The following is a 72,089-nucleotide window of genomic DNA, read 5'->3' as shown; positions in this document are numbered from 1 at the left end:
CACAATCCTCAAAAGTGGCTCATACGGACCTAGAACCTGGACCTTCCAACACCACGCGGCACCCTAACTTCTAGTGGCAACAACCTGGCTCAGACGGTACGTCATTATTGATTCCTCCCCTTCGGGGAAGAGTTTCCCTTCGGGGAACAGTGTTCCTCTGAGACATGCGAGTTTGGGTAGATGACCTCACGTATGGCTATTCTCAGTCCACACCCCCAAGTTCACGGTTCCCATCCAGAGTCCAGGCCTCCGGTTAGCGCTTATCAGAGCCTGGCTTGCAGCACACACCAGCCACTGTTCTGGAACGGATGAGTGGAACCTTCAGCCTCCTCTTTTAAAGAAAAAGAATGTGAGAAAACCCATCAGTCAATCTGGGGTTATGGAAAGGAGATAAAATCCCTTCACCAATTTTGCTGCTCGAAAGTTTCTTCTAGAACATATGAAGAAAGAAGTGGATCGCTAAAGGTGGAAAAGATGAGCTAATATGGGTGTTCACTCCCCAGACTAGTGTCTCGCCAGGGAAGTAGTTAACAGAACATATTTCAGAGAAGAGACAGCCACGTATAAACCCCTAAAAAAATAAGGAAGAATTACTTCCTCCCAAATGTCTCCCAAAACAAAGATACAAGAGGCATGTGGGGCGCCTGGGTGGCTCAGTCAGTTAGGCATCCAACTTCAGTTCAGGTCATGATCTCACAGTCTGTGAGTTCGAACCCCACATCAGGCTCTGTGCTGACAGCTCAGAGCCCGGAGCCTGCTTCAGATTCTGTGTCTCCCTCTCTCTCTGCCCCTCCCCTACTTGTGCTCTGTCTCTCTCTGTCTCAAAAATAAATAAGAACATTAAAAGAAAAGTTTTTTAATACAAGAGACATGAAATGTGTGTTGCCTATCTCTGACATTGGAGGCGTGCATAGCAGGAACTCCCCCTCAGAATCTCCTGATATTAAAAAGATTTTTTAAGAGTGAGATGAGGTGTTCTTGTACAATTCTACCTTTGTGCCTACCAAACTCAAATAGACTTTTCTGTAAAAAAAAAAAAAATACATGAAAACCTTCAATTTGATTGGAAAGGTATACGTACATGTGTGTGTGCTCAAGCACCTGTGTCCTCTGTAAAAACCTGTATCTGAGGGGGGCCTGTGTGGCTCACTCCGTTGAACATCAGTCTCTTGAATTTGGCTCAGGTCATGATCCCAGGATTGTGGGATCGGGTCCTGAGTTAGGCTCCTCATTGAGCATGGAGCCTGCTTGAGATCCTCTCTGTCTCTTTCCCTCTGCCCCTCCCCTGCTCTCTCTCTCTCTTAAATTAAATTAAATTAAATTAAATTAAATTAGGGGCGCCTGGGTGGCTCAGTCGGTTAAGCGTCCGACTTCAGCTCAGGTCACGATCTCGCGGTCTGCGAGTTCGAGCCCCGCGTCGGGCTCTGGGCTGATGGCTCGGAGCCTGGAGCCTGCTTCCGATTCTGTGTCTCCCTCTCTCTCTGCCCCTCCCCCGTTCATGCTCTGTCTCAAAAATAAATAAACATTAAAAAAATTTTTTTAAATAAATTAAATTAAATTAAATTAACAAACAAACAAACACCTTGTATCTTAGTTTGAACTCTCACCCATCTTTCCTCTGGAAAAAGGCAATGGCCTCAAAACTGGCTTCCCTGTCCCTGGTGTTGAGCCATTTGCACACTGTTGTCTACGAGGCAGATCTGACCCCCACCCCCTCGCCCCCTTGACTGGAGACGCCTCAAGGCCCTCCATCGCCCACAGGCTAGAGCCCACTTCATAGACGCAAAGTCCTGCCTCCCTCTCCTATCCCAATGCCCATTATTTCCTGCCTCCTGTCCCCCTCCCCCTCCCCCCCACCCCAGTTTATGCTCCAACAACACGGGGCTCTTTATAGTTTCCTGCCCGTGACACGTGGTTTCTCACCTCCACAGCTTTGCTCACACTGAAACCTCCCCCAGGAGCCCAATCTGCGCCTCTGGGAAGGCTTTCCTGTCATGTAACACATCCTCCCTTCTTCTCGTTCCCCCCCAAAGCCCAGGTACCTTTAGAATGTGTCTACTACTATTTTTTTTAACTTTCTATTGAGGAATAATATAGATCAAAAACTGCCCTGATCTAAAACATGCAACCTGTTGAATGCTCACAAAACATTAACATTTCTGCTGTGGCCGGGAGCAGAAAGATGAGAAGTGGCTTGCCTGCCGAGTGTCGAACCCGGATTTGCAACTTGGCAGGATCCAAGGCCTGGCCATAAGAGATGGCAAAAGTCTCCTCTCTCCTTAGACTTGAAAATGATCGCAGCTGCCAAAGCAAGTAAGTCTAAGCACTCATATGGGCTAAGAACAAAAGAGGTCACTGGAGAATCACACATTTCAGCCTTTTTGCATCAGATCGGAGAAGAAAGAACAAACGGCATTCATTTCTTCCATATTCAGCTTCTAGAACCAGATATCACCTTAACTCAACGGCGGTCACCATACCTGAGTCTGTTCCCCCTACACCCATATAAGCAGTTGTAGGATGTGTCACACAGAGCAGGCGCTCCCTGAATATTATCTGCCCTTTTCGGTAAAGTCCACAGTAGGAAATAATAAACCTACCATTTATGTGGCACTTACTATGTGCTAGACACTGTGCTAAGTAACCACTTACAAATATTATCACATTTATTTTTCAAAGCCACTCTCCCAGGTAGATGATATTATCTGCATTTTACAAATGAGAAAACTGAGCAAACATAGCTGGGATTTGAACCCGTGTCTTTGATTCCAAAGCCAGTGATGATAACCACTGTTATACAGCACCAAGGCTCAGGTCCGCATGCCCTATGTCCCTGCTACTAAGATCAACAGCGCCGAGTGACAACCCTGACCTAGAGGACTCTCTAAATGAAACCACGAACCCTGGGAACTCCAGACGGACCAGCTCTGTCTCCAGTTGGGCCTCATGAGCTGGGTGAGAGCAGGTCCATTTGATGGCATGCTCCATAGTCTCAGTCCTCCGGCTGGGATCTGGTTCAATGTTACCTAGAGCTGTAGCCTGAATTCTTATGGCGGATTTTTTTCCTGAGCTTCTCATTGCCTTATTTTGAAAGGAGTGTTTGGGGGAGGTTCACAGTAATCAAAGATGGAAACACTGACAATATGCACTGCTTCCCATGGCAGCCTAGGGAGACAGGTCCTTCCAAAATGGAGGAGAACCGCTCCCCAAAGGAGCATTTCGGAGAGCAGCCGGGATTTCCTCAGCAGAAAAGCACAAGATCAGAAAAAGTATCCTTCTGCTGGGACCGAATGAGTGCCTCTTGCAAAGGGGCATGTTATCTCAGGACCTATGCCATACCCGTGGACAGCCCCAGGAAGGGACATTCTTCTAACCCTCTTCAGACGAATGACTAAGCCAGGGAGCCTAGCAAATGCACACCAGCATGTGGGCCCACTCCCTGGCCTGGGGACAGACACAAAGCCACCCTGTTCCCCAGCCCAGACCTCTGAAGAGCCTCTCCCGCACCCCACCGCTCAGACATCCCTTGTTTACATTCTACTCACCAGCCAGACCTAATCCCTGGGCTCCGGATCTGCACTTAATCCTGCTTCTACATATCCTCGAGATCAATACAGGTTAATAATAGTCATCATTGTGGGTAAGAACCACGTCTGAGGAGCTCTGAGCCCTTCAGATTTGGTGCCAACAGGAGAAAATATGGAAAACGAAACCCAAACATTTACAAACATTCCAGAATGTTTAGTTCAGGCTGCCCCCCGTAAATAAGAGACAGTCCAGGAGATACCAGTTTTCCTGAGACTCACTTATTTTGTCCTAAATAAAGTTTGGCTTAAAACACACACATGCATACACACACACACACACACACACACACACACACACACACAACCCAAGTCACCAGTCTCTGCTTCTCTCTTGCTTCTCAGGGCCATAAGATCTTTTTCATGTAGTTTGCTTCAACACTATTGTATTTCTTCTGTGCTTTGAAACTGAGCCCCTCTCTTTGATGGATATTAGCAAAACGTGCTTTCGTGTCTCCCTAATGAACTTTCACTTGGAAAATACCCCAAACTAGGAAGATGCTAGAAGTGTAACGATATTTTGTTTAAAGCAAAGAGAGACCCTCTCTTCTGGTCCCCTCCTCTTCGGTCCGCCCCAGAGGAATAATCAGCCAAGAATCACAGATGGGATCATTTACAGTGTTACTTTCAAGCTCCCCAGCCCTTGCAGACTGTGTTTGTTCGGTCTAAGTCTTCAGACCCACAGGGTGGGCCTCCTGACAGCCCCGTCTTGCCCGCTCCCAGATACTCTGATTGGGATTTAATCCATGCCGATCTGTCAGAGAGCGACTGATGGAGAGGCTTCTTTGTGATGCTCATGGTAAACTTGAGAGGACTGAAGAGTCCAGACGTGGAGTCAGTATTCTTCAGGAGACCCATCGGCCCTTGCCCGGAGGGGCCCCGGAGAACAGGCCCGCGGTAATTACTGGCTAAACAAAGGGAAAATCCCCCCAAAATGGAAGACAGCTTGGCGCCACAGTGAGAGTGTTTTGGTGGGAGTGTTATTTATTTATTTATTTATTTATTTATTTATTTATTTATTTTAACAATTGAAAATATCATGTGGGGAAAAAATGGTTTTCTAAAATCCAATCACATTGATCATCAAAGTAAAACTAAGAATAGAGGAAATAAGGGAGCAACAAAACTTAAAGCCGTTAGATGTGCCTAGGTTGTATGCTTTCTTAGGGAGAGATTAGCTATGACCATTAGTATTTTCGTGCACAAAATTGGGTGAAGCTGGACAGTCTGCCGTCGATCAATACAATTGTCAAGAGCACCAGCTTCTCAGTGTGGCCCAATTAGACAAGGAGTGGATTGGGCCTCAGGAAACCTGTGTTCTCCTTGCTTAGATACTTACCAGGCTTGGACAAGTCTTTGCCTTTTGACTCTCTGCTTTTCTGCTTCTTCGTCTATAAAATGGGGACATGCAGGTTCTGTCCTTCTCGGGTTTGTTCTAGGCATCAAGCAAGGCCATAAAGGTGACAGTACTGTAGGACTCCTAACGTGTGACTTCTTACCATCACCCGCCCGTGGTGAGTGGACTTTAGAAGCAGAAAGCCCCTCCTTCATCAATGTCACCCCAGGTCATCATTATAACTGCCCAGCCCAGGGGTTCAAGATGTGTCACTCACCCCTGTGCGTTTGCTCATATTTTTGGCTCAGCTTGGAATGCCTACCTCCTATTTCCCTCTTCTGTATTTCCAAAACCCACTCGTCTCTCGAGGCTTAATCCAAACACTAACTCCTCCTTACACCTTCTTTGATTTTCCTGCCCACCCCCCATAAAAAATGACCATGTTCCCTCTGAGCTCCTGCGGCACTGGCCTCTGGTGACTTTCGTCCTCCTTGCCTTCATTCAGTCATTCCTGTTCATAATCTGACCTTTCCTGCCATCATGCCCAAGTGTGGGGGCCGTGTCAGTTGCATTTCAGTACAGAGTCAGACATGGCGCCTTGCGCCCCGTGGGCACTCACCACTTGTTTAAGAAACGAAACCTGCGATAGTCACATTCCCGAGTCCAAATTTTATTTAAAGGCAGCGACAGAGGGTCCTTGCTTTGCACAGAACTGTGTTCCCTGAAACTCACACAGACCAGACCTGTGTTCTCACTTTGAAGTTACCAAGGCACCGTGCAGAGGGAGGATGCGGTGTGTTTCAGTTCATCCCCATGGTGCAGAGTAAGGATTGCCTGTCTACTAAACAATAAATATACAACATAAATGTAATCCGTCTAATCATGTGTGTGTGTGGGGGGGGGGGGGGGGGGATACCAGCAAAGTGTGTGCCGTGAGGGCAGCCAGCCACATGTATTAAACACAGCACTCATATAGCATCTCATAAATCAGAGCCTTGGCAGAAAACAGCATTGCGTCTCCATACTCGGGACGGGGGAAGCTTTAGCGTTGAGTGTCCATGTTGTTCCCATTTCAGAACCTTTACAGTGGCTTATGGAAGGCTGTTTATGGAAGTCATTTCTGGGGACGAGAGGCAATCTGAAATATATAGCTTAGATGTTGAGACATGGTCATTTCTGGAGTACTTTAGCAGCTTTGGGGACAAGGAGACAGAATATTTATAATCTGCATGGTCTCAGGAATGCCTCGAAACCCCCTAAAATTGAGTAAACATCAGCCTCCCTGGTGCCCTGCTTTTTCCAACAGTGAGCACTGCGGCTGGCAGAGAGACTCACATTTTAAGCCACTAAAGTACCACGAGACTGCACAGCAAATCTATTTCAAGAGCTAAACATGCTGAGTTTATGTACTCTGCAAAAGAAAGGGACACAAGGCAGTTAGAAATGATGGAAGATGATAATAAACACGAGTTTAAGCAACTTTAAAGGGAGCCAGGCTGTCTGAGACTTCTGAAGCATGACCAGAGGGCAGAGCACGAGACCCAGGGTGAGGGCCTCAAGGCTGTGCTTCCGATTCAGCTGCTGGGCTCCAGAAGGCTTCAGAGGAGCGTCTACGCTGGCCTTGCTTCCTGGCACCCCTGCCAAAGATCGGGTAAGGGCTATGTTTAAAGTCCACCAAAGACAAGATGGGATGGAACAAATGTGGGCTTTCGAGCCAGCCAACCAGCTGGGGTCTTCGGTGCATTGGTTAACTTGTCTGAGACCCCTCATGGGGGAAGTGCGGGCAGAGTCACGGAAGAGTCAGAGCAATGGTCCCAGAGCCACTCCTGTGAGGCTGGCCTCCTCTGATGGCCTCCCCTCTCCTCATTTCCATTTCTTCACCTATAACATGGGAATTAGGATTCTTTGTCATTTGCATGTTGCTCTGCCGATTGAATTAACGATGTGTATGAAAGCGTGTGTACAAATCTGAATAAGCAGAAGGGATTCTTTTTTTATCATTATTTTATTTAGTTTCCTTTATGTTTATAGAGAGAGAGCATGAATGGGGGAGAGGGGCAGAGGGAAAGAGAGAGAAAGAGAGAGGGAGAGAGAGAGAGACTCTTAAGCAGGCTCCACGCTCAACACGGAGCCTTATCCGGAGCTTGATCTCAGGACCCTGAGATCATGACCTGAGCTGAAAGCAAGAATCTGACACTCAATTGACTGAGCCACCGCAAGTGTAAGGGATTCTTAACACCTCTTATAAGTCCTTAGAAGAAGAGGAAAACACCATGTGAGGACAGAGACGGAGGCAGTGGTGGGAGTGATGTGGGGCCAGACCAAGGACTGCTGTCCACTGCCAGCAGCTAGGAAGAGGCAGGGAAGAATTCCCCCCCTCCAAGTCAGAGGGGTGTGGCCCTGCTGACACCTTGATTCAAACTTCTAGCCTCTAGAACTGTGAGAGAACACATTTCTATTGTTTAAGCCACCCAGTCTGAGGTACTTTGTAGGATAGCCACAGGAAACTAATACAGACCTCCATGCTTTTAAATTATACTTGCTAAATAAAACATTCACCTCGTACGACCTCTCCAAACTCCAGAGGGGAGTTCTGCCTATATGGCTCATACTTCTAAGTCTTATTTCTAAAGAGTTTTGCCATTGTTTTAGCAGCTTCCCCTGAAATCTCACTGGGGCACTGCTCACAACACGTCTTCAGAGTTGGTGCTTCCGGGACCACCATAAGCGAGAGGCATGTCTGGTCCCCCTGGGAAATACACATTCTTGGACCAGCTGAAGAGGAAGCAGCCTCCTGTGGAAGGGCGAGTCTGTGACAGATGAAGACCACCGAGATATACTTTTGAAGAGCCTCCAGTGGATTTGTCACTGTCCCTCTCCCTGAGCCCGAGAGAAAGTGGGTCCACAGGGCTTTCTTCCAGCTCAGTTCACCAATGGAAACTAAATCTACCTTGCCTGGTGCCTAACCCAGGGATATACACCCGGAGTCTCTGGAATGAGCCCTGGACTTGGTGTCAAGGACCCTGTGATCTGTTCTCGATTTTGCCACTCACTGGCTCTCCCGAACTTTCTTCGTCTATAAAATGGGTGTACCAGCTCTCTGCAGGGTGGTCCTGGGCCACTGTGACAAGGGCACGGATGTGCCTGTAAAATCATGAAGTGCTGTGCAAACGGTAAGTGGTGAAATCATTATCACGCTCATCCTCCACCAGTTGTCAGCGCCTGTGGGGTGGGGATCCTCCAAGAGGACCAGGAAAACTGGATAAAAGTGTCCAGCTGGTAAGAGAAGAGTCAGCTGTAGTGCCCGATTCTCTGGTATTGGCTGCCCAGGGGGAGAGCAGTTGAGATGAGCTCTCCCGGTGGGTAATAAAATGAGTCTACGTAGGGAGGAAGCAGGATGTATAAAGCCCAGGAGCCTGATCTGTTTCTGAGATCAAACAGAGCAGCATTGTACCGGGGTGTGGAGCTGATGTCAGCGTCTAGAATGCTGGTCGGAATCGCCCTGGTTACGCAGCTGGACCGGAATAAGGCAAGTCTGTATCTGAACTCATTAATTTTTACAACCAACTGAACTGTTCTGCTTTTTTTTTTTTTTTTTTGGATGGGAGGGGTGTTGGGGGAGGTGATGCAGGGGGAGAACAAGGGAAGGAAGGGAAAAGGGAGGGGCTAGTATGTATGGAACAGGGGGCTTCCCACCAGCAGACACTATCTCATTATTCCCCAGCAAGCCCTAGCTTCAAACCTCCAGCCCCCTGGACAGTTAGGCAGAGCCGCCGTTGCAGGGAGAGAATCGAGAACCGGGCCAATGAAACGTAAGGATAATTAGAGTGGCACAAGCCGCTTCTAGGAGTTCAAGTTATGTCAATGTTTCCATTATATGCCTCACTTTTTGGGGTTTATAACGGAGCTATAAAAACTCACGCCAGCTGAGAATTTGGCAGGCCAGGTCGCAGCAAAGAAGGGACTGTTTTTTAATTCAATTCAGCTGCTCGTAACTTGGGGCGGGGAGCACGTTGTACGTTTGGATAAGTCCAAGGGGCTGGTTTCAAGCACTGAGAGCTATTGCTGTCTGCTCCCTGCCCCCTCCTCCTGTCTCCTTTGTACTCTCGCTAAAGAAACAGCGTTATATAAACACACCTCACCAGCATTCTGAGCAGGGAATATACGGGTACTCTCCAAGTGCCAGATAATTTGGCTTTTCTCCATCCCTCCGAAGGATATGGTTTAACCCCCTTCCAGCAAAGGTGCAAACCATTTCACCCAAACCTCCACACAAAAGATTGTCAAGCCCCTGCAAGTGAGCTGTTTGGTACGAGAGCTATCCCAGACAAATCCCAGAGCTGGGGGCAGCCCTTTCACATTGTTGTAACAAGATTTGACTTGGCTGAGAAGTATTAACCCCATCTCACAGGTAGGCTTGTTGACCTCTCAAGCACAGAGTTGAGAGTTTCTTCCATATTTCATCCCACGGTCTCCTATTGACTCAAAGTATCCAAATCTCACTGGATCTTTAACAACCCAGTGCACAGACCACCCCCACCATGAAGCCTTCTGTGGTTCTCCTGCTAGAGGTCCTCGCTCTCACCTTTGGCCTCCTATCTGCTCTTTTCCTATAACATTTATCCTTTGGTTGCTGTGCTATATGTCACTGATTTGTGTGCATTTTATTTCTGTATCATGAGTCCCTTCTGACAGCTTATTAAACTCTACCTACTCCGAAGGGCCAAACTTTGAATAGGTGCCAAACTAGATGAACTCTGCTCCATAAGTGTGGGCGGAATTCATCACTTAAATAATTAGTAATGACCATCCGGGGCTGGGTGGCTGACAGAAGAGGCACAAGGAAAGCTCAGATCAGACTGGGACCTACCAATCCCTTCTTCCATAATAGACGGGGAGACAGCACATCAAATTGATTCCTTACCTTGTTACTGATAGTAGCAACAAGAAAATGAGAAGATGTGGGGGTCGGGAGCCTCAACTAGAAAAGTAGTAGAAAGACGCAAGCAACAGCATATATTATATATGAGCACAGTTGTTCCTATATTAGCATATAATAGTAACAAAAACAAGCAAACCCACCTATACATATGCACACATAACTATTAACCTTATATGAACAGTGAGACTAGTATATTTTACCAATACGCACTGGTTTTGCTCTGCATTATAACCCAATTCTCAGCCTTTAGTGCTATGAAAGTGACGTTATAAACCATGGATAAGTAACTGTATGAATAGATGGCACTGACATCATTCTAGCATATAGAACATTCAATAAAAATTTGCCAAGTAAATGAACAACTTAAGGTAATTTAATGGAGATAAATAATAATGTTTCTCCATACACTAAAGGAAATATTGTTAGTGATGGTAATTAATTTAGGTTCCCTCATAAATACCCAGTTCTGATCTAAGAGCTAGTAGTAAATGGGATTTCAGTCTTCCCTGGGGGTTCAGAGGGCCATATTGTACTAATAAGGCAATGAAAGAATAGACATGTGAATATAGAATAGAGTAAATATAGAATAGAATAAAGAATAGAGTGTGATTGGCAGACTGGTCCCTTCAACATATTGGCACTAAGCCTGACAGTCTGAGGTCACAGAGCTGGGAGGGCCCATGAATGAATAGGTGGGTAGGCTAAGAAAATGTATCTGACTTGGAGGCTGGGACTGGTTTATAAAGAAGTCTGGCTTCCGCCGCATTTTCTGGAAGACCTCTAATATTGCTCTAGAATTTGTATTTGATTAGAATTTTAAGATCTTTCAAACTTTAGGAATATAACTGAAGCCCATGTCTGTAAGTTAGGACACAATGCTAATTTCAACTGCTTCTTTCTTTAAGGAACAAAATATGAACAAACGCAAGGTTGTCCATTACAAAAAAGGGTATCAAAAAGGGTATATCAAAGTCCAAAGGTTTTATTTATATATACAGGTAAATGTGGGTAGAATTAACTACTTAATTAGGAAATGAAAGTCAGCTGGCTGACAACAGAGGTACAAGAAAATCTCAGAACAGATGGGACTTCTCAAGTCCTTCTTCCTTAATATAAGGGAAAACAGAATAATACATATTTTGGTAGGAAGGAATAATAAGAATGGTTAGGCTATAGGTCATTGGAGAATGCCAAGGGCTTACAATCAGGGAACTTGAGTTGGAATCTAAGCTCTACCACTATATGTCAACTTCTTTTTTCCGAGACTTGCTGTCTTCATCTATGACATGGGGTCAACGTTACCAAAATCACAGAACTGCAATAGGTCGTATCAATCATGAGTGTGTTTGGCTGCAAGTAACAACAAATGGATTACAGGGGTTTCAAAAAAGAAGAGTGGATTTTTCTCACTTAAGAACAAGTCAAGGTAGGCAACTCAAAGGGCACACTCAGTGATGCCTTAGGAGATCTAGATTCTTTCTGTATTTCTGTCTTAATATCCCTGTGATCTTGGTCCCCCTCATGTTTGTCTTCTCTTGCTCACAAGATGACTACTATAACTTCAGCTATATGTACACATTCAGGAAGAATGGGCAAGGGGCAGAAGCTCTTCTCCCTGTGAGTCTTTCTAAGCCAATCCATTCTCACATCTCTTTAGACACTGTGGGGCACTTGCCCATCTTCAGATTGATGAGTGGCGAAGGGAGCCGAGATGACCATGATTGCTTTTGACCCATCATCATACATCTTGACCACTTTTGACCCATCATGATACATCTTCTGGCACTGAATTAGAGACAAATCAAAGAATCTTTCTGTGCTGGGGTGCCCGGGTGGCTCAGTCAGTTAAGCATCCCACTCTTGATTTCAGCTCAGGTCATGATCTCATGGTTCGTGGGTTTGAGCCCCACACCGGGCTCCTCACTGACAGCTCACACAGATCAATTCAGGGCTATGTCAGCAGGGAAGAAGGGTGGCTGTTGGGTGAGTAACCAGTAGGGTCCGCCCTGTGGTAAAACATGATAAAGCTGAGCTCCCCAAAGTGCGGTCCCTACATCAACAGCATTAGCAGCATCTGGGAACTTGTTAGAAACGCAAAGTGTTTCATTCCATCCCAGAGCTACAGAATGCGAAACTCTGGGGTGGAGCCCAACAATCTGTGTTTTAACAAGCCTTCCAGAGGATTCTGACGCTCACTCAGGTTTGAGACCCACTGGGAAAAAGTTGAGAAAAAAACTTAGCAATGAAGCTGGAAACTCCATGAGGGTAATGACATGTGTTCTTTACCAAATCCCTCCTATGGGAAGTGGGGAGGAGAAAAACCAACCTTTACTGAGTACATACCAAAGGTGGGCAACGTCCTTGACGCCTTCGCCTGTCCCTTCTAACTTTATCTGAACAAATGCCATTTTCACAGATGAAAAAACTGAGTATGAGAAGGGTTAAGTTGACTTCTGTGAAGTCATTCATCTGATGAATGACACAGCTCAAATTCAAAGCATGGTCTTATTCCAAGCCAGCAAACTTCCCACTGTTACACCTAAAAAACAAAACAAACAAACAAAAAACCAAAAAAAACCCAGTCCTGGTAAACTTTAAAATGACTCAAATTATAAAAATCTGATTTCCGTGGAAAACTCATTGTTCCTTTCCTGGGCGTTCAGAGCCCTGTGCAGTTTTGCTCTGATTTATCTTCCAGCCTTGCCTTCACTACAGCCCCACCCTCGACCACTCCCATCCACTCAGCCTGGCACAGAGCCACCCCGACGCCTCCCCATTTCTTGGGCATGCCATGCAACTTCAACGCCTCAACTCAATTCCTGCCCTCTGTAATGCCCTCCCTTCCCTTTTCCGCCCGTTGAACTTTATTCTTTGTAAATGATTAAACAACTAACACTGGCCCTCCGTGTCTTCATGGAATGGTGCAGGAAAGTAACGTGGCATTCACTAAGCGTCTGTGTAATAAATGAATGCAAGATGCCTTGTTTGAATTCTTCTTCTACCAAGAGGCACCTCCAAGGTTTTCTTTCTAACCCACCAGCATTTTGCTCACATTGCTGATTTCTCAGTCTGTCCTGTGATAAGATGGTATATGTGCCTCTGTCTCCCAACCGACGTGTGGACTCCGAAAACCAAGGTGTGGTCTTACTCATCTCCTTATCCTCCATAGCACCCAGCACAGGGCCTTACACTTAGTAAGTGCTTAAAAACCACATATGCAGGACGGAACTACATAACATGAAATGTACATGTGTACATTTCAAAGAACTTCAAGCAACTGTATTTTTCAATTAGCTGATGAATCCTACCGTTTTTAATGAACAAAAGCCTATTTCATACTAATGCTGTTGATGTGGGAGCAAACCTTTCCTTTGGAGCACTCAAGTAGATGTTACTTGCCCAGTGCTTAACTAATCCAATTCTGAGAATACAGCGTCACTGCTGGATGTTGAAATGGAGCCATTTTGGGAAGCTGAGCGGAAAACCTCCCAGTAGGAGTTATTTACGCACCTGCTGGATTACCTATAATAAATGATACTGGCCAACTCACGGTGCAATCCCCTAGCACACTGTACCCTGGCCACTCCCTCACTCCCTCCCTGCCTGCATTTACTGGATGACTTCCAAGAATGTTTGGAAATTAAATGTAGTTTGCAGCCTCCGGAAAGTATCAAGGGACAACTTTAAAAGTGATACTGAGCTGTAGATAATTACATTTATTTTAAAGAGTCTTTAAAAGAACACCTTTTTACAATAAATTTTGAGTGTTGGGGAAATGGTTAATGAAGCTTCGAAGGAGGGACCAGAGAGAAAATGAGAATGTGGTGCTAAAATCTGGCACTTTCTAGGCAGAAAATGCCACGGGTTCAAGGAAAGCTTATCAACATAAATAGGAAAGAAGGCGGAATAGTATATTCAGTTACTCTGTCACTCTTGTTTGTCTCCTTAGGCATTCGTCAGCATTTTCTGGACATTCATTCCAAATAACTAACTAACAAGGATTTATTGAATACCTTCCATACCATGGGCCCAGCCTATGGGAAGCAAAAAGAGAAGGAACCCCAGAAGAATGACTGCCATTCCTTACAATTTTTTTTTTTTTTTTAGCTTTTAAGAACTTAAAAATGCTTCAAATACTTGATCCCATCCAATCCAATCTCCTCGTACAGATGAGTAAACTGAAGAGCCTACGAGCAGGACTATATGGTTTATAGGTGACTGGGTTGGGATCCACGCGTATGTCTTCTGACAAGTCCTGTGCTCCTCCCTCTCTCCCTTGCCCCACCACAAAGACAAAGGCTGTTTTTAATAATGTTATAGCGTACAATATACACTCCCACGACATGATCAATTTTAAAGGATGTCTTTTACAGACTTGTGGATAAAAAAGCATTGAAATTAAGTGTTTTAACCTCTTCTACACTAGATCTTCACTGCAACAACCCAGAGAAGAATAAAAAAGAGAAAGCTTCGGGGCACCTGGGTGGCTCAGTCACTTAAGCGTCCGAGCTCAGGTCATGATCTCACGGTTCGTGAGTTCAAGCCCCAGATCGGGCTCTGTGCCGACAGCTCGGAACCTGGAGCCTGAAGCCTGCTTCATACTCTGTGTTTCCCTCTCTCTCTCTCTGCCCCTCCCCAGCTTGTGCTCTGTCTCTCTCTCTCTCTCAAAAATAAATAAACATTAAAAAAAGAAAGAAAGAAAGAAAAGAAAGAAAGAAACAAAGAAACAAACAAAGAAAGAAAGAAAGAAAGAAAAGAAAAAGAAAAAGAAAAAGAAAAAGAAAAAGCTTTGGGGAAAGGGAGGACAAGTACAGGACAGTATGCCTTCCATGTGGCAGAAAGCGTGGAACCATCTTGTCCAGCATGGTGCAGATGGGACAGGGCAAAGGAAGACACTGAAGGCCATGTCACAACTCCACTTCCTGAGAGACAGCAGTCAGCAGTGCTGACTGGAAGTAAATGGCAGAGGGACTGTGTAATCCCCACCAAACATGACTGGCCCCCTTTCGATTGTGAAGTCTTTTTTTTTTTTTTAATTTTTTTTTTTTTAACGTTTATTTATTTTTGAGACAGAGAGAGACAGAGCATGAACAGGGGAGGGGCAGAGAGAGAGGGAGACACAGAATCCGAAACAGGCTCCAGGCTCTGAGCTGTCAGCACAGAGCCCGACGCGGGGCTCGAACTCACAGACTGTGAGATCATGACCTGAGCTGAAGTCGGACGCTTAACCAACCAAGCCACCCAGGCGCCCCTCGATTGTGAAGTCTTAATGACAAGGGTGCTGGCTCAGAGGAGGCAAAATTTTCAAAACTGACAAGTCTCCATTTATAATGGACCCTTAAAAAGCAATACCTAATTAAAATTTTCATTGAAAGCAATAGAGAGTAGAATGGACACTGTAATAAAGGTCAAAAGCTGTGGTACAGAAGAGAAACTTGAAAACCTGCCATGGAATGAGGAGGAAAAAGACAAGGTGATTGAAATAATGAGAGAAAAATTGTTGTACTTAAAGAACATATAATACAGAAAGCATAGATCAGAGATGTTCCTAGAAAAAAAACAAATGAAACAAAACAGAAAAACAAAAAAGAGAACAGAATAAATAAAAGAAGCAAAATAACCAAAAATATAAAAGAAGAAAACTTTCCTAAGCTGATATAGCCATAAGGATCATCAGTCAGTCTCCTGAGACAGAAATGCAACACCAAACTTAACAGTCCGGGGAATATAGTTTTTATTCCAAGCAGCCATGTGCCCATATGAAAATCAAGAATTATGTTAGTAAGAAGGAAAACATGGATTGGGGGAACCATTATCAACCTCTGCCATAATTGAATAAAAGATTCATACTTGTAGATCAAATACTCTCATTGAGTACCCAGCAAAATTACTTCAAAGACTTCAACTATTAGATACATTCAAATTCAAGACTAATAGAAGAATTTCATAATTATCCAGGCAGGGAAAAAAAAAAGCAGACTAGCCTTAGCCCTATAACAAACATCAGATGACAATAGAGACACAGCTATAGTTTTGAGTATAAGTTGCCAGTCAAGAATTCTAAACTCATCCAAGTTGTCATTCACGTCTAAAGAAAATGGAGGAAAATGTTCAGCTACTCAGAGACTCCTAAAAAAGTACATCACTCAAATCCTTTTTGAAACAAATTACTTATTTTATACTGTAGCCAATTGAGAGATGAATCAAAATAAAGAATGGGGAAGTTCTGAGGCACCTGGGTGACTAAGTGTCCAACTCTTAATCTCACCTCAGTTTTTATTTCAGGGTTGTGAGTTCAAACCCTGCACTGGGCTTCACACTGGGCATGAAGCCTACTTAAAAAAAAAAAAAAAAGAAAAGAAAAGAAAGAAGAAGAAGGAGGAGGAGGAGGGGGAGGAGGAGAAGGGGAAGGGGAATGGAGAAGTTCTGATGAAGTAGATCCCAAGGTGATTACTGAAATCAATCAATATATCGTCTAATTTTTTTAAGTATTATTGTAAATGAGTTTTTAAACACAGGCATTGATTATTGAAAGAGAAAATAATGTTAAAAAATAACACCTGGGGTGCCTGGGTGGCTCAGTAGGTTAAGCATCCGACTTCGGCTCCGGTCATGATCTCACAGTCTGTGAGTTCGAGCCCCGCGTCGGGCTCTGTGCTGACAGCTCAGAGCCTGGAGCCTGTTTCGGATTCTGTGTCTCCCTCTCTCTCTGCCCCTCCCCTGCTCATGCTCTGTCTCTCTCTGTCTCAAAAATAAATAAAAACAAACAAAAAAACCCCACCAGGTATACATTCATCAAAATTCAATGAATATACACTTAAGATTTGTGCTTTTTATCATCTATAAATTTTACCTCAAAGGGGGAAAAATTGCAAGCAATCATTAAACTCTGGTTCATGATATTTGTGCTGAAGTATTTAGGGGGAAGTATACTGACATCTTCAATTTCCTTCAAAATGTATTTTTTTTAAGATGGGTTGAATGGGTAGATACATGATAAAGCAAGAAAAGTAAAATGGCAATAGTAGACACTAGATGGTGGGTATATGAGTGTTCACTGTAAATTCTGTCAACTTTTCTATAGTTTGAAAATTTTTATAAAACAATACGTTGGGAGGAAAAAAATAACGCCTGAGTCTAAAATCCCACGTTAAATAAATAAAATAGGGAACTGAGCGAAATAGGATAGAAGGGGGGGGAATCACCTTGCATTTGATAGGTAACACTTTTTAAAATCAATAATTAGAAAAATATAAGTTCCTATACATATGTTTTAAATTATCAAGGCAATTCCAATAGAATTTAAAAATAGAAACCATACATTCCACATCATTAGCAGGAAAAAGAAAAAAGAAAATACAAACAACGTAGCAAAAAACACAACTTTAAGTAAAGAGCACGCAGAAAGCATAAGCAACTTGACTAAAGTAAAAACTAACATAGTAACTATGACAATAAATATAAATTGCTTAAACTCCTATATTTGAAAAACTAAACCTGTCAATACGTTCTCCCAAGGTATACATCTAGAACAAAAAAAGAAAAGTATCAGAATAAGGAAAGATAAGCTAGCAAATACATTACACATGTAAATACACAATCTATAAAGAAACCAGGATCGCAATGTTTTCCATCCAAGTAGAATTTAAAGACACAAGCTTAAGTGAAATTTAGATAAATACTGACAAAGTCTGCAACTCATAAGTAAAACATAACTGTCATGAACCTTTATATGCCACATAATATAGAATAAAAATAAATAAAGCAAGAATTCTTAGACATTCAGAAGAAAATTGATAGAAATGTAATAGTAATGGGAGACTTTAAGATAATGTCTTTGACAACTCAGAAAGGTAATGCGCATACAATAACATAATAGTACGTTAGGAAGCATCCAGGTGTGTTTCAATCGGAGTAGAGTTTATCAGGACAATGACTTTGTTCATTCCAGAAGCTGTATTTTTCTTAATGAAGGCTTACCACATGTGAGATTCTTTGGCAACACATATGTACATTTATACTTGACCTATGTTGCCTACCAACCCCATCTGCATATGTGCTGCTAACAAACCATTCTCTACACGGGAGATCTAGCAAGATTCATGAACTATACAATCTAGAGAGGTTTCCACTGTTGATGTAGTAGAAGAAGAAATGGTAAGGATTTTATGAACTGGAAAACATTTCTTGTATCTGTTAAACTCTGAGATATTTTAAAGCAATGGGTCCTAGTGAAAGATCAGATGATAGAACGAGAAAGTTCAGGATCTTCCAAGACAGTTTTGGTTCCCTAGGGCTAGATCCTGCTTCCATAAACAGAAATAAGAGAGATGGGAAGGGCAGCGTGGTTAAGGGAAAGTTCATAGATGGGCATGAGGATATTTTGAATTTGCAGTAACGACAAGATAACCCATTGGAGGTGCTTTGGAGGCTGCTGGAAATGTAGAACAGGATCTGGGTTAGAAATGTGGATTGGAGAGTGACCATCACAAAAGTAAGTGAAAGCCACATGACTCAAGTTACTGGTGGAGAGGATATCGAATTAGCAAAGCCCTCGAAAGCCTGATGATCGAAACATGCAAAGCCAGGCAGAGAATTCTGTGCACAACATGGTCGGCAATGTAAAGCCAACAAAGGTTTGGGATCAGGAAAGTGGTTTTCATTATTAGGAAATTTCCATTTTGAAGCCCAGTTTTGCTTTCCAACATATCTGTCAGCAGCTGGTGCTTCCTCTGTTACCTGTTGGGTAACAAAATGCATCTGCTCCCTCTTTTACATGTCAGTAGAGGGAAAAGCAGAAACAGCATCTCGCCTTCATGCAGTCCGCAGGACTAGAAGAAGACACGATGCACTCTGAGAAAACCACATTAATCATCGACCCAGGAAACTGGAAAACTCCCCAAAACCATTGCTATAAATTCTACATTTACACAAAAATCTGGAGGTTCAAGTTCTTGTTACCACAGGGGAAGGAAAACATGTAAAGCTGCCAGAAAGAGAAGCCCACTTGCTACCTAGACTCACCAAATTCACATCTATGCGCCCCATTCTCATTCCACGGAAAAGAAAACTAAGTTGCCAAAAGACAATTGATGTCTTGATCAATGACATGTCCGTGCCATTTACAATTCCCACTTGACCAGTCCCATTTCGGAGCCGAAGAAACTATAGCCCCAAGACCACAATGACCTGCCCAATGTCACCCAGCAAGTAAGCATCCAAACTGATAGGCAAACCCAGTTCGCCCTGCTACTCAGCCACACAAACCAACCAAAGCATGCCAGACAGAAAGAAAAAACCTGGCTGTGTCGTGTCTGAAGAAGCAAACCCATGCAAATCTTCTCTATTCTTGGGAAAGATGGAAGTCCCAGGTGCTGGAGGAACCAGCATACTCTCAGCTGGGTTTTGGGTGAAGTCACGGGGACCCTGTCTACAACGTCTACCAAAGAAATAGCGTCTGCCAGCTTCCTGCAGAGTTGCTGCCCAGGGACCTTATTACAATTATGGTTTGGCTGGAGCCCAGCCAGCCTTCCTGGGTCAGAATCTCAGGGTGGGGCCCTGGAACCTGAGTTCCTAACAAGCCTCCCCAGTGACTCGCACACACACCCAAGTACAGGAGCCTCTGGGGTTTATGTTCTTGACCAAGGAACACGTGAAGAGTGAATCCAAATCTTGTCCCCAAGCCTGGGGTCAGAAGGGACAGGGATCCTCACCCTGCCGTCAGCCCCCAGGCCCTCGTGTGCCTTTCTGGCTCATTGCTCAGCTCAGCCCAGCCCAGCCCAGAATTAGTCCTCCTGAAGGACGTCCCTCTACCGTTTTAATTTCTAAAACCTGTCATAAAAGCAGCTCTTCTCTCCTAATGAGGTAATTGGTGCCATAATGCCATTAGGAAGGTGCCCCTGGCGTGCGGCTCAATTAAGAAAGGTGTATTAAATGATTTACATTTCTTTATTTAGCTGAAACACTAGCTCTAGACTTGCTAAGTAATACAATGTTAATGAGCCGGAGGATGGGGCTCATTTAATTCTATACTGTAGCTTTCTAATTGATGCATTGTTCTTCCTCACCCCTCTATCCAATTTTTCTTCTCCCAATGCTGGAAACAGAGACACACACACAGAGAGAGAAAGAGAGAGAGAGAGAAAGAGAGAGAGAGAGAAACTACTCAAGTGTCAGAAGGCAAAAGGGAAAATCTACATAAAGACAGATTCTCAGCCCTCAGGCAGATCCACCTTTCAGAGGGACAGGACTCTCTATGTTAATTATTGACCTTGCAAGTTTATTCAGGGCTCATGCTGGGCCCAGAGGCCTAAAGAGCCCCAATCTGGAGGGCCAGTGTTTCCATCCTGTGAGACCTGTCGCTCTCTGGAGGGGCCTAGGGAAGGTCTATCTAACGTGTAATCCATGGGCCAAAAGCATCAGTGCTCGGGAGTTCATTGGAAAGGAAGAAATCCATGCTCTCTACCCCACAATTATTAAATCAGAATCTAGATTTAACAAGACCCTCAAGTGGTCCTTACGCACTTGGAAAGTTGTGAAGCACTGGTCGGGATCCTTCCAGAATAAATCAGAACTTCCCTCAGAGAGATTTACCCACCAGAAACCAACCCATGCCTACCCAGGGGCAGAATTTCCCTTTTCTTAAATGTGACTGTGCTCGGAGGAAGAAAACAAAAACAAACAAAAACAAAAACAAAAACAAAACACCTTTTTGTTTGTTTTTTGTTTTTTGTTGTTTGTTTTTTGTTTTTTTTTTGTTTTTAAGGGAAAAAAAGTCCCCAAGTAACAGAAAAGACCAAGAAAGAGTTTCTGGACTTAAGAAATTCAAAAGCCCATATTTCATTTTACTCACATAACCACCAATCTCTCCTGCATCACACCCAAGGGCTGTGGCTCCGTCTCTGCCAAGCCACAATTACATGAAAAGCCAGAAGAAAAACACTCTTTCTGACACAGAAGAGCCAGGAACACCAATAGAGAGCAACCTTCGAAGCTCATGGAATCACAGTATGTGGGAGCAGGAAGGAGCCTTAGAAGTCACTTCCCGGGGCACCTGGGTGGCTCAGTCGGTTGGGCGTCCGACTTCGGCTCAGGTCATGATCTCACGGTTTGTAAGTTCGAGCCCCGCATCAGGCTCTGTGCTGACAGCTCAGAGCCTGGAGCCTGCTTCAGATTCTGTGTCTCCCTCTCTCTTTGCCCCTCTCCCACATGCACTCGGTCTCTCTCTCTCTCTCTCTCTCCCTCTCTCAAAAATAAATAAAAATGTTTAAAAAAGTCACTTAGCACCCCTTCACCCTCCAAACAAAGCACTGAGGCCCACAGGGGGCAAGTGATTTGTTCAAGCAACCCACGCCTATTAGTGGCAGAGCCCGAGCAGGCTGGGACTGGGCCCGGGTCCCCTTTCTCCATCCAGCCCTGTTTCCATCACACCAGGAGCCTTTGGGAAATTTGTACGAGGACCACCTTCAGGCCCATGTGCAAAAAGCCATTTCACAAATCTGCACACCATGAACCTGTTCTTCTAAAGCGTATGTGACACCACACAGTTGCAACCACTGCCGGGCAGAGGTGATCCCGAGGAACCGCTTGGCTGCTGGTCTCCAGATCACCGATCAGCCGGAACATTACGCAGTGAGAACCAACCCAAGCCGTTCGCAAAAACTGGAACTGAACTCGACACGAGATTCGAAAATGGAACCAACTCTTTCTTTTCATGATCTTTTTCTTTTCTTTTTTCACTCATTTTTCCCCTGGCAACCACCAATCTGTTTTTCGTTGCTAGGAGTTCAGTTTTTTCAGATTCCACATATAAGTGAGATCAGACGGAATTTATCTTTCTCTGTCTGCCTTATCTCACGCTACTCTCTTCTCTTCACAGGTTGCTCCCTTCCAACATTTGTACTCGAGCATTATCTGGGTGAGAAGACCCTGGTACCACCAGCTCAGAGGAATATCTCCACACCTGACAGATGGCTTGCTTGTCCAAACTCATCGTTTTTTTATCTTCAGATACACACAGCCCAACTTGGGAATGAAGACAGAATAACATAAATGTCCCTCAAGACCAAAAGTCTCAACCAACAGCCCCATAACCTAGCAGACCCCAAGAAACTCAGATCCAAAATGACCAAGTAATGGCAGTGGAAAAACCCGTGTGAGAAAATCTGCCATGAGGAGGGTATCCAGCTGGATAAACCCCAATTCCCCAACCCCCCTTTCTCTGCTACCTCCAGCAGCCAAATCATCTCCCAGTGTCACTGTGCCCCTCCGAGGTGACCACCACGGCCTGTCCCTCTAATGACTAAAATGACAAACATCAGCCTAATGCTCATTCTGTCCATGCAACTGAGGTTTCTATATCCGGGTTCCTGGAATGGACTTCCTTTTTCCTTTTTCCGCTTTCTTCCTACCTTCCTTCCTTCCTTCTTTCCTTCCTTTTTTTCTCTCTTCCTCTCTTCCCTTTCTTTCTTTCTTTCTTTCTTTCTTTCTTGTCTTTTTTTTGGTCCCAGGCACCCTGTCATTTTTCTAAAATGGAGAAAAGGGGGGAAAAAAGAGAAGCAAACGAACCTTCCCCGCGGCGATGTGAGTGACTGCTATGTTTCCATGGCTCGCTTTCCACTGTTCTCTGTGACCCCTGCAGACTCCCCTTATGAGTGAGTGTCCCGGAATGTCTCTTTATTAGGTGTCTGGAGAAGTAAAGCTGTCCTGATGCCAGTGCCCCCACACTGAGGACTTTATTAGTTTTTTAATTTTCTGTCTGGGTGCTCCTGCTGCATCAAACTTTCCACAGCTGTTAGGAGCCATTAAGTAAGTAGCTTCATCGGCCCTTTCCCCACCCTACCCCCTCCTTAATAGCAGGAGAAATTTCTGGACATGCTACGTGGAGCCTTTAAAATAAAGATGCTTTGTCTCTCTGGTGAGAAATTGCTGGGGGTCTGGGTGGGGAGAGGATGTCCTGCCATCAGAAAAGCGCCTTGCCTCGTGGGTGCCTTGGCTTAGAGCAGGGCCGTGCAGACGACATGGGGGACCACGCAGACGTGAGGAGCCACTCTCTCAGCCTTTCCGCCCGGCAAGTAGAGGACCCGGGGTAGCTCCGACTGTTTTTAGAGCTGACTTGGAATCGGGCCCAGAGCTTGATGCCCAGTTCAAAGCGTTCCCTCCTCAGTGGACATTCTGAGACCTGCAGCGAAGAATAAAACAGAACGCCTTGCAAACGTTCCCTGTGTAGGCACACAGCTGTGGTTCTGCACAACAGGCCAGGCTATTATTGCTCCTGTCACCCCCCAGAAGGGACTCCAGAGCCCCCTCTCTGCCGGTGTCCTTGATGCCCCAAACCCACCATCCAAAGGACTCCTTGTGTGAGAATCCAAAGATGGACACACACACACACACACACACACACACACAAGCTCACTCAGACACTCACAGGGCCAAGTATTGTTGGACCACGCAGCCAGTTCCTGACTCATAGCACCCATGGATCTAGAAGGTTATGACCACTGGGCGGACAGAGGAGCACAGACTAGGTGCTTGAGAGCCCGGAGCTTTCCAAGCATCTCTCTCGGCTCCAGCCTGCCTGGCAATTTGCTTTGAGCGGCTGCCTCTAAGCCTCCCTTTGAGAAGACCTTATTTGCAGGGTGAATGTGAAAGACCAGAGAGAAGAAAACCCTTTGGTGATGCCCGCCTAGGGAACAATTTTGCCTCAGAGAGCAAGTTGGTATTTGGGGTTAATCCCTCTGTGGAAACACTGGGTTGAAAGCCCAGGGGAGGTCAGGGGTCTGATTACGGCTTCTGTTGACATATAAACTTCCTGGTCCTAGGAGACAATCGCAGGGGTGGGGGCAGGGAGCCGGGAAGAAAAGAAAGCAGAGAAGAATTTTTTTAATTAAATGGCCTTCTCTCCTAAAAGTAAAATCAAGGAAATAAGGTAGAGCTTGCAGAATTAAGATTTGATTTGAATGTCTAGGCACAAATTTTTAAACATTTTTCAGTCAAGATTTATAGGATAGGGTTGAAGAATCTTCTGAAATAAAATTTGAAATGAAATGCTGATATATATACACTCATATATGTATTCATTATATATATATACATATGAATAGATATATTTAATAAAAAAAAAAAAAAAACAGGAAGAAATAACTCCCCTCCTGAGCACCAGAGGAATGGTTTTGTTGTATTGTTTTGAGTAGCTCTGATGTGAATTTTGTTTAGTTTGGGTTGGGTTCGATCAGAGAAAATCATCATGAAGACACTACAACCAATTTCAGGCAGATATGCTGAAAACTATGGTATTTAGGCCATTCGAAAATTGCTATAAACACATACATCTAAGAAAAGCCTAGATGAGAGTATTAAAGACAGAAGCAATACTTTCAAAAGAATTAAGAGAAAAAAAAATACTCCTTCCATACGTTCAAAAAAAGGCAAAGCAAAACTAGGCAGTTGAGTTGGGGAAGATGGGGAGGGGGGGCAGGGGGGTGGGGATGCCAAAATGGTTACCAAAAAAAGGAGCAGTTAATTTTTAAGATCTATAATTCAAGCAATTTTTAAAATTTTTTTCTTAATGTTTATTTTTGAGAGAGACAGCACGAGCGGGGGAGGGGCAGAGAGAGAGAGGGAGACAAAGAATCTGAAGCAGGCTCCAGGCTCTGAGCTGTCAGCACAGAGCCTGATGCGGGGCTCGAACTTACGAAGTTGGATGCCCAACCGACTGAGCCACCCAAGCGCCCCTCAAGCAATTTTTTAAATTAAATTAATTTTTTTCAACTCAAGTATAATTAAAATAAGTTTCAGGTAACTTGAGCAATTTTTTAAGGGATTAAATTTAAAGACAAAAATAGTTACTTTTTTTTTTTATTACAAAAGGCAGGGTGTCACAAGTCTGTCCCAGACATCTGTAAGAACATTAAACAAAACATCCATGAAGAAACTGTGGAAACCCTGTTGCTTGGGACATTTGCAACCAGATAAAATTCAGGTATGTAGGATTTGAATCCCAAAACATCCCCTCATAGAAGAGAGATCCCCAAACCTGATTACTAATTTCCTTTTGTGTCTCTAACTGATAAGATTTTTTTTCTTGAGGTTTTTGCAAATATTAAGGATGCTTCTCACTGTTTACTTTGGTAAATAAAAAGGAAAGCATTTCTTTGAGAAATCATCAGCTTTCCACTTTAAGACCCTAGCTAAAGAATTTTGGAAAGCCAATCATCTAACATTTCGAAAATGAATTTGTCAACAAAAGTAATGAACAAATGAACGAAAGAAAGAGAGAGAGAGAGAAGTGAATAAAAGTTGAAATCAAACCCTATGGGTCATTAACTGCCCCGTCGAAAGAATCAAGAACATTCTAATTCCTTCATTTTTTCACCATAAATCCTATAATCTTCCTAATTCATCAGCTACTTGGTTCCTGCTTTGCCCACTTGGCCTTTTTCCTTTTATGTCTTTCATCCCCTAAATGAGAATGGTTTCCTGATATTTTCCTCCACAAATTCCTTCAGAGCATCTGACAGCAGGAAGGTGGCTGTTTCAGCAGCAGGATAAGAAGGAGAGGAGGAGAAAGAATGACACAGAAAAGCAAGAGTGTGATGCAGAGGCCAAACGTTCACCAGGTCACGCACTGTGAAGGGACACCTAACACAGAGGTCTGCATTTCTGAGGGGCACTGATTTTCTGTCAGCCCCTCTTGCAGAACCACTTCTGAGAAGGTGAGGCATTTCACCAGGCTGAATTTGGGACCCGCTGGCAAACATCAGAGGTTGTTCGAGAGCAAGTGGTGAGTCAGAGGTGACATCAGACTATATCATATGGGCAGAAGCAAACCGAGCAATGAGCTCCCCTTTGGGCTACAAAATGCCACGTAGCTGGGCTCGGGGGTCTGCGGTGGGGCATACATAATTAAGTCCCCAAATCGGGACACTTCTGAGAGTAAAAGTGGGGGTGTCTATTGGAATTGCACCGCGGCAGTCCATACAAGCCAGGGCCGCCCTAGGCAAACAGGGACGTTGCTCACCCTAATTATGATGAATCTCTGCAAAGTCTAGGAGATAAAGTTTAGCTGCCCTCGGAATCGACTTTCGACAAGGCTGGGCCTCCGGTTGAGCTCTTTTTCCCCAGGGGAAGAGCCTCTCCAATGGCAAGGAGTGGGCCATGAGGAAGTGCGTTGGGCAACTAAGTGTGGGAAATGGACTGTTCTTACTCCCACCCTTTCTGGGAGACTCACGGTATGCATATTAGCAAATTGGTTTGAGAAGTCCCGCAGTAAATTAAGCTACTTAGCCATTGTTCAACCTGGGGTTTTCCCAAAGGTTTTTGAGCGCCAAGAGATCGTTTGTGTGCGGAACTACCTAGAATATTCATGCAAATGCTGTTCTAAGCCTTTGGAAGCCAAGTGTAGAGGGAAGGGCTGGAATTACAGGCCTTCTCCGGGAGATGGAAGCTGGCAGAATATCCAGGGGCTTGCAGTGTTCCTGAGGATGACACTAGCAGATGTTCAGCTGGGTGAGGTAATCCAAGAGCCTACCCGGGCACAGCCAAAAGGCCTGCAGAAACATGTCTGAAGCCATCCCACACCGTGAGCAGGAAGCCTTTGGGTTCACATCAACGTAGGCAGGTCTCCCCAGCCCACATTAATCCATTTCCTCAAACAAGAAGGGCAACAGAGCCTGCATTTGATATTAAGGGAGTGGCGAGCCTGACCCGAACTCAGCTGCGACACACAGAACCTCTGTTTCCCTGTAGGCATTTCCTCCACAGGGACCTGAGGCTACGCCTCATCCATCCTGCCGCATCTCTGGCACGCGTGCCCTGTGGGGTGTGCCCCAGAGAGTGCGGGTGTGACGGGTGACCATAGGGGCCTAGGAGTCAAGACAGAGGAGGCCTGGGTACCGGGCGAGGTGCTTGTCGCTGAGTGTGGCAGAGCAGTGCTGACGTGCAGCCCATGAGGCAGAGGCTGCTGGTTTCTGGGACACGCAAACCGTTCTCCCCTGGGTTGTCTCCAAATCTTCTGGAGGCAGGTCCCTCGCTATTCCCGTCTGCCCTTCATTTCGCAGCCAGAAACATATAAACTCCCTCAGGTCTTGCAGAGCATCTCACAGTGAGTTGGTGGGCAGGAGAGCCCTAGAGAAAGGTCATGGTGATGGGACTAGAGGCAAACATCAATACTTGTCAGCATCACTGTCCAAGCTTCACATGGCGCCTGTCAGGAGAACTAACGCCCTGATCTCTCCTCCTCCCCTCCACTCACTTTTACCCCCTCCACTGAATCCACTTACGCCCAGCTGCTCTTTGACCCCCAAACATACCATTCTTGTCACGACCCCTGCTCTTCCTAGTGCTGTCCCTTGTCTCCCTAGCCAAGTTTGACTCATGTACTTTAAAACCCACCTGAGATTTCACCTTTTTAGCTGAACAGCCTTCCCCACTGCCCCTGCGCTGTCTCTACTCGAGCAGAATTTGGGTCTTCCTCCTCAGTGTGCCTTGTCTGGCCCTTACCACGCCAAAGGTAGTCTCCTTGGCGAGACTCTGAGTACCTGATGACAGGAAGCTGTCACACCAGTCCCCCGGTCCTCCGTGCCTACTCCAACGCCCACTGCAGAGTCAATGCCTGGTTACTGCGGGGTCACAGAGCAACAAACACAACTCTGTGGGATCAATTCAAGATTCAAACAGTTTTCCTCAGGCTTTAGCATTTTAAATTTGACAGTGAAAGGCATCAGAAACATGTCTCTGTGTCGGAGCCTGAAAAGAATGGCTAAAATGTGAAGGCAGACCAGGATTTTACAACCGTGGCCGAAAAAAAGGATGTTCGCTGGAGTGTCTCATCCTGTCGGTTCATTTCTCAAGACAAATGGGGAGATGAATGGCTAACACCGTTTCAAAAGAAACAAAAGCCCACTCGCCCCAAGCCCACCCAGTATTCATCATCTCCATGAGTCCTTACAGGAAGCAGGTGTAAACATGGGTGGTCAGGTACCATCAGCTTGAAGAGTAAGGATTTCTAAGATGGAAGAAATATGGAGTATGAGGAGGAAGCAAGGACCCAAGGGAGAAAAAAATAGAAATCAAGGAGAATGACTGTATCTGGGAGGTGAGAAAAGGACCAGAAGACTTGACCATGAAAATAGAGCCGCAAGAAACTTCAAAGTCCAGAGAAGAAGTAGCTGGTCCGAGGATTACATATGGCACAAAGATCTAGAAGACAGAGGTAGGAAGCAGGAAGAACTCATCCTCAGGACATAAAGCTGAGTAAGCAAGCCTGTATTTTTGCAGTTCTCTGGTTAATTTCCAACCATAAAAAATATGGCCCAAGACTTCGTAAAAATATCCCTAAAGCATTCCACATGCTTCTCAAGGCAGAGGGTAATTGTTATGAACAAATCCACACAAATTCTTGTGCCAAGAGCAACAAATTGAGAATAAAAAGGGAACAAGAAACATGGAAAAGGGGGCTAGTCAGAAACCAGAATGACAAATGTGGGCCATCCTCCCCTCCCAGCAAAACCAGAGGGAAGTGGAACTTTACAGCACCTCAAAGGCTTATCGTTATTGAGAAAGATCCAGCAACAGTCCTAAAGGATACTGTCATCCTGAAGAAAGATCCAGAAGCACTGCTGAATGGTTGTCATGTAGATCAGGGACATAACTCTGCATACTCAGTGCTTGGGATCACAGCCTTTAGGACCCAGAGGGAGAGCATTGAGATCAACCCCCATTCTGTCTCTGCATTGCCCCCACCGGCTCCTTCATGTGATGGGCCAGTTTCTGCTTCCTCACTCTCAGATATCTTGACTTACAGAAAGTTCTTTCTTATAACTAGCCAAACCTTTCCCTCAGAGAGTAGGGGAGGGGAGGAAAGTTGAGACTAACAGAGTTGGCTGCCTTTCTCTATGTCAGGTCCTCAAGTATATGAAGACAGGTCTCATGCTCCAAACTAAACATCCCTTTACTTTCTGTGACATGAGCTCCAGTCTGTCACTCTCTTGGCCAATGTCCTGGGGATATGCTCTGGTTGGAACTGAGTGCAGTACTCCCAGCGCCTGGTCTCACTCCTGTCTGCCGTTGTGCAGCCATCCGTAGACCATTCTGGTGCAATAGCAGCTACATCTAGATGCACAAAGAATGAGAGGGCACTCCCTCAAAATCAGCCAAAGAGTTTGCGTTGTTCCTGCAAAAAAATCTATGGTAAGAAGACTGGGCCCAGTGTAGCTGCCATTGGGCTGGTGTCATTCTTCTCTCCTTTTCCCTTACCACCTTGGTCCTCATTGTGCTGAGATTTAACCTAAGCGGGGCCTCGGTCTCCTCCTCCATTCTCTATGGGGACAACTGTTCACTGTCCTAAGGAAATCTTCACTCTGGGGGTACCTCTCACCCCATAATAGAAAAGCTCATTAAAAGTACATTAGCAGACTGAGAGGCATCGAGTATGGAAACCTTCATTTCCCCCCTCAGTAAAATGAGAGCCTAACCTACCAAAATTGGAAATGGAGGGAGGTTCCCAGGCTGGGCAGGGGTGAGCGGACTCCAGCTCGGGCTCCCCGAGTCTCCCCTTCCTTTTGGACATCCCCACTGGCATCTTGGGTCAGAAATCTAGCCATCTCTCTTTTTTTTATGTTTATTTATTTTAGAGAGAGAAAGAGAATGTGAGCAGGCGAGGCACACAGAGAGAGGGAGAGAGAGGATCCAAAGCAGGGACTCTGAGCCGTCAGCACAGAGCCTGACGCGGGGCTCCAACTCATGAACTGTGAGATCGTGACCTGAGCTGAAGTCGGACCCTTAACCGATTGAGCCACCCAGGTGCCCCCAGCCATCTCTTTCAATACAGTCAAACCCCAGCTCTCTGAGGTTGGCCCTGGTCAGAGACTCTTCAAACAGAAGAACAACGGGAAGGAGCCAGGGCATGACAGAACTGGCTCCTTGCTTTGGGGCCACACCTTGCCATTTATTGGCCACTTTTACATTTATCATCTCATTGGGTTCTCAGAACAGTCCAGTGATACAGGTAGGGCAGGAGTTATTTTAACTTTCCAGATGAGGAAAGTAGGGCCTCGAGGAGAAAAAGTGATCTTCCCAATTTCTACAACAAATCAGAGTTGATTCTAGAACCAGGGTCCCTAGTCTCTTTCTGATGGTCGTGCACAGATCCACTGACAGTCTTCAGACGTCCCCATCTTAAACACTTCACACATACAGTGGCAGCCCCGTGGAAAGTCCTAAAAGTTGACTCTTTCTGGGGACCTAATTGGGCTCAAAACAAGCAGCTTGTGGCCGGCAGCTCCAGCCCTCAAGCCATAATGGCGTGGTGACATCTCCTGTGATAAAAGGCATCTGTGAGGGGCCCGAAGAAACACACAGCCACACCCTAGGGCGCTGCAGGCCCCGCTGACTCAGGAGGAGCATTCCCACGGGTGACCGCAGTCTGCTCCAGCCCGTTGCCCTGGGAGACGAGAGAATCAGCAAGCAAAGAGCTGCCTGCCCTGCCCAGCCTCTCAGGGGCAATAGCTTAGCCCTAAAGCTGGCAAGCGCCCACCGCTTGGGTGTGATTCGGCTGGGTGCCCAGCCCTGCAAGCCTGTCCGGGTCTCAGTTCCTGGTAACACCCTCATGCTTCACCCTCTTGCATGTGGGAGAAGAGTCATCGGTCTGGCAGCAGCCCAGGTCAGCAGCTGATTGGGAGGGAGGATGGCAGAGATCGCCACCAGATCAACCCTTCTCCGGCGACGTTATTCAAACGGGAGTTTTGATCATCCTGTTTCAAAAGCTTGAACGTCAGCCTCACATAATGTGTCTCTCTTCTAAACACGTGCATTTTCTCTGCCACAAGGGGAGTGCCGTCAGCGCTCTTCAAACCAGCAACCTGGAAAGGCATTCCCGTGGACGTTATTCCGCGAGCTGCTACGAGGGTGTCGACACACACGGGTAATGAAGGGAGGGCACGGGCAAGGCGCTATGCAAGGTGGGACGTAAAGATGCCAGAGAGAGCATGAAGCTTCCTCGGCTCCAATCCCCGTTCACTCAACAGCTCTGTGATTTTAGGCACGTTACCCAGCTTCTCTGAGCCTGTTTTCTTTTTTTTTTTTTTTTTATAATTTTTTTTTTAACGTTTTATTTATTTTTGAGACAGAGAGAGACAGAGCATGAACAGGGGAGGGGCAGAGAGAGAGGGAGACACAGAATCGGAAGCAGGCTCCAGGCTCTGAGCCATCAGCCCAGAGCCTGATGCGGGGCTCGAACTCACAGACAGCGAGATCGTGACCTGAGCCGAAGTCGGACGCCCAACCGACTGAGTCACCCAGGCGCCCCTCTGAGCCTGTTTTCTTATCTGCAAAACGGGGGTGCCAGTACCGTCCGCAGAGTTACAGGAACTAAATAAGACGATCATCCTAGAGCACTTGAAATGATGCTCTGAATATAAGCCCTTGATTAACGTTAGCCATTCTTACAGGCATATGTTGACTTAAGCCTTTCAATATCCCAGTGAGATGGGAACTAGTATACAAGCGACAAAGTGACTTCAGAGGCATTGAGCGAGTTTCCCAAGGTCATAGTGCTGCTAACGAGAGGCAAACCCAAGACCCTCAACAGGTTTGTCTGGATCCAAGCACCGTGCTCCTATTTATTGCATGGAACAATGCAAATGTCTCCCGAGAATTCATTGGCTTAGAAGACAGGAGGGAATTAGTATTTGTTTTGTGCCGTTATATTCACTAACTGCAAGACACTTTGCTGGGGTTTTGCATATATTAACATAAGCAAACACATAACTCTGGTTCAAATCAAAGGGTGATGAGGGCCTCACTAAGGGCCACTGAAAGTCAGAAGAGAGCAAGGTCACACTGCGGATCCCTCCAGGCCCCAACAAATGGGTTTGCACTTCCCGGGCTCCCGCTTCCCTCCGTGGCTCCTGAGAGGTGTCTGTGGAGAAGGTCAGACATGCTCCTGGCCCCTCTGACTCCTGCAGGGAGCCCCAGCACGTCTCCCGTGCACTGTTTTGATTTCACCAAATATCAAACCTGGAAGAGCAGGCTACACACAAATAAGAGTTTCTACTCAAGGTTCCCTATCCCCAACCCCAACCACCCAGATTCCCAACAATTTGGGGTGATCTGTGTCCTGGTTCCATCCTTAATAACCGGTATGGGTGGGCTTAAATCTTTTTTCTTTTTTCTTACCCATCTCAGTAGGGCGATTCAATGGAGCAAAAGAAATTTAACCCTAGCACTTAACATAAATGGTATTACTAAGGGCACTAAGTACTCCAAAGAGAGAAGAGGTTTCAAGGGAAAGTTGTCTTCACTAAAATCTAAAGTGTGGATTTGAACAACCATATTTAATAATACAAAAGACTGGAAAAACCCATTCAAATGCTTCTTTATAAAAACTGAGGACGCATTAAAATGTAAAGAAGTTTGAAATGTTCTTTTTTGCATAATATAAGCCTGCACATCCAGGCTTATACAATTTTGTTTCACATAAACACACAGAGGTGCATACATACAAAAAGCATGAAATACATCAAAACATTAATAGCGGTTGCCTCTAGAGCATGAGTTAATGGTAATTTTATTTTCTTCTTTATACATTTTTTTACGAGTTGTATGTATGAGTGTATGAGTGTTATGAATGTATGAGTATTTTACGAGTTGTAATTAGTCAGTCTATGTTATTTTTATAATGTAGAAAGATGCGAAATTTGTTTTACTTTTAAATTACTGCAAGGGAAAACAGATTTGTCCATGTTAGCAACCAATATTTTAAACTTGTGACAAAGACAAAGAATTCAACACTGATAGGAAAAGAACTAATTAAGAAAAATCAAGAGGAAGTTTGTGGGAGGGGGGGAAACAGGTGAGAGGATTTAAAAGGTACAAACTTCCAGTTGTACATAAATAAGTCACAGGGATAAAAGCACAGCATAGGGGAATATAGTCAATAATATTACAATAACTTGTACTATGACAGATGGTAATTACCCTTACCATAGTGTTTCATAATGTATATGATTGTTGATCACGATGTTATACACCTGAAACTAATATAATATTGTATGTCAACTATAATAAAACAAAAAAATCTCACCTTAAAGAGTATGAAGCGAGCGTAGTATATAATTTATATTTATAACAACCCAAATTTGCCAAAAGTGCTAAGGATACATCTGTAACAGACTCTGGCTGTTTGTATCCATTTACAAAAGGTATAATGCATCCAAATGTATCTCTAGGGTTTTGTTTTTGTTTTGTTTTTTTTGGAGAGAGAGAGAGAGAGACAGACAGACAGAAAGAGCGTGTGAGCAAGGGAGAGGCAGAGAGAGAGGGAGACAGAATCCCAAGCAGGATGAACATTGTCAGTGCAGAGCCCGACTTGGGGGTCAACCTCACGAACCATGAGATCATGACCTGAGCCAGTGTCAAGAGTCAGGTGCTTAACTGACTGAGCCACCCAGGCATGACAATTTATCCCTAGTTTTAAGCAGTGTGTTTCACTTTGGGGAAGAGGAGTCATAGACTCGTTTGAGAATCGGGGAAGAACCACAACCAATAAACCTTTCCCCACAGTGAGGACAGAAATACGCACACACCACCACCACCAAAGTTTACATATAAATTTAGAAGCTTCCCGATCCCCGACACTCATTTGCCAATCACCTCTTCCCTGAAATCCATGAAACACAGGTCAAGAAACTCTGCATGGAGGGGCGTCTGGGTGGCTCAGTCGGTTAAGCAACCGACCTCAGCTCAGGTCACGATCTCATGGGCTTGTGATGTTCGAGCCCCGCATCCGGCTCTGTGCTGACAGCTCGGAGCCTGGAGCCTGCTTCGGATTCGGTGTCTCCCTCTCTCTCTGCCCCTCTCCAACTCATACTCTGTCTCTCTCCCTCTCTCTCTCAAAAATAAGAAAGGTTAAAAAAAATAAAGAAACTCTGCGTCGAGAATTTTCTTCTCTCAATCTTCCCCAAGTTTTTAATTATGATCACTTCCAAGCATAGAGAAAAACTGAGAGAACAGAACAATGAACATCCATATACCTTCCACTTAGTCTTAAGAAGTCTTAACATTTTTGTGATCTTAGGCTTGTTATCTATCTACATTTTCATCAAAGCAATTGAGAACTGTAAACATTGTAACACATCACCCATAAATACTTCAGCATGTCCTCCTTAAGAATAAAGATGCCTTCTTCATAACAACAAACACATTACATTCCAGAATATTTTTTCAATTTTTTAATATTTATTTTTGAGAGAGACAGAGCACGAGTGGGGGTGGGGGGTGCAGAGAGAGAGGGAGACACAGAATCCCAAGCAGGCTCCAGGCTCCGAGCTGGCAGCACAGAGCCCGACGTGGGACTTGAACTCACAAACTAAGAGATCATGACCTGAGCTGAAGTCGGACGCCCACCCAACTGAGCCACGCAGGCACTCCGAGGATATTTTTTGTAGTTTTTTTTATTTATTTTGAGACAGAGAGAGAGAAAGAGAGAGAGAGGTGGGGGAAAGGGCAGAGAGAAAGGGTGAGAGAGAATCCCAAGCAGGACCTGCGTTGTCAGCGCTGAGCCAGACACAGGACTCGATCTCACAAACCATAGGATACGACCTGAGCCGAAATCAAGAGCTGAACGTTTAACCGACTGAGCCACCCAGGCGCCCCTGCGTCCAAGATCCACATCACATCAATTCCTGATGCAAACTCTCTTCGGGCCCCCAATACCTGCAACACAGCTCTGCCTGGGCTTGTTCTTTGGACATTGTTCTTCAGTTATTTGCCTCCCCTGCTGGACAACAAACCTGTCCTTTCCAACTTTGTACCCCACCGCGGGCCAAATGGTGATCCCCAAAAGATATGCCCAAGTCCTAACCCCCAGTACCTATGAATGTGATCTTACTTGGAAAAAAGGGTCGTCACCAGTGCAATTAAATTAAGGACCTCCAGATGAGATTAGCCTGGATAAAGCAGGTGGGCCCTAAATCCAATGTCAACTATCCTCATAAGAGACACATAGGAGAGACGCTCGGGAAGGAGGGAGTCCACAGGAAGCTGGAGGCACAGAGTGCAGGGATGCGCCCAGAAGCCAGGGGACGCCTGGAGCCACCAGAGGCTGGAGGAGACAAGGAAAGATTCTCCTCTGGAGCCTTCGGAGAGGGTGCAGCCCTCCCAACACCTTGCTCTCAGACTTCTGGCCTCCAGAACTGGGAGGGAAGACAGCTCTGTTGTTTTAAACCACCCAGTTTGTGGTGATTTGTTATAACAGCCTCAGAGAACCAATATCCCCAGAAGCACTGTCCCTGACGGAGAGTTTAAGAAAAGCACATTCGCTGAAGAATCGAAAAGGCTGAGGGTGTGATTTTATAGCCTTCTCCTACCCCACGGACGAGGAAGCATCTCTGAGGGCCCCTGGACGCTGGCTGACAACTGCATCAACTCGTGTCAACTGAACAATTTGTTTCTTTAATGAGGTGTTTTAATCTCACTTCATATTCATTGTTCGGCCCTCCTTGATTTTACTGTAAGTGACTGGATCGCCTTTTGATGTATTGCCAGTGCACCCTAAGTTATGAGCCTCTTTCTTTAAGGTTGGAGCAGGGAGGAACTCAACTTCCCTCTTCAGTTATTTCAGGCAAGGGTGGGAGCAGGCTTTCTGTGCCAGCAGCAGCATCCTGATTATGATTCAGGATGTGCGGCCAACAGCAAACAGTTCCTCTTCGAATTCAATAAAATAGGAAGGAGCAAAGGCCCAAACAAGCAAAGCCGGGTTCTCTTTGTGTGCGTGGCCAACGGGTCCTGGGAAGCTTGGGAAGGATGACACCCTATCTCGGGCTGAGCACCACCGGACTTAAACGGTGCTCGGGAAACTTCTGCACACGCTCAGAGCCGGATTCCAATTCTGGCCTTCCAGACTCCCATTCTGGACAATCCCAAATCCATCGCAGTGGGAGTTACTTGCAGGCTATAAGGACAGGAGTGACCCAGAATGAAAACATCTATTATTATTCTTTTTTTTAATGTTTTTATTTATTTTTGAGACAGAGAGAGACAGAGCATGAGTGGGGGAGGGGCAGAGAGAGAGGGAGACAGAGAATCCGAAGCAGGCTCCAGGCTCTGAGCTGTGAGCACAGAGCCCGACGCGGGGCTTGAACTCACAGACCGTGAGATCATGACCTGAGCCGAAGTTGGACACTTAACCACCCGGGTGCCCCGAAAACATCTATTTTTAATCTCTTCTCCTTGGAAAAACATTCTACGTGCAACTTCCATGCTTTGGATTATGGCTACTAAGGGCCCCCGATGACAGCTTCTGTGAACATGCTGTTCTGTGCAACTCAGCACACAGGCTTCTCACTCAATAAGTCATGACCCTTTAATGGATTGCGAAATCAATTTAGTGTGAGGTGTCGGCATTTTTGCTTAATGGAAATAAAAGAGAATACAAAATATCCGAGAGGCTCTTGCACAGTAAGCGTGGTACCACGAAACGTTGCTTCTGTATTGTGTCACTGGCTTGTGATAGAAAAGGTACTCCTCACCGAGTGTCCGAACCCAAAAAATGTATGAAAGCCACTGTCTTAGAGAATCTATTGCCCCAAACTGGAGAGCACTCCTTTCCTCTTGTCCACGTCCCAGATTTTGAGAGCATGTTTGCAGTTACGTTGGGGAACTCGATTAATGGGAATAAACCGTTACATCCCTCCTAAGAGAGGTTGCCGTCTACAAGCAGGTGCAGATTCCCATCAGTCCATCAGAGTGCCTTCCTCCTGTTCAAGCCCTACTGTGCCTGAAGCTTGCCCCCACCCCCCCGCCCATTCTTATTCCTACACTTTGATAGAGCCTCACGTGATTCAATTCCATCTTCCGGGGACGCACCGTCATTCCTCTGTAGTCCTGGAAACTCCATAGCCTTTCACAATTACTGTGCCACAGACTTACACACCTGGAGCTCCTGAAGTCTTTGTGGAGGGAAAGGAACCGCCTTACCCTCTCTCACTACCCACTCCCTTTGTCCTTCCATACCTAAGTGTCCAATTTCCCCTTTTGCCCATTTGCCAGGAAAGATGGCCACTCTGGCTTCCATCAAGGATTCTCTCTCATCCACGACTTGCCGACTCTCCTAGCCCCAGGGTCCATTACTCTGGCCACAATATCCCACCACTGTGCCTTGTCCCCTGCCGGGTCTGCCTCATAGACCCGCTACCAGTGTTCTGATCACACATGAAGACTGTAGCTAGAGATTTCTGATCACGCATAGTTAAGAACTGTGACCAAGCAGGCTAGCCGAGGGGTGTAGGCTGGAGCGTGCACTTTGGCATCAGCAGAACCGGGTCCAAGTTTCGGTGCTATTGCTTTCCCGGCTGTTGACCTTGAGCAAACTCTTAACTTCTCCAAGCCTCATCTGTAAAGTCAAGATAATGCTAACACCCACCTCAAGGGAGTTGTTAAAGCCCATTTTTTTAAAGATTGGTTGAAGTTTCTGTGATGAATCCTCCTTGTGTATCTTATGAATGGACTTCACCAAAAAAGTCTTTATTCTCTCAATGCTTTCAGGAATCCATACTACCTCGGGAAGATATAAAAAACAGAGACTTTCTGAAAAATATGTATGTCTAACAAGTCAAGCCATTCCCAATACCTTAGATGTATAAAAAGTAAAAAGCGAGAAACAAGGAGGGGAGGAAGGAAGAGAAGGAACTTTCTACATGTGGTCTGACCTCCCGAAACGTGCCACAGGGGTCTTGTTATCCTTCCTGCTGTGACCACGTCCCTTGGTCATGGTGGAATCTGAGTGCTGCTGGTGGTGGATCTTGAGGAAGCAGTCTTACTCCTTATCTGCACCACACTCCACAGTGTAGCCAACTCTTCCGATCTAGGGTCTCCCCCTTAATCTCCCACTGTCCTATGGAGCGTGCTCAGTTTCCAGCTAAGGAGCCGGAAGCTCACTGAAGTGATCGGATATGTTCAAGACAGAACCGGCTCGGGATAAAACCCAGACTCCAGTTCGGACTAGCCCTTTTCCCCTAGACTACAGGACTCAGTGGTGATCCATTCCTGGAGAGATACTCTCCCTCAGCAAGTGCTGACCATCTCCTCCCCTTTGCGAAACCCTTGCGACGCTCGTCAGCATCTCCCCCATGTCTTGGAGTCCTTGTATACATCAGCATTTGGGACGCCAAAAGGCAACACAACTACAACATAAAATACAGCGGTTGAAGATTTCCACAAGGAGTGATCAGAATGTATTCTATTCTGTGCTTGTGTGTTGTGGTCATATATAAATGCTTCCATCGAATTCCCATAGAAATCTGTCAGCCAGGAAAGCTGAGGACGGTTGCTGAAGAGGGTTGCTGCATAACCGGGTGGGCTTGTCTGGACACTAAATTCAGCCCTGAGCTTCCTGGTCATCGAGGGGAAATGAACAAAGTAATGATAAAGCAAGGACTTTCTATTAGAAAGTAACTCTCCCACCACCCAAAATAAACACACACACACACACACACACACACACACACACATTCTAAGACAACTGGAAGCCAAAATAGAATTGGCCTCTCATATCCCCATCCTTGTGGAGTTACAAGGCAAGGAGTGGTCAGGAGGCAAGGTATGTCTTTTAGTAGGGGGCTTACCTGGGCTAGTAAAACGTAGGAATCTATCCCATTCATAGTCACAAAAATTCATATGGCTGTCCAAGAAGTCAAAAATACTCATTTAAGTTGAAAAACTTGAAGGCAGTAGAAGAGAGATTTGCCCCAAATATCTTTGGAAAACTATGGTCTAGAATAATCCACACTAGCATGCTGGAGGTATTCATCAAATGCTGCCCAACAAAATTTTTAAAAAAGACCCACATTATCCATTTTCATATATAGAAAACCTGTGCATTTCATATTAACATTCAAATGACTCAGTTGCTAGAATGCCAAATAAAAGTTTAATTTCTGAGCCAGTTAAAAGTTCTGGCTTTCTAATCTGGTTTACTCTGTTAATCTACTTACTATACCTTTTTTCAGAGATGGTGAGTGAGTGCCCACCTCCTTCCTAGGTCTGTCTTTTCAAATCCAGAATGAACAGGATCCTAATAAATAAAAGGACTTGTTAGTAGAGTTAGATTTTGGGGTTTCGAGGGGTTTTTGTGGGTTAAAAAAAATCCAGAGGTTCTCTTTTCCTCACTCTATTTAAGCCTGGAGAAAAAGAAATTAAAAAAGCATTCTTGGTAAGGTTACTTTCACAAAGCCAGTGGGAACCACAAAACCTCCCCCAAGGCTAAATCCTTCCTCAGGGCTGGTTGGTGCGAAAGTCCAGAGCTAAGGGATTCTTTCCTCTGGCCCTTAGAAATAGGCATAATTAGGGCTTACACGGAAGTTATGATACAGTGGTATCATATATAGCAAGAGTCAGCAAACTATGTCCAGTGAAGCATTCCTAGCTGCAACACAGACCATATGCCCTGCAAAGCCAACACTGGTCCCTTCCAGAAAATGTTGGCCACCCCCTCCAAGCATCTCACCTTGATTCTCAGAACTGCCCACAGAGAAACAGCCTCCTGATTTGATGGTTACGTGCACTTCACAAAGAATGAGGGTTTGAGATTCCTCCTGGAATACTACCTGCAAAGAATACCAATTTACTGGGGTGAATGAAGGGATGGGGGAAGGGACTAGAGAGAGGAGGGTTAGAAAGGTGACCCCAAAAGAAGAAAATGAGTCCAAAGGAGGGACCCCTGCCAGGGCCAGTGCACTAGCACTGCACAGGACGCCCCGCAGCCCCACCTGCTGCCCCTCCTGTTGTCCCCTGCTCCGCGTACCCCCTAAGGTCCTTGGCGCACACAGTGGGGGATGGGAGCCAGCTGGCACCAGCCCCTGGGAGGCAGCTGCCCGCACCTTCTCCCACCTCTGTGGGCAGCGATATCACTTTGGTAGGTTGATATCGGCCATGATTGAGTATTTAGACCACAAAAATAGGCAGAAGCCACAAATCGGAGCTCTGCACCCCCCAAACTGATTGGTAAGCATCTCCCAGCACAGCCCCGGCGCAACCACCCAGAAGTGGAGGACTTGGTGTCCCTCCCTCCCAGCGGAAGGAGCGTTGGCTGCTGTCGGCTCCCCAGCTACATCTCTCTCCCTCAGACAACTGCCTGGAGCTGAAGGGAACTGCCACACCCCAGGTCTGCTTCCTTCCCTGGGGCACCCTCACTGCTGGTTCCTGCCTGGTGAACAGGCCAGACCCATCCGGGCTCAGAGGGGCTCCACGCCAAAGTTCCCCCTTGGGTTCAGCTGAGGCCTTGGCTGCGACAGCCTCAGAGAGACAGAGAGGGATAGAGAGACATACAGACAGAGTGATCCAGGGGCCCAAATGCTCCCCACCAACTTCTTCATCTTCCCCTGTCTTGACTTGTCTGTGTTGCTGACGGTTCTTTCTAGAGGTTTTTTTTCTCAAAAGGCCTGGGCACCCAGGTAAGGCTTGTTTTGTTTTACTCTGACCAGCAAGACAGCTCTAGTATTTTTCAGGCATCTTCGAGTCCCCGTTATTAGAGGTGTGAAATGTGACCCCCATCTCCTTTCCGTTCCTTTGTAACTAATGTTTCCCTCTTTGTACTGAAGAGGGAAAGAGGTTCTCTTTACACGTGCCTTTCAAGAATTTTATCTGGACAGGCTTAGGTATATGGCTTTCAGTGCTAGTGACCCCCAACCCCCCCGGTGTTGTTTGTAAACCTTAGACCCCGGTCTTTCCCACTCAGGGCAGTTATCTTCTATCATTTGTCTAATTATTCCCTCTCCTTCAGCTATTTCTTTTTCTCCTCCTGGAACTCCGGGGATTGATATCTTAGGTCTGCTGACATTAGCTACCTTCTCTCTTATTGTCCCTGCATGATTTCCATCTCTTTGTATTCTTGTTCTATGTTTGGGACTTTTTTTATAAAGTATTTTTAATATATTATTATTTTTAATGTTTATTCATTTTCGAGAGAGACAGAGAGCAGGGGAGGGGCAGAGAGAGAGGGAGAGAGAATCCCAAGCAGGCTCCATGCTGTCAACACAGAACCTGACCCAGGGCTTGAACTCACAAACCATTTGAGATCATGACCGAAATCAAGAGTCGGACGCTCAAACGGCACCCAGGCGCCCCTGTTTGGGATATTTTTGCACTTGATCTTCTAAGTCTATATTCTGCCTTCATTCATTCAATGATTATTTTCGTTAAAAATATGATTTAGTTCCTGGAAGTCCTTTTTTGGGACTGTGTTTGAAGGTCCTTGTTACTTCTGCACAGGCTGTCAGTGTTATTTCCTTGAGGAGCTGTTCGGTGGGTTCTTCTTCCCCCTCTCTCTGCCTGCTGAGCCCTCTTACGTGCACAGGTTTCTTTTATCTGTCCTTTGAAGCTCAGGGCCAGCTTCTAGGGGTTCCTTAAGTGGCAGCAGTCCTGGGAGTAGCTGTATATAGGGAGTCAGTTCTGATCAAGGCACCAGGAAGAAAGAAGGGTCTCAGCTCTGCTGTCTTCCCAGGTTCAGCTTCTCCTCAACAGCCTGGGACCAGGGAGGTCGCCCATGAATGCTGATGGAGCCCAGCACCCATCACACTTAGAGCCTCATCTCTGTGCTCTCCGTCTGTTGGCTCAGAGGGGAGCTCAAAGCTCAAAGCTGTCCAGCTGCCGCTCCCTTCCCTGGGTCTGTTTGTCCTCACCCCTCCACCACCATCATTCCCAGTGGTTGCCTCATGGAGAGAAGTACCGGATCGGAGTTGGAAGTCAAGGGCAGCCAATGTACCATCTTATAAAAATCTCCATCCCACCCTCAGCCTCTTCACATAAATGAAGGACAAACTTGATCTGCGGTCTCTGGCAGATGCCCAATCTGCTTAGAAGACCATTAAACTCTTTGTTCTCCACTGGTTTCTTTGGGGGAAGCCCTTCAAAGTTATGCACAATAATTTGATTTTTTTTTTTTTAATAATTGGATTTACTTTAAAGCTGTGGTCACTGGGAAAATAACTGGGCAAAAAAGATAGAGTCCAAAATGCACGTGCGTGTGTGTGTGTGTGTGTGTGTGTATGTGTGTGTTCTCCCACATCCGCAGATCTACAATACACCAAGAAAAAAAAGTTTGCACGCACAACACCAAATTGTTTTCTGTAGATGATGAATCTATGAATAATTTTTACTGTCTTCTTTTTTTCTTATCCAGATTGTCCAATATTTCTGGTTTATGGAAGACAAAAGAATTATTCTCTTCAATTGTTCATTCAGCAAAACACGTTATATAATGTTGGCTGATGCTCACGAGCACTTTTCCAAGAGTGTGAGGAGGATGGTGGCGAAAGTCCTTGGCCTCTCCATCTCCATGTCTGTACAACGAGGTCCCATCTCGAGGACTCGATGCTTTCAGTGGACTCACCAGGCTGTTAGCAACCGGTGAGGGCAAAGGAAAACCATAGACAGAAGCTTCTTACCCACAGTCACTCAGGACAGCCCCACCCACGTGGAATGGGGTTCAGAGGCAAAGCTCAACCATCCCAGCTTCCTCTGGTCTCTTCAGATGTCTATTACTGGCCCCAGTGGACTGGACAGTCTCCCAGAGCAGAACCATTTCCAGTTTACTGCTGAATCTCCAGCACCAGGGACATGGTCTGGCACTTTGTGGCCACTCAGTAAACATAGGTTGAATGAATGAATGAATGAATGAACGAATGATTGCATGACCTCTCACCTCACTTGATACTATAGGACAGGTTAGTAGATGGCATTGCTTGCTTTGAGGCTCTCTTTGAACTTGCAATCCCATCAAAGTGAGGAACAAAAAGTTGAGATGTATAGAAAGATTTCAGCTCAACAAAGGGGGCTCATACTTCTCATTTGTTAGGAAAATTTCAGTTCCTGTTGGTTCATACAGGAGGCTTCTTTCAGAGAGCTGAGTTCCCTGGCAAGGGGCATGACCTAGAAGGGGCTGACTATCTCCTGGGAAGGTTGCTATAGAAGGGGCCACGCTGGCTATAAAGAGAGACCAGATGTCTAAGTTTCTTCTAATTCAAACTCTATGGCAAATGCAATTCCTGCTTGGGAAATATTATGCAAATTTGTCTCTTTCTCCCAAAAATATTCTTCAACCCTGAAGTCATTCCTCTGCTTATTAACACTCTCCTTTGAGGCAGTCAAATATGATTCAAGGGAACAGTTGGGTGTGTCCTTGAAGCAACCAGGGGAATGAGAGTCACCTCTTAAGAAAGCCTCCTTTGGGCACCCTGGACTGGTCTGGAATCCAAGAAGGGGAGTCCGATGGAACTGTCCCTGGTCTGCTCCACAGGTATCTGCCAGGCCTCACCCCCAGGAAGACATGCTGTAGAACGGGTGACTATTTTTTTTTTAATTTTTTTTTTTTAACGTTTATTTTTGAGACAGAGAGGGACAGAGCATGAACGGCGGAGGGTCAGAGAGAGGGAGACACAGAATCCAAAGCGTGCTCCAGGCTCCGAGCTGTCAGCACAAAGCCCGACGCGGGGCTTGAACTCATGGATCGCGAGATCATGACCTGAGCCGAAGTCGGACGCTCAACCGACTGAGCCACGCAGGTGCCCCGAACGGGTGACATTTTAAATACGCACCAACTGATACTGCGTGGGCACCGGCCACTCCAAACCGATGTGGCACTGGAGACACAGAGTGGGGTCTGCAAGCAGCCCGTATTCGGTTGCTGGGTCCTGGGGAGGTCCTGGATGGGGGCTGGGCAGTCAGTGCAGCAGCAGGGAGGCACTTAGGAGCCTAAGAGTAGCAGCTCTGTAATAACGGGCACAGAAGTCTCTGAATGGTCTACGAACCGGAATGGCCATACCCAGTGCATACGAGCTAGACACTGGCCCTGCTCTGAAACCACTTCTAAGCAGGGTGACCCTCAAGCAGAGGCTGCAGCCCAGTGCCTCCAAGCCGCATTTTATGGAGTTCTTTTATTAGTCTCTCATGGAACCCGTAGCCACATCATAAAATTAAACACCCCACTCTGTACACCAAGTCCACTGACTTCTTGAGCCCCGATTAGCACTGGGCTTTTCCCTCCGGGTGTTGTGTTACAGTAACATTATAACTGTCAGAAAAGGAACCTTTGCTGGGAGTGGTCAAATCCTTCAGACCACCTCGGCCGCGGCCACAGTGTGTCACCCTTTTTCTGAAGTCCCTTTGCCAGCTTCCTGTCAGCCTCTCTCTGCATCTTTCATCCCTATCCCCCCCCCAACCCCCCCCCCCCATCTCTCCCTCTGGGTCCCTTCCCCTTCCCAAGGCCCTCCAGTGCTATAGAGCCCCGGGGTGCTCAGATGCTTGCCTGGAGACACCCGTCAGGGTAGCCCCAACTCACCCCTGAGGATAAATTTAGCGGGTGGGTGACATCCCAGATGGAGAGGTTATCTTTAGCCTGGCGGAGGTAAGGAGTCAGTCTGGGCCATGCGGGACCCAGCAGAGGGAGCGGGGAAGGAGGAAAGGAAACACATACTAGAGAATCTACAATATAGCCAGGCTCAAGTGTACTCAGGTGGTAGAGAACTCAGGGTGATGGCGTGCTTCCTGAAACATGAGGCTGTTCCGGGAACACCCTGGAATAATGGCCTGTTTCATTCTGTCCATGAACGAGGAACAATTTTAATAGCAGAAAATATGGCTACATTATGGGCAGGCAGTATAAAACCACAAGCACACATGTTCTTTTAAAAAAAAAAAAAGCAATACACTCAGCAAGATCGGTGGTTTTCAAGCTTTCCCATTCATATGTTTACTACTTGTTCATTAGTTTGGTTGCCTGCAGGTGCTAAAGGTTTAAGAGTTAAGAAGAATGTACGGAAAAAAAATTTACGTGGAAAACTTGCATTACCTGAATTAGGGAAAAGGCCACTGCCATTCGGTTTTCAAGGTAGGACATGTCAGTTCGCCTCAGGAATACCAAGGCATCAGCTTAGAAAGAAGCGGGATGCCTTCTTCTGAACTGTTCAAGAAAGATTCTAGACTCTTCCTTACGGAGATCCAAATAATGTTCCTTGTTATCATCCCAATATAAGAAATCCTTCCTTTTCACTCACAAAAATTTTTCCTGCTGTCATTTATACCCATAACCTCTAGTCTGGCCTTCTTTGGTGAACAGTTGATCAGAATCGTAGTGACTGTGAGGGGAAACCAAGGTCTCAGTTCGAACCTGAGCTGGAATTCTGACGTGTCTGGGCTTGTCTGACACAACTGCGGAGAGGCCCAGGGGCCGCCTGGGAGCTTGTTCTGTGGGAAAGGTGACCTGAGAGACGGTGGTTAACCGGAACATAGTCCTCACCACTGGAGGGGAAGAGCAATTAATTCTGAGTATCCCTTGGCCAAACATGCAGTGGACTCCTATCTGAGCCTTACAAGAGCAGCAGGACCATACAGAAAAACTGAGAAGACCATCGTGTTAGAGTTTTGGGAGAATTCAGAGAGCAGGTAGTGGAGCTTTGGGACTGCACTACCAGACTTCACACACAGGGAAGGGAGACAGGCAAGGAACCTTCTTCCTCTTTCCCCAGAGCTTTGACTCCAGAATGCCTAGGGGTGCCCAAGTGTAACTTGAGTGGCCGGCAGGAACAGGTCCCAGGGGCTCCTAGGACAACTCAGAGGGGTTGTGCAGGGGGCTGGAAATGCTTTGTGGTGTACAACCACAGGGTACAAGAAGACATCTGTCCTCAGACAGTGCGACCCGGGGGCACCCAGCTTACTGTGCCATGTTCTTACATAATTAAGTCACATTTCGTCCTTTTCTTTTTTAGATGAAATGATGCCAGTTTGGTCAACCAGGCTGTTGTGGGCACCCTTTATTTTAACATTACATGAGTGCATTTAATTGAACATTATATGAGTGCATTCAAGAAATGGGGGGTTGGGAAAGCCTCTGATCTCACAGATGCCCTGCTTATGCCTTGATAGATTTCCTCCTTATTCAGCTAGAAGTTACTTTATTCATCTCTGTGACTCTCCCTCCTAGCAGTATACAGCAGAGTAACCAACAAATGACAGGACATTTATCAATATTTTAAGGGGAGTCTACCCAATAAATACTCTGCTGATCTCCATCGGGTCTACTTATGATCCCCCTAGAGCACAGTGGTACTTGCTAAAATGGCCTAACATTTCCTACCCATATCCAATCTGTGGCCAACCACATCTCCTTGGATCCTTTCTCCACTACCCTTGGACCAGACCTGCCTTTTTCAAGATAGCATCTGAGGTATCCAGATTTTATTATTACACCATTATTGCTATGCATCATCATAATGTACAAGACAAGTTCTCCAGTTCTCAAGGTCAGTGGAACCCTAAAACCTCTTTTCCAGATCACCAACAACCCTAACACCATCACCATCGCCTGCAAAGGCATTGAGGGTGCTCACAACAACCTTATTAGTTCCTCACAGAAAATACAAAAATATTGTATAATACATGGCACCTCGGGGAAAAGAAACTCTGAATGATGGCTGCCTCTGGGCTGGGCGATGATGAGCTAAGGAGTCTGCTTGGACCCCGGGGAATCATTTTAATATGTAAATCATGTGCACGTTTCCCATTTCCAATTAAAATGCTTTTAAAGCAAGTTCTAAACAAACGGAAATACAACGAAGAATAAGACACAGTCCCGACCCTCTGAGCAGTGACGCTGACAGGTGTCCATAGTTGACACCATACCCTTTGGAGTCAAATGTCCACACCGTGTCATTGGCCCTATGGAAAGCTGAACTGAAATCAAGAAGGATTATGCAATGATCTGTCTGGCTCTGGGCCCTCACAGTTCTTTCCTCATAGCTGGGGTGACAAGACTTCCTGCTATGCCCAGTCCCCGAGACTAATCCTGTTCCTAGGCTGGAGGGATTTTAAGGGACTTCGGGCTTAGGTGACGGACTCTGCCTTCGTATTCTCTAGGCCGAGGGTGGTCCAGACCTTCTCTGGTGGGGACACCCGTCGTCTCCATTTTTAGTTTGCTTGATCATGAAATCTATCAAGGTGTAAGCAGGGCATCCGTGAGATGAGAGACTTTCCCAACCCCCCATTTCTTGACCAAATGCAGTTACTAAGAACCTCTTATGGGCAGGATATTCAACCAGGCCTGAGGCGAAGTGAGTAAAGAGGGGAAGGAATAGACCAGCGCCCTCCAGAAGTTCACAGTCCAGTAATAAAGATGGATGGAGTCCAGAGCTGAGAGCTTTACTGCACATAGGCAAGTGTGACAGAAGAGAGAGGGAAAGATTGCTTTCGGTGACTAGCACGCTGGAGCTGGTGGGGTTTCAGTTAGCAGTAGATGGAGACCACCGGATCCAGGCTGAGGCCTGGGAAGGTGATCCCATTTCACACAATATAAAGGCTCTGCACTTCCTTGGGGAGAACACAAAATGGAAGGTGAAAGGAGTCGCATCCTAGGAGCCTTTCTGTGGAAACTGCCTTCCTCTCATTTTCGCGTCTGTCTGGTGAACACCTAGGCTTCAAGTTCCATCCCTAATAACACCCCTGCCCCCAGAAAGCCCACTTGGGTTCCCCCAGGCAGAATTACTTGTCCAGGCTGCTGCACTCACCAGGCTCGCTGTCTGTTCTAGAAAGTCAGGGACATTTAGAGGTTGTGCACAGGCTGTGGTGGTGCCATGCTGCCAGGGTTCAAATCCTGGCTCAGCCATGGACTTCATGAGTCATCTTAAGCAAGTTGCTTACCCTCTCTGGGCCCCAGCTTCACCTTCTGTCAAATGGTGTAATAATGGCACCTCCCCCCTAAAGTCACCATGAGGATGGCGTAAGTTAGTGCTCCCAGAGCATCAGAACAGGGCCTGCCTTGGTGTCTGCTCTGGGCTACTTAGAGCCCCAGGCTGCAGTGACCCTTCCCTGGACTGTCCTCGGGACCTCCAGGACCTGAGGTCCAGCGTCACGGCTCTTAATCTAGAAATCTCTAATGAACCTGCCGGCTTGGAGGGGCAGCTATGCAATTACTATCTTCCGAAAGGAGGAACAATACAGGGCCATGAAAAGGGGGAAAATGAGTCAAGTCCAAATGCAAACACAAAGCAACACCCACGAAATGATGGGGAAGGAACTTGCAAGGGTCAGTGTAGGGGCTGAGAATTTGCCAGCCTTAGGAAGAGAAATACTCCCGTCAGCCCGTTCCCTCTCGCAACAGGGCACCAAGCCTTTGGGAGTGAAGGATTCTGCCCTTTCCCTCCAGGCTACGCGCGCCGCGCCGCTCCCTCCCCCGCGGGCGTTCCCCCTCCCGCCCCCCTCCGTCCCGCCCCTCCCCGCCCCCGCCTGGCCGCGGCCCTGACCTCCGCTCCCACGCGGGCCCGCAGCCGACGGGCTGGCGGGCGGGTCAGGAAGGGGGAGACTCGGCTCCCGGCACCCGAGATCCTTAACTGCAGCTTCCAAAGCCCTGGCTGATCCTAATCAGTGTGGGAAAGGAGCGCGGGCCGGCCCGCCTGCCGCAGACGCCGCCTCTTTTCGTAAACTTTATCGCCGCGCACAGCCGCTGATAAAGCACCGTAAATAAGCAGGCGGCCGGAGTGTGCCTGGGCCGGGGCTGCCGGCGCACGCCCGCCTCGGCCCTGCGGCTCCCGGGGGAGATGAATCACGCGCAGAGTTGGAAGGAGTTCCGAGTTTTCCTTCTCTGCAGATCAGCGGCCATAAATAACCACGCATTCCTTCCCTGCCCAGAAACCCCCTCACCTTTTGTTTTATGGATTCAATAAAAAAGCCCAGGAGTTTTCCTTCTGGCTGCCGGGCCACCCTCCCCATCTCCGGGGAGGTGAGTGTGCTGGCCTGAGTTACCCTCCCGCCTCTGGTTCAGCTCTTTGGGCCTGGGCTGGGCCTGTTACCTGCGTCTCCTTTATCTCAAATCCCCTTTGGCTCCTGCACAACCCAGAGGGGCTGGAGCAGGGCAGGGAGGGGCGACCTGCCGCCTCTAGGGTGTAGGTGATGAGAACCTGTTCCCCGGAAAGTCACCTTGGACTTGAGTGCATGGTGAACTCTCTGAGGCCAAGTCATAGCAGGAGCCCTGGCCTCCGTGCTTGGCCCGCACCCCAGGATTTAAGGCAGAGAGAGTGCAAGACCCTGGCTGCAAAGGACCCGAGGGACCCCCACCACTTACACTATAGTGTATTCCAAAGTGGAAGTGTCTTAGATGCTATTTGGCAGATCTCATGATCTGTATTCTTAAGTTCTTGAAATTTTGACTCGAGGGGGCCCCCCAATTTAACCTGTGGCACAATTTGGAGACTGAAGTTTGAGGAAGACTGCAGGAACAGGGATGAATATAGAAAGAGGGATGTGTAGAGCGTCCAGCTCACCAGCTCTGTCACAAGACCCTGGGCCCTTGCCGGGCTCTGCTACCACCTGGCTCAGGGGCCTCCTGCAGCCACTGACCCTGTGTGGGCCTCAGGTTCCTCATCTGTCCCCTGAGTGGATAGTACAAAAAGGATCCTCCAGGGGCGCCTGGGTGGTTCAGTCAGTTGAGCATCCGACTCTTGGTTTCAGCTCAGGTCATGATCTCAGGGTTCGTGAGTTTGAGCCCCACGTGGGGCTCTGTGCTGACAGCTCAGAGCCCTATTGGGCTTCTCTCTTTCCCTCTCTCTCTGCCCCTCCCCCACTCGCACGCACACCGGGGCGCTCTTTCTCCCTCAAAATAAATAAACTTTATAAAAATAAATAAAGCGGGCGCCTGGGTGGCTCAGTCGGTTGAGCGTCCGACTTCGGTTCAGGTCATGATCTCACAGCTTGTGAGTTCGAGCCCCGCATAGGGCTCTGTGCCAACAGCTCAGAGCCTGGAGCCTGCTTCAGATTCTGGGTCTCCCTCTCTCTCTACCCCTCCTCCGCTCATGCTGTGTCTCTCTCTGTCTCAAAAATAAATAAACATTAAAAAAAATTTTAAGATTTTTTAAAAAAAAATAAAGGGATCCTCCAGCTTTCCTACTGTATAGGAAATAACATCCTGCTTATAAATCACTACATTTCTGAGGTGCCTTCTCACAGGCCCCTCTGAGAAACACTGTTTTGTCTCCTTGGAAGAAACCAGGGCATGGCCAGCTTCTGAAACTGACCTCTCGCTGGTGAGGTTAGCATTGAACTTTACCCCTCTTGGAAGTCACAGAGGTCCAGAGTCCCTCAGGCCAGAAGGGAATCCACCTGTGAAGCAAAAAGCCATTTAAAAATAAAATCCTGCACACCCTAACAGCATTAGCTCGGTGCTTCTTGGGGCCCTCAGTGTAAGGGGCCCAATGACTGTGGTTCTGCTTCAGGTGGGAGGGAGGCACTGGTTGGCTCGGAACATCTAATCTGGCAAAGACAATGTTTTCCCCCAGAAAAAATAGAGGCTAGGAGGAAAGGGGCCTCTGATGGCAGATCTAGAGACAGCAATCCCTGATGGCAGTCCTAACGAGGTTGCCTGGTGTAAGTCTCCCTCAGAGTATGTGTGGGTGCGGAACCACCCCTCCAGCCACCACAGCTGAGAGGAGCTCACTCACCAAACAGAATCGGACAAAGGCCCGCTTCTTCCAGGACCCATTTCTGACACTACGACATGTCCCAAGGGAACGTGTGGCCCCAGACAGACTTCATATCCTGATCTCTGGACAGAAAGCCACTCAGTGTTGTTTCCCTCATTTGCATGATGTCAAAAAAAAAAAAAAATGAGTCACACTGAATTGTCATTTGTTAAGAAATTTTGGCAAGAGCCTCCCTACTGAGATTGGAGCTGATTTCTCAAAAAGGAATGCACAGGAACTCGAACCTTGATTTGTTATGTGAATGTGATCAATGTTTTAGGCCTCAGTTTTTCCATCTGTGAATCCTGACGTGTTTTAGGGTTTCTTTCCACTCTAACCTACTGGGACTCTACCGTAGTCAGGACTATCATAAGTAGAAGGAAGATTTTAAACTTTCCAGGACAGAGATGAGTTAGGGAAACTTATCTAACGTGACTCTTCCACAATTGTTCTTGCTTTCGATTTTGTCTGCTGTTGTGGAGGTCAGCAACCAAGGCCAAAAGGGAGGGAAATCAAAAAGATCGGGTTCCATGTCAAGATTGGGCTATTCTGCCAATTAGTATACAATAAAAGCGGCTCTGAACCTTTCACAACCACAGAACTTGGTAGAATTTGATGAAAATCACGTGCTCCTCTCTCCTTCCCCCAAATGCACATACAAATACATACTTGTCTTTGCAGCTCATGTCAGGGGTTCACAGACCCCGGAAGCCCCAGCCACGGACCCTGTTAGGAAATATTAAATAATTCGTATTTAATAAATTATTGATCCTCTGTTTCTGTATCTGTAAAAAGGAAACACCATTCACCCCCAACCAGTGTCCTGGAAACAGAGGAGGATAAATAGAGCTGTGCTATTAAACCTATGGGTTCTCTGCCTAGTAGCCATGTAATATTGATGCAATCCTATTACCATCATCTGCCATCGTCATTCTCTCTTCTGCTTCATGGGATGTAAATTTCTGTGCAAGACAGCAGCAGTCCTGTCTTGTGAAATTCCCGAAGCAAACCCTTCTGGTAAGCCAGCACTATGTCTTCATACTTGCTTGTTATAGACGTAACGGGTCCCCATGGAGACCAAAGAGAAGGCTAGAGGTAGCTCTGCCGGGTAATAACCGCCGAGGTAGGAATGTCCCAAATGATCCCCTTGTGGCTTTAAAAGTCAATGTAACTTTCCAAAGAGTCTTCCTTTCTCTCAGAATATGTTGTAACATTAGAGAAATGAACTCACAGAAACAAAACCAAGGTTTAGGGGAAAAGCTCTTGATGAAGTTATCAGTCATATATTAAATAGAGTCAGTCCATTTGGTCCAAGGAGCCAAACCTCAATTTCCATATCAGCCACATAATGAAGGAATTAGATTAGGTTCTGTGGCTCTTCCTCTTTCTGGGTCTGCATATTCTTTGAGAATGGGATGTAAGCTGTGGCTCCCGGCAGAAAATATACACACGATGGACACCTACTCTCACGCGCTTTGACTTAAAATTTTGGGGCCTTGCAGAGCCCTGGCGGCCCGATTATGGAACACGAGATTCCTACCAGCTACACTCCCCCTCCCTCAGGCCTCTTCTGCCTCAGCTGTTGAAGGCTCTTGGGATCCACTGCTAAGTCCATCTGTGGCTTCGGGGCCAAGTCCTTGACCATTTCTCAGAGCCTCTGCAAACAGAGGAAGGAGCGAAGTTCTCTTCTGGTGGCTGCTATGAAAATAGCCGTGCTTTAAACGCTCGGCGTGGGGTCTGTTTAGGAAGCAAAGCTCCGACAGCAGTCTCGCAGGCAAGAGCATAAAACTCTTAAGTCAACATGTTTTGTTTTGTTTCTTTCTTGGAAATGAGGAACGACGAGGGCTGGGGGACGAGCGCAGGATGAAGTGGAGGGTGTGGTCAGAACATGCAGACAGCACAGGGCTTGCAGAAGGGGTGCTAAGGATTTGGAGGAAGCCTGGATGAGCGGCGATCTTCCCTGGGTGGGAAGTTCTGCAGCTTCTAAACAGACAGAGGGGCTCCTCCTACAGCACCTATGGCCTGCCTTACTGTGGTTCAGAAATAGTCCCTGCCCCTCCCTGGGGAAAGATGATATTTCTCCTCCTCACTGACATCAACCTTGGTCACAGGGCTTGCCCTGGCTGGTGAAATGAGCAGAAGTGACAGCCATCACTTCCAGGCAGAAGATTCAAGAGCCACCTTGAGGTGTCCCACACGCTCTTCTCCCTCTGCCACAAGACCACCCTATTCCAAATCCACCACCCCATCAGCCTGGTCCCAGAGTGAAGGTGACCCGGAGCGGACCTGCTGTGAGCCTGTCAGAAACCGCAGGAAGTGCTAGAAAAAAGGCACCTATAGTGGGTTGAATGGTAGCCCCCCAAAAGATATGTCTATATCCTAACGCCCCAAACCTATGAATGTGACCTGATTTGGAAAAAGGGTCTTTGCAGATGCAGTTAAATAAGGATCTTTAGATAACGTCACCCTGCTTTACCCGCACGCGCTCTACAACCAATGACAAGCGCCCTCATACAGATGAGGAGAAGCCAGAGGCAGAAATTGAATGATGCAGCCATAAACCAAAGAATGCCGGGAGTTACCAGAAGCTGAAAGAAGCAAGGGAGGATCCTCCCCTAGAGCTCTTGGAGGGAGGCTGAGACCCTGCTGACATCACGACTTCAGAATCGTGGCCTCCAGAATTGTAAGAAGATAAATTTCTGTTGTTTCAAGCCACCCCGTTTGTAGTCATTTGTTACAGCCACCATAGAAAACGAATGCCCCACCTTGGCAAAATATCTTTTCTTCCTGAGTCCCTCCCTCTAATGTAATTCGCAACGGCAAGAACTACAAACCAGTATACTAATGGATTAGGAAGAAAGCTTCTCTTTCTCTCTATCCAGTCCCTAGGGCAGGGCCGCGATTACGTTTGAAGGGGAGAATGCCAGCTCACAAAACCCGACTGGTTCACTTCCTCTCCAGAGGGGACACCCGCAGTGAGAGAGGTTGAATCCTTGATTATGGGCTGTGCACAAACTGATGCTCAAAATAAACAGCCCCTGGAATCAAAGCTCAGGGGACGGGGCAGGGAATTTTAGAGTCTCAAGGGTGGAGAGAGATCACATCCGACATCTTCAGATAGAAGTTTTAGCGGTACTTTAGAGAGTTTAAAGGACTTTTGCACCCTTGTTTATTTTTTGGCTTTGTTGGCGACACTGAGGCCCGGGGAGGGGTGCAGCCCGCCCAGGGTCACGAATGAATTAGGGGCTGATGCCTGCTTCACCATTCAGCACAGAAAGGTGTTTCCTTCTCCACAAAAGTCTGGCTGTGGGCCTCTGTGCTTCCCACCAGGAACAGGGCTCTTACCACCTAACTGGTCTGGAGGGCGTAGGTCTCTCATAAGGTTTCACCTCGCCTAGTCTGGGGCTTCACTCCATATCATTTAAGCATCTTAAAATGCATGTTCATCCCACACTGAGCACTGTTTTTATCTAGAAACATTTCCATAACTCTTTTAGAATTTTTGCTTTTGAAAGTAGTTGCTTAAACTATCTTGTTTGGTTTTAGTTTCTTAAAAAAAATTTTTTTTAATGTTAATTTATTTTAGAGAGAGAGGGAGCAGGGGAGGGGCAGAGAGAGAGAGAGAATCTGAAGTAGGTTCCAGGTTCTGAGCTGTCATCACAGAGCCCACCGTAGGACCTGAACTCACAAGCCATGAGATCATGACCTGAGCTGAAGTTGGACGCTTAACCGGCAGAGCCACCCAGACATCCCTAACTTGTTTGATTTTAGATGTTCTACAATGGTCTCAGCAATCCTCATTCAGACTCAGGAAAATCTAACCATAGATTGTTTTCAAATGCAACGGCATGCTGATGGATGCTGAATTTCATGATTAATCAGATTGAAATCATGCTTCCTTTTGTACAGATTTAATTCAATCAATGCCAATATTACAGATAATGCAGATATTGGTTATCCCCATTTTATGCTTTCAAGCGGAAGGACCACTCTCCCGAGGATACCCAACTATGAACGAAAGAAGCCAAGAGGACTGCAGCCCAGGCACCCAGACTCCAAGAAGAGCCCCCCTTTCTGTTGAGCACAGCAGAGTTTCTGTTCAAAAGATTCACAGCCTCTCAAAGAATGACTAATATGTCAACAAGGCACAGAAGTCAGCTTGAAAGCACTCCCACTGGTCAAATCTGGGGCAGTTTATTTCTCAAAATAAATAATGGTAGTAATACATTGTAATTATTGAGGAAAATAGGAATCCCTAAGTCCATGCTAACACAAAAAAATAGAGAAGAAAGAAAGTTTTTCCTTACAGTAAAATACCAACTAATAGATGAAGAAATGATGGAATTTTAAAAATCACTATTCAGCAACCATCTTAGCAATAATTAATTCATCCAAGAGATACCAGTGGATGTTGAAACCTGGGCGGTGGGGGAGGAGTTGAATAAGAAATGGGAAATTTGCATAGTTTCAGAGTACCACTACACAAAATTCTCATTCGTGACAAAGAGAGAGTAATTTTTTTTTTGTATCTTAGAGAGAGAGAGAGAGAGAGAGAGAACAGGGGAGGGGCAGAGGCAGAGGGAAAGAGAGAGAATCTTAAGCGGGTTCCACACCCAGTGCAGAGCCCAACGTGGGGCTGGGTCCCACGACCCTGGGATCATGATCTGCGCAGAAATCACGAGTCAGACGCTCAACCAACTGAGCCACCCACGCACCCCAAGAGAGACTAATTTTATAATGAAAAATCAGGGGGAAATATCAGACAAATGCAAATGGAGGGACGCTCTACAAAATAATCAGAATGTGACATTCAGAAGTATCAGAGTTGTAAAAGTCAAGGAAAGACTGAGGAGGCACTCTGAGTGAAAGAAGTGGGAGACAGGACAACGAAATACAACAGGTGATCCTGAACTGGGTTTCTGTTGTAGGGACCATGATCTGTCAAAACCTGAACAACACCTGAAGCTGGATGGTAGGAAGGCATCAGTGTTAATTTCCTTATTTTGATGATTGCATTCCAGTTATGTAGGAGAATTTCCTTGTTTGTAGGAATTCTACATTACAGTATTCAGGCTCAGGAAAGAAGTTCTTTGTTTCATTTTTGCCAACTTTGTGTAAGTATGAAATTATTTCAAAATAAAAAACTTTTAAAAAAGTAAAAATAAAAAAATAAAAATAAAAAACTTTAAAGAAGAAATGTAGACACAAACAAGTCAAAGTAGTGAATGTTAAGCATATTTTTGTCACTGTTTCCAAGAAATAGGCTGCCTCCGTCAAGGACAGGGCAGTAACCTGTCAGCTGAGGCAGACTGGTGCAGCGCTAAAAAGACATGCGCTCAATGAATGTCTGAAAACGAGTCCTATATCTTTGCTGGTTGAAACTGATGATGCCTGAATGTCATTCGCCATCAACCTTTAGTTAGCAGTGGCTCTTCCATTTGACCTTTAAATCTGACCCATTCAATGAAAAAAAGTTCTGAAAAACAAAACACTAAAGGGTATTGACATGGTTCCCATGTAAAATGAACACTTCAATAAATGTTTTTTAAGAAATCAGAATCTAATTTTGTAACACGAATGATGATTTTCTTCAAGGGGGGGCGGGGGCGCCAGAAATGAATGTGCTATCATCACAGTGTAAGAGGAACAGAGGCAACACCGACTTACCACCGCACAGAACAATGCACATTCCTGTGCTGGATTCTCCTGTGCGTTCTACTGCCATTACTCCTGAGTGACGAATTTCCAAAGAAACATTTTACAGTGTGTATGTCGTCTTGTCTGCTCACGATTGGCTTGCCCGCCCTCCCTCCTTCCCTTCCTTCCTTCCTTCCTTCCTTCCTCAGTGCATTCCTTAATGCACTCAGCATTGTCTGGGTCAGTCGGAAAGTCTATTTTTCTTGCAGACTTTAGGAAATCTACAACACCTAGTGAACCTATAATTAAGCTTAATATAACCTGGAGAAGGCAGAAGAGGAAGAAAATGAAGGCTGTGAATAACTGGCAGCGTGTAGTTAGCACATACCCATTTCCTTTGCGGAAAGGTGACGAAAGCCTGCAAACATCTAGAGTGCCCTCTGTGTGCTGGGTCTCAGATCTCTAGCTGTTTCAGCTTTTCTTTTTTTGAAGAAATGATGCTCCTGGGGACTGTTTGGAATATTGCCAGGGAGTCCCATAGGAAGCCGCGCAGACCCTCCTTTCTCTCCAAGTAGAATAGGCTGTCCCTGACTCACAACCCTGCTGTGATCCAAAAGTTTTGTTTTTAATTATTATTTAGAGCGTGGAAATATTGTGAATTATGGTTTGGTTTCCAGTTTAGCTGCAAAAGCCCCCCATAATTAGTGTATAAAGTAACCAATACGCATACATACACGCACTCCAATGTCATCGTTAGAACCGCTAAGGTGGCATTTTCGGTAACGGTCCGAGTCTAGTGTTCGTAGTTCTGACACTACCTTGATGAAAATGATACATGTTGACAGATGGCTCCTTCACTTGGAATTCTGATGTGAACAAGAATGTGGTGAGGGCTCACAGTAGGCCATTCTCTCACTCTCCCCGACAGGCATAGATCCCCCTCCCAAAGCCTACACTGAGTTTTATTATGCTCTCATCATTGTCTTTTTATTCCACTGCACACACCTCTTGTTTGTTCTCTCTCTCTCTCTCTCTCCCCCTCCCCCAACCCCGGCATAATCCGTTTCACTCAGCCCAGAAAATCCGACATTTGGGCAGAAAATAAGGACTGAAAGGAAACTGAAGAAAGTAGATATCGCTTTTTTTTAAGATTTTATTTTTAAGTCATCTCTACACCCAACATGGGGCTCGAATTTACAATCCCAAGGTCAAGAGTTCCATGCTCTGCTGACAGAGCCAGTCAGGTGGCCCTGAAGAAAGTAGGTATCATTGATCATTTCACCACTAAATACATTTTTCATTTAGAATGCTTCAACTGATACTTGGTGAAACAAAATATCTTTAGAATATTCTACTTATCATGATAATAAAGAAAAGGAAAAGGAGGAGGGAGACCTAAATAGCTATATTGGGATCAACTCACTGCTGTAACCACACTTGGCTATAAATTTACTAGATGTGACATGATTTAAGTTTCAAAAAATAAGACCATCACCAGGATGATCTCATTGAAAGTACAAATGTCCTTGAAATTCTTATTCTGTGTTGGGGAGGGGGGGGAGGAGCAAATCCGTCTGGTATTCTCCCTACGTGTTCTTCTCCAAGACAAAGTTTCTAAAATAATCTCAGACGTGGTGTAACATTTGCCAGACAGCTGTTCTAGAGAAGCCAAGACAATAATCCTTGGGTCTATCATAGTCTTTTGTACTTTTTCTCCCTTCAGTGAAATCTGTGTCCAAGCCATTTTATAGACGCATGTTCTGCAAGTTCAAAAATCATCTCTAAGGAGACTTGATGTGACTTAAGGCCTTTTATGCTATTCTACTGACCTGGTTAAGAAAACAGTTTCTTGACTCATTGGCAAAGCGATGGACCACAACTCTGTTTTCTAGAAGGCAGATGTCTGTGAAGATGAAGCTTCCACTGACGTTCACCAGCTCCAAGATGCACCTGGTCTGAACGGTCCTCTCTCCATCCCTAAGACTGCTCCCATCCAGAGTAGATGAAACCCTAGGACAGAAAGTTACAGACCTGTTGATCTTAGAGTTAGCAGAAAACTCTAGAAGTCATATGGCCTGGCATCCTCCCTTCGAATCTTTTGGTTACCCCTATTGTCCAATAGATATAAAATTTTCTAGAACACTAAATTCTTTCTACCAATAAATGTGTTCAGAATCCTGTGACTATTTTAATACATCTGGCTTTATCTTTCCTTCAGATTAATGTCTTGAAAGAACTTTAGAAGAAAAAGGGTTTGTGTGTTTCCATAGACCTAGATATAAAACCTTGAGGTCAGCCAGTTCTCTTCAAAACGCCAGTTTTCTGACGCTAGTGCTCTTAAATCTTCATCATCTGTCAAGGAACAAAGAGGACTGTTAGTAGAAGAGGAGACAGAGAAGCACACAATATGGGCATGGGGACTGGAGAGCAGACGCTGCTCTCAGACAGAAGCAATAAGAGAGAGAAGTGTTCCCAGCTCTCTTTGAGGCCCCAACAGATTGTGGCAGGAAGCAGATTTCTGGCCTTGGAGAAATTGTTTTCTCTTGTCACTAAGCTTTCTCCAGGTCTACCAAGAAAAAGGTTAGTGTATACATTTCCAAGGGCTGCCACGAAAACATACCACAGACCAGGCGGCTTAAACAACAGAACTTAATTTTCTCACACTTCGGGGGGCTAGAAGTCCAAGATCAAGGCGTTCACAGGGATGGTTTCTCCTGAAGCTTTCTTCTTGGCTTGCAGACATCTGCCTTCTTGCTGTGTCCTCACATAGTTTTTCCTTTGTGCCTGGGTATCCCTCGTGCCTCTTTCTATGTCCAGCTTTCCTCATCTGCTAAGGACACCAGCCAGATTGGATTAAGACCCAGCTTAAAAGCCTCATTTTAACTTAACCATCTCTTCAAAGGCCTGGTCTTCGTATACAGTCAGTCACATTCTGCGGCCATGTTGAAGGGACATAATTCAGCCCATAACAGAGAGAGTACTTTTCAAGTTAGGATGCTAAAATCCAAATAATTAGTAAATGTCAGTGTTTTTAAAATAAGCGAAATAAGAAGTGTGATTGAAAGTATAACTGGAGCGCCAAGGCTAAGAGATGAAATACCACGGGGACCAGTCAAATGAGACACCTAAAAATCGTGTACCGTGGATTCAGGCACGGATTCTGCGAAGGAACGATACCTAAACCCAAGAGGGCGGCTGTTGCTGCATCCAGTTCATCTGCAGGAGTTCAACGACTGGTCACAAGATAAAAGTTTGGGGTTTTAATAAATAAATAAATAAATAAATAAATAAATAAATTGAAACTATTATCATTTCACTATGTAATCAATATTGAAAACTCGCTCATGATATCACTGGCATTCCTCCTTGGGTCTTCGGTCTTCGGGCTCTGGTGACTACCTTGCACTTACAGCAAATGTCCATGGTGCCTAGCACATTTCTAGTGCTCATTACCCGCATGTGGCTGTCATACTAGACAACGCAGATCTAAAGAGTGGTCAAGTCCACGGTGGCCCAGGACACTGCCCTGTCTTACGCTCCAAAAGGAAGTCTGAGGATTTAATGAATGAAGAGGAGGGGTTTGAAATTAAAGACATTTTCTTAAGGTTCTCGAGAGCGGTCAGTGCTTTCTGGAACTCCTAGAGACGCCTAGAGACTTGTGAATGCAGCCCCATCAGATGGTGCCTTTCCAGATTCAAAGGCTGTGGGCTTACCAAGGACATGACTCAGGAGCAGAGCAGCCAGAGAGGGACACTCACCCTCCTCTCATCACTTGGCTCTGTCTTGGTAAATAGAACCAAGACAGGGCGCTCAACTCAGCCTTCTCTTCTCCACCACCTGGCTAGAATTTTGGTCAAATCATCCAAGCCCCTGCCTAGTAGGAATCAAATAGACCCAATAAGAACAATTTTGTTACCTGCCCTTGCCTCTCTTTCCATGCAGGTTACCTTTTCCAGGGTCCATCGCCATGGAGGTGGGAAGGAGGATATTTCCTGCACACTAGCAGGTGTATTGTGAAGAAGCATTGAACAGGAAAACAGGGATCAGTGAATGGTTGGTGAAAAACTCTGGAAGTCAAGTAGCCTTGTAGGATTACTGACTTTGGAAAGCGGGGCATCCCCTACTCCCTAAAAGGTTTTAAAGGCTTAATGCATGCCCAGAGATAAAGCAAGTAGCCTAGAGCTTGTTTCTCTCCTGTTAGTTCTCCTGAGAGAAGTCACCTAAGAGTGTTCTTCTATATTTTTATTTTAGAGAGAGACCTTATGCACTAGTGGGGTGGGGTGAGGTAGGACGGGAGGTGAGGGGGGAGGAGGGGAGGGGCAGAGGGAGAGAGACAGAATCTTAGGCAAGCTCCATGCTCAGCGCTGAGCCCGGCACAGGGCTCGATCCCACGACCCTGGGATCATGCCTTGAGCCAAAATCAGGAGTCAGATGCTTACCCAACTGAGCCACTCAGGCGCCCCCACCTAAGTGCATTCTTAATCAGAATTCCATTGTTACCTACACAGTTAAGGCTTGCCCTAGCAACACTCCTCATATCCCTAACGTTGGCACCTCCCATTGACATATGACATCCATTATGCATATGAAATCATTCGACTCCAACAAGGTCCCCGTGAGAATAGAAAACTGAGGCTCACAGAGTTGGCAAAGTTAGTGGGAGGATTTAAAAACGGGTCTTCTGACCTCAAATGTACATAAATAGTACACAAGGTCATTGATATGTAATCTATGCCTGGAACGTGGGGTCGATAAACACCAAATAAAAGTTGGTTGAATGAATGAACAAATGAATAAAAAGAGACCGAATTTCTCGAAATTCCTCAGAAGACACCATTTCTACATTCAAGTGTGAGATCACACTTCCTCAGGAAATGTCCTGAGGAAAGGGTCTTCACCTGATGAATATTGCATAGGAACAGCAGACAGCATTTCCTTTAGTCTAGATTTCTTTCTAAAATTAGCCATAGAAGTCCTTTGAGAACAGCCATCTCTGTTTCTCCAGGCTTCTTGCAACAATGTACAGACATCTCAGCAGCTAGTGCATACCATCAGGCAAAGCAGCCTTCACTGGAAAAATGTCTTGTCCACAGATGACTTTGCTCAGCTATAGAGACAAAGGCAGCCAGCTGGCAAAGGTGCTGGTCTAGTCAGCCTCTGTCCAGGTCTGTGCTTTCCTCACTTACCTGGAGGTGGACATTGCCAGGAAAGAAGTTGCCAGCAAGGGATTCAAATGAATTCGACAGAGGTAACTAGGTGGGAGGAACAAACCAGTTACAGAGAGAAAATTGCCTATAGACTATTTTTGGTCTTCAAGTTCAAACCCACTTTCTTTATTTCTCGGGCAGGGCATGGGGGCAGGAATCATTCAAGTGTTTTCAGACACCCAATATTCAAGCTGGAAGAAATTTATAGATGATAACAATAATAATAATTAGTAATAATAATAACAATAATTGCAGCTCCTACTTGGGTATCCCCAGAATGATACCCCAGAGGGTATTGAATGGCACCCTCTAGAGCTCTGCAACCCTGAAGCCTTGCTCATTTCACAGGAGGAAGCAACATGTATGTATGCTTTCACTTCTCTGATCAAGAAACTGATGTTTACTAACTCTACCACACAGCAAGTTATCGACAGAGATGATTCTAAGATCTTGACTTCCTCGTTTTGAGTCTGGTGCCTGTGCAAGCTGACATGGGCTACTTACCTTTTGGAAGCCGTGGGTGATTTCAGGATACCCGCCTTTAAAGACCTCACAACTAATAAGGGGGGAGTTAGCAGCAGAAGAACGTAGAAACGAGCACATCTGCACATTCAGGTTCAGGGTAACGTTCCCATCATCCTCTTGGTTGTCCTTGATTTCTCCTTCCTCTAGGCGCTTGTCCAATAGGTGGCCACGCCCTTCCATCTCAGCAGAGCCTAGTAGTTGAGGACGGGTGCTCACACCACTGTCTGATCTCGGGCCAGTGTCTGTGCCTCAGTTTCCTCCTCCAGAACGTGGAGACAATAACAGAACTCGATCCTGGGGTTGTTAGGAGAATTAAATGAGTTGCTGTTTCTAAATCATCTCAAACAGTGCACAGCACAAGAAAGCATAGGATGCAGGTGTTTCATAAAAGTCCGGATTATGAACCAGCCACCTAGCTGCAGTCACTTCCTACGGTATCAAAGTACTCTTGCTGAACCCCACGTCTGCTTCCTGTCTGCCAGGCTCCAAGTGACCTACAGCAATAGCTCTCAAACTTCAGTTTGCACAAGAATCCCCTGGGGTGCTTGCAAAAAATGCAAACTTCTGAGCCACTCCCTGGACTCTGGTTTAAAAGGTCTGGGTGGAGCCCAGGAATTTACATTTTTAACGAGTACCCACAAGAGATTCTCATGTAGGTGGTCTGACAGCAGAATTTGAGAAAGGGTAGCTTCCCGGATGAAGTCTACTTTTAGCAAGGCTTTCAGTGACCCTGGTCAACTGGCCCTTGTCCACCATTCCAGCCTCGCCGCTCAAAACTCCACCCCCGGTCCTGCCAGCCAGACCTGCGTCAGGAAAAATAAAAAGCCATGTTAAAGTCAAGCCCAATTGCATTTCTCTATATGACTGCTGTGTTATAGGAGATTAGGAAAAAACAGCTGAGTTGACACCCAGCAAAGTCTCTGTGGCCGTGCCGTTGGGTCACCATGGGAACGACATCTCTGTGACTTAGTTCTGAGTGTGCATACAAGCCAAGAGGGACAGAATGCTTCATGTCTCTGAGTTTCTGTTCTCTTTCTGAATCTCCCTGAGAGACCTGAACCGTTGTTTTCTTCCCTCCACGTAACTCAAGGGATTGTCAGTTCTAAATTTGGGGAGAGAAAGGTGAGAGGGGTAGAACAGAGACGTAAGTAGGCCTAAAGCCAAGGGGACAACACGCTGAGATAAACAGAAACATTAAGGTCTAGGAATGCCCCTGTTCCAAACCACGAACTCATCCACAGAAGAAAAAGAAAATTATTTTCTCTCACGGCAAAGCAACTTAAGCCTACTTGATGTGAGACTCCCTAAAAACCAAGTTTTCACAAACCAGTCCCAGAAATGTATAATACCTCTTTTTCCTAGTTACAGAGTCCAAGCACTTTTAAAAGGGGTTTTAGTCAGAAAACAAAAGTGTCCATTAAATTCCACTATGGGAAGCGTCCCTCTCAATGAATTCCAGGTTAAACCCATTTGTTTTTGTATCTAAAGTTGACTCCATCAGGGGCGCCTAGGTGGGTCAGTCGGTTAAGTGTCCAGCTCTTGACTTCGGCTCAGGTCATGATCTCGCGGTTCGTGGATTTGAGCCCCATATCAGGCTCTGTGCCAGCAGTGTGGAGCCTACTTGGGATTCTCTCTCTCTCTCTCTCTCTCTCTCTCTCTCTCCCCCCCTGTCTGCCCCTCCCCCGTTTACATGCTCTGTCTGTCTCTCTCTCTCTCAAAATAAAGAAATAAACTTTTAAAAAATAAATAAATAAATAGGGGCACCTGGGTGACTCAGTCGGTTGAACGTCAGACTTCAGCTCAGGTCATGATCTCACGGTTCACGAGTTCAAGCCCCATGTCGGGCTCTGTACTGACAGCTCAGAGCCTGGAGCCTGCTTCAGATTCTGTGTCTCCCTCGCTCTCTGCCCCTCCCCCCGCTCATGCTCTGTCTCTGTCTCTGTCTCTCTCAAAAATAAACATCAAAAAAAAAAATTAAATACATAAATACATAAAGAAATAAATAAAGTTGACTTCATCGACCAACCGGGGGAGTCTACTTCACCCTCTGCCTGTCCTGGGTTGAATCGTATATCCCTTCCCCAAAACGCACGTCCATCTGAAATCTGTGAATATGACCTTAGTTAGAAATAGGAACCGTGAAGATGTAATTAAAATGTAAGGGAAGAGGAGGTCAAACTGGTTTTCTGTCTCAGTCTGTTGGGGCTGCTATAACAAAAATTCCACAGACTGGGCGGCTTCTAAACCATGGAAGTTTCTGTCTCGGCCCTGGAGGTCGGAAGTGAGGGTGCCAACATGGCCAGGTTAAGAGCCCTTTCCCGGTTCGTAGCCAATGCCTGTTAGGCTGGGCTGGGGCCCCTCCTAGGCTGGTAGGAGGGGCGAAGGAGGGGGCGAAGGAGGGGGCGAAGGAGCTCTCTGCGGTCTCTGTTTACCAAGGGCACTAATCCCCTACCTGGGGCTCCATCGTCCTGACCGAATCACCTCCCAAAGGCCCCACCTCCTGACACCATCGCATTTGGGTGACGATTTCAACCTATGCTTCTGGGGGGACACAAACCTTCAGACCATGATGTCACACTGGATTAGAGCGGGCCCTCAATCCAACTACTGATGTCTTTGAAGAAGAGGAGACCCAGAGAGGAAAACACCATGTGAGGAGAGACACATAGGAAAGAAGACGAGGAATGACACAGAGGCAGAGAATGGAGGAGGCCGGCGGCCACCCCCAGGAGCTGCAAAAGGCAGGGAAGGATTCTCCTCCAGAGCCTTCAGAGGGAGCGGGCCCTACCAACACCTTGTGCTCAGACTTCTTTCCAGCCTCCAGAACTGGGAAAGAATAGATCCCTGTTGTTTGAAGCCACCCAGATTGTGGCCATGTGGTGTGGCAGCCCTAGGAAATTGCTCAGCAGGCCCCTTTCTTGGTGATAGAAAATTCATACTCTCTTTAGCCTTCAGATTGATCCGTTCAGCGTGAGAACCCTGGGGGGATGAGCTCAGATCTTAGAAAACAGTAACAAACAGCTTTAGTTTTGAATCAGATTTCCCTCGGTAGAGCCCATGAGGGGTGCAGTGACAGTGCCCTGCAGGAAGGAAGCCCTTCCCCTGACAGGCGTCCAGTTTCCCAGAGGGGTCTGTCCTCTTCCCACCTTGCATACAGTTCTGCCGAGGCTGACGGAATCCTTGAAGCGGTCTACTAAGGAGGTGCCACATGACCCACGCGGTGCCACCCGGACTGTCTTCTAGGAGTTTTGTCCCAAGCATGGCGATGCTGGAAGGAAGAGTGGCGTCGTTCATCCACTGCTGAGCCCCAAAGGGACTGTCCACCAGGACCTGTGCCTGGACGCCAGGAAGTAATGCAGAGGGGCTCTATTACTCTGTCCTCCGAAAAGCTGGCTCTTCTGTTGAGTTGGCCGGAAGCCAGCTTTTATTGCATGCTCCCCAAAACTGCAGTGGAGACGCTAACCTGCATCCAGCCACCCTAAGCCCCCTGTCCTCAAAGGGAGAGAGGGGACAGAAAGGAATTCCTGGGAGCGGCTAAGGAAAGGTCACAATTGCCCCCACACACATGCACACACTGCTGCAGCTCTTGCAAAAAAGCAGCTAAAAATACAGTCATCATGTTTTTCAAAATGCCTTGGGTACAGATTTTTGACACAAATTTATTTCAGAAATCAATACAGTGCTAGATAGAGGTCTTCTCATCTGAACGACTGCCATGTCTTTCTACCAGATAAAGCACATCACACAACTTGCTGTGTTTCCCTTCTGTCTCCCTGTGCCTTTTGCGTCAGAGTTAAAGCTACTACCCCCATCATAAACACTATGCTAGTTTGTGACTTGATGCATATCCCTTCCCCTTGTCCTTTGTTTTTGATCTTCAAAGACTTGTTATAATATCCCTAAACTCTCTCATGGAAATAGGTGATACGGATAAATAAACAAGCACATAGACAAATCAAATGATCTTCACAAATCTCATCAAGTGAGATTCATAAATTTAAATTTATGAATTTAGCTTCCAGACTTTCAAACACCTGCCTTAGACCCCCGAAATACGTCCTGCCAAGTGTTCAACAGCATTCGCGAGATAAACCAGACAAATTCCTGAACCACCGGTCAGAGATCCCAGAGGCAAAGGGCCATGCCACACCCTCACCTTTCACAGAAACCTGTGGAAAGTATAGGCCATACTGGTCTGTTTTGTTTTGTTTCCATATTTTTTGACTGCATTGGCTGTGCTCACCTGAAAGAGCTCGCCCATCAGGAAGGGATTTCACAGGGTGACCATTTGGCCAGAGAAAAGCCATCTTTGTTTTCCAATCCCCTCTCCTGTCCCCAGGGCCTGAAAATAACACCAACACCAACTTCTCTCAAATCTGAGGAGCTATTGTGCGAACCTGAATAAGTCAGTTACTCTTTCTTTGCCTGGGGGAGGAGGAAACAAAACAAAACAAAACAAAACAAAACAAAACAAAACAAAACACAGACGGGACTCCTCGCATAAACCAGACCTTCGCACTGAAGAGATTAATATTTTCCACAGTCAGATGAAAGATGGTATGTAAATGCAAAAGGGGTCACTGTACATTATTACATTTCTATTACACTTGAATTAGTTATAAAGTGACATTTTGACTGTTTCCTCCATGTAATTCTCATAACTCCACCTGTCTGACATTTCCTTCCTCTCCGGGGCCCATGTAGAACAGGTCCCACTTTGTGGGAGCGAGGCCACCCTGCAGAATTTCAAGAACACATTCCAGGGAAGTCTGTTGCCGAGGCACACACAGGAAATTTCAAACACTCACAGACATCAAGAGGTTAATCGCCCCAGGACTTGATCATTCAAGAACTACCCAAGGAGGAACAGAGAAAGTTCTTCATAAAAAAGAAAAAAAACTCCCAAATCCTTTCACCTCCTTCTAGCCCTCAGGGACAAAAACTCATTGAGTAACCAAATAGACACTTCCCCTCCCCCCACCTGAGTGGGCACTCAGAGAAAAATCGCGAAGATTAAAGGTTTAGCACCCATTGTCCAGAAGAAATGCAGAGAGCAGTGAGAGTACTGGGAGAGGGGAAATAGCATGCCAAGAACTGAGATTTATGAACAAGAAAAGAGAGAGAAAGAAAAGACAAAGGTAATGACCTCAAACAAACATAACCTTTACTGCACTGAGGCGAATGGCAGGCAGAATGTTTATGAGGTGGCTGTGCCCGATCCCCACCCCTGCTTTTTCCTTGGGTCACAGCCAGGAGTTCAAATGGCATCGCATATGAGATCGGACGTATTCTAGCACCTACCTCACTTTAAGATAACTAGTTCAAGCACAGATTTCACTCTATTGCATATTCTTTTGTCTTGGATAAACCCAAGGGGCATTGCCTGACCAAAGTCCCGGAAGGCTCCTGCTATAATACAGTGGGGAGAGGTGGGGCCTTGCCCCCTCACCTGGCTCCATGGTATGATGGTTTCATAACAGTGGTGTTAGCGCCCAGCCCTGAAGACAGGCATTAATGGCCTGCCATTTGAAGCCACCGCCTCTCATTTCTCCCTGAAGTATTTCAAATACGAGAGGAAAATGAAAGCATACTCTCAGAGGCTTGCCGCCAAGGCCCTGCGTGTTTTGTACACTTACCCCCAACCTCCCTCCCACTTACATTCAAGCCCAAACTTTCCCTAAAGCCCTGTGGTTAAGCTTAGAAAGCCATGCAGGATTTGTATCCTACTATTTTATGATATGTCTTTTGTTTTACTCTAAAAACATTTCAAATTTCTTACCACTCAGTGAATTTATATCCCATGAAGATGTACCAGGTCTATTCTTTGGATTAATATATTTCTCTGGATCATCACCCCAAAATGAGAGTGTGTACCCCAGTTGGAGGGGCATGGTCTTAAACAATTGCTTCTCTTAGAGAAGCAAAGGTCCGGACAGTCGTTCTGGAGACACATTTGGGCCAGCTGCCCTATTTTATTTTCAGTTGCCAAGAAAGGTCTCTGGTAGATGAGCAATATTCCTCTAACTCAGTGCAAAGGGGGAAGCTTCTCCACTGTGGTGTGCCTGGCTCTCTCTCTCTGAGTCTCGTGATCCTCCCTGGGGATGCTGAGGAAACATGGTCTGCCTTTGCTCCATCTCTCACACTTTTAAATAAGATAAAAACAGAGAGGGAGACAAACCATAAGAGACTCGTAACTATGGAGAACAAACGGAGGGTTGCTGGAGGGGAGGTGGGTGGAAGGATGGGCTAAAAGAGGGCACTTGTTGGGATGAGCACCGGGTATTATATGTGAGTGACGAATCACTAAATTCTACTCCTGAAACCATTATTACCCTATACGTTAACTAACTTGAATTTAAATTTTTTTTTTTTTAATGGACTTCAAGGTTCCGCATGGTCTGGTCTCTCCCCAACTCTCAATGCTATCTTCCTCTCGATCGATCGCTACATTCTCTCTTATGTCCTAATGGGCCTGCATTCTAAAAGTAGTACCTGCCATGTTGCCAATTCCCCTACTTCGGTAAGAAGGAAATGGTTCCCTTCTTGTCCATGTGAGTCTGAGGCTCTTCTCTAATAATTTGTCCAGGATCCCAACTCATCTAGGACTTGCTGTCCCCGGGGGCCTTCCTGCCACCAGTCCTTACTCTCCTGAGCGGTATGGTGGACCTCCCCAACACCCACTCGACCCTTCTCCCACTTGGTAACAGACATTCAGTCTTGTACAATTCCACTCATCTCAACCTAACTCTAAGATCTAAATCAATCCTGGTAATTGTCTTCCTCTTGAAACAGTTCAGGAGTGGGCGTATGACTTTGGATCATCCAGTCAGACAAAAGCCCAGGACTTTGTCTGATGGTTCGAGGAGAAACAGTCCGCGCTTCCTTTCTTTCTCTGTGGATGGACAAGAAAGCAGGTATCCTGGGGGCTTGTAACAGACACTGTGTAACCAAAAGAGGAGCCCATTTTAGGACGAAGGCACAAAAAGAGAAAGCAAAAGGAACTGGGCTCTTGGTTATATCCCTGAGCCACTGAATTAAAGCAATGCTGAGGCTTACCCTCTAGAATGTTTATCTCCGAGAGCTAATACTAATCTTCATTATTTAAGGCAGTTTGATTTGGGATACAATATGTGAGTTTCCTACCCTCAGGGAGTTTACAGTCGAGTCAAGGAAAGAGAAAATACATCACACAATGAATACTAATGATGGAGGAAGTAGAGTGTTCTGAGAGGCATAGAACTGGGCCACCTAATCCCAACTTGGAATCCACACTTGGCAGAAGTGACCATGATCTGATGGGGGGGATACACATTAGGCAGCCAGTGTGAGGGGGGAGAAGAAAGAGAAGACGAAGAATGTGGAGCTCCACACAGAACCACCTACACAGAGACTCAACAGCAGAAAAACATGGTGTTTCCATGCAACCAAAAATGGCCCCATGGTTTGGTCCTGTCTTCAAATCAGCCACCAAGAGAGAGAAAGTAGATGCTTGGAGTAGATCCTGCCATCCCTTTTATTTATTTTTTTTTTAATTTTTTTTTAACGTTTATTTATTTTTGAGACAGAGAGAGACAGAGCATGAACGGGGGAGGATCAGAGAGAGAGGGAGACACAGAATCGGAAGCAGGCTCCAGGCTCTGAGCGGTCAGCACAGAGCCCAACGCGGGGCTCAAACTCACGGACCGTGAGATCGTGACCTGCGCCCAAGTCGGCCGCTTAACCGACTGAGCCACCCAGGGGCCCCCCGCCATCCCTTTTAAATGGCGGGGCCTGATGGCCAGACCCCGGTGCCATCTTCAGCCCAAAGGCATTCTTGCACTAGCGGTTGCAAGTGGGGGCAGCAGGTACCGACCCACAGGGTCTTTGGGAGCCACACACATGGTCTCTCCACAGACACTGCCAGCATCAGCCCGAAACTTCCCACTGTCACCCTCGTCGTCTACCACCAGCCAGGACCTGCTCATCAAGATACCAGATCAGAAGAAGACTCTGCTGGTATCTGGGAATAGTATATCCTTGTCCTTTGTGGATTCACCTATTTTTAACCCCCGAGTCAGTACTTGTGGTGCTCTGGCAGTCATTTGTGGACACTTGCAGATGGATGAAAAATCTGAGTCCCTTGACACACGTTTCCAGCTTCAGTCCATGCTGGGCCTTCTTGTTTCAGCTCTCATACTGTAAAATGTCCTTTTCACAATCTATTTTAGTGCCAGGGTGTGGGTTTTGTGTGTGTGTGTGGGGGGGGGGGTTGGTTTTTTGGGGGTTTTTTTGTTTTTGCATTTTTGTGCCTTTTTTTCTTCTTCAGTAATTTCACTGTTTAAAATGAACCCTAAGGATAGTCCTTATGTGCTGTCTAGTGCTCCTTCGTGAAAGAAGGCTGTGATGTACCTTGTGGAGCAAACAATATGCAAAATGTTGGAGAGGTTTCACTCAGGCATGAGTTATAGTGCTGTTGGCCATGAGTTCATTGTTAATCAATCAATAATATATTTAAATAAGCTTTATATTTAAATAATATTTTTTATTTTGAATATTTTTAAATATTTTAACTAATATATTTAAATAAGTTTTAAACAGAAACACACATAAAACAAGATTATGTATTGATCAAAATGTCGTGACCAGTGGCTCACAGAAAGCTAACCCTGAATTTCTCCTAGGAGCAGTGGCTCAGTATTTGCTAATTCAGTGTTCACGGCAACTTTTTAGAACATAATTACTACAAATAATGAAAAGAGACTGTATAGGTTTATAGATTGCAAGGACTAGTGGATGTTTCTCTAGCTCAAGCGTTTGTTCCTATAGCAGTTAGGATAAGTGCCCTGCTCTAGCAAATAGACTTCAAATTCCATAAGGGTTCAAATACAATAGGAGTTTGTTTCTTGTTCATGTATCAGTTTTGAGCTGATGAATGAGTCAATCCAGTGACCCTCCTCCACTTGAGTCTGCAGAAATCCAGGCTGGATGGACACCACCATTATAATACGTGGCACTCAAGGGGACCTGAGCATTATCCTCATTTGGCCCAAAGGGGAAAAGAACATGTAGGAGGGCTCCTGTAGTGTTTTGATGGGCAGGACCTAAGTGGCACACATCGTTCCTGCTCACATTCCATTGGCTAGACATCAGTCACATGACCATGCTTGGCTGCAAGGGAGGCTGGGAAATGTAGTCTGGCTGATGACCAGGAAGAAGAAAGCAAAATTTCCTTGACTGCAAGCCAGCTCTGCCAGTTTGTTTTAAGGATCCGTATGAAGTCATGTTCATACCAAGACTTGTGACTGCCCCAGGAAGATTAATAATTTGCTCTCTCCCCTATAATTCTTCTTTAAATATTTGCTCAAAGTTTATTTTGAGGTGAAGCTACAATCTGTGTGAAGGGAGGGAGGCAGAGAGCTGCACCTTGACCTGAGGAAATCTTGCCCAAATCCTTGTTCTGGTTCCCAAGCCGCCTCCAGATGTGTGGAAGATTCCCGGCCCCTCCTTAGGGCTTCGTGAAAGTGCAGCATTCTCCTAATCCTTGTGGCAGACAGAGCCCTTGGGTGTAATGCAGCCCAAAGGCTGAGGGAAGGCCCTCAGGCCTCTGTGAACAGACACCTCTGGGATGAGCAAACCCACGCCCTCAGACAGAGGGAGGCCACAGAGGTGCCGGGCTTCCGCTGGGGAGTGCCCAGCCTGGCAGCTCCCAGAGGCAAGTGGTAGGTGAGGCCTGAGCCAGACCCGACTTTACTGTCTGAACCCCTTCCCACCCTGTGAGACCAACTGTGAGGAACCCGAACAAAATGTATGAGAGGGGCTTTTCAGTAAAGGTGGCCTGGCGAGATCAGGGAATAGAGGGACCTCACCTCCAGCCCATGTCCTAACAAGGAGGCAGCCTCTCTTTGTGCCTTGGAAGCATTTGTAAGAGATCATGTAGCCACAGGCCACCTATAAGGCCTCCTCACCTTACAGCTCCATACTCTAGCTGAAATAAAAAGCAACACAGACAGGTGATGGCCCACGAAAAAGCACTACAGACATTGTTTTCCCTCTATTGTATCTCTTCCTGGTTGCCAAAAGAAAGACTCCTGTCCTGTAACAAGCAGCTTCATGGGGTCTGGAAAGAATCCCTAAAAGAAAAACATAACAACAACAACAACAACAACAACAACAATAATGGTATATTGAATGCCAGACCCTGGTAAACATTTGACATGTGTTGCTGTACTGAATTCTCACAAGGACCTGAGAGGCAGGTGTTCTAATCCACATCCCAATAATGAGGAAACTAAGGCTCTAACGAGCTGAGTAAGTTGCCCATGCATGTGCAGCTAGAGAAAGGTTGAGTCAGGACCTTTTGTCTGATTGCTAAGCCTGTATTCT

The 72,089-nt window shown here is 46.1% G+C and overlaps 1 long non-coding RNA gene across 1 annotated transcript; it reads right to left on the bottom strand.

The window, feature by feature from the left end:
- Positions 1-35,893: 35,893 nt before the first annotated feature.
- LOC132683531 (uncharacterized) lies at positions 35,894-62,859 on the bottom strand. The gene is made up of 6 exons (XR_009612277.3): positions 61,707-62,859; positions 57,825-58,005; positions 51,028-51,084; positions 49,915-49,999; positions 39,363-39,462; positions 35,894-38,930 (listed from the first exon to the last, which is right to left on the bottom strand). It is a non-coding gene; the product is annotated as an uncharacterized LOC132683531 (long non-coding RNA).
- Between the last annotated feature and the right edge of the window lie 9,230 nt (positions 62,860-72,089).

The sequence above is a fragment of the Panthera onca genome, chromosome C2, assembly GCF_046562875.1.
Source record: "Panthera onca isolate mPanOnc1 chromosome C2, mPanOnc1 haplotype 2, whole genome shotgun sequence".
NCBI classification, from domain to species: domain Eukaryota; kingdom Metazoa; phylum Chordata; class Mammalia; order Carnivora; family Felidae; genus Panthera; species Panthera onca.
Note: the sequence above shows the minus strand (reverse complement) of the source record. Positions and strands in the feature narration are given on the sequence as shown.